This window comes from Zootoca vivipara, chromosome 6 (genome assembly GCF_963506605.1).
Source record: "Zootoca vivipara chromosome 6, rZooViv1.1, whole genome shotgun sequence".
NCBI lineage: Eukaryota > Metazoa > Chordata > Lepidosauria > Squamata > Lacertidae > Zootoca > Zootoca vivipara.
In genome coordinates, this window is record NC_083281.1 from 78,651,121 (window position 1) to 78,719,951 (window position 68,831).

At 47.8% G+C, this 68,831-nt stretch overlaps 2 protein-coding genes across 3 annotated transcripts; both read right to left on the reverse strand.

Moving 5' to 3' along the window:
- Positions 1-1,709: 1,709 nt before the first annotated feature.
- On the reverse strand, positions 1,710-14,042 carry PRXL2B (peroxiredoxin like 2B). The gene is made up of 7 exons (XM_035120873.2): positions 13,909-14,042; positions 9,132-9,336; positions 7,870-7,921; positions 6,460-6,523; positions 5,727-5,802; positions 3,637-3,755; positions 1,710-1,905 (listed from the first exon to the last, which is right to left on the reverse strand). The coding sequence occupies exons 1-7, from the start codon at positions 13,966-13,968 to the stop codon at positions 1,879-1,881; spliced, it is 603 nt and encodes a 200-aa protein (XP_034976764.2). The 5' UTR covers positions 13,969-14,042; the 3' UTR covers positions 1,710-1,878.
- A 7,196-nt stretch (positions 14,043-21,238) lies between these two features.
- Positions 21,239-50,078, reverse strand: TNFRSF14 (TNF receptor superfamily member 14). Of its 2 annotated transcripts, none has more exons than XM_060276179.1 (9): positions 49,613-50,078; positions 39,576-39,684; positions 38,532-38,657; positions 37,103-37,258; positions 35,880-35,970; positions 34,501-34,688; positions 33,464-33,480; positions 28,603-31,839; positions 21,239-22,785 (listed from the first exon to the last, which is right to left on the reverse strand). In XM_060276179.1, the coding sequence occupies exons 1-8, from the start codon at positions 49,676-49,678 to the stop codon at positions 31,729-31,731; spliced, it is 864 nt and encodes a 287-aa protein (XP_060132162.1). In that variant the 5' UTR covers positions 49,679-50,078; the 3' UTR covers positions 21,239-22,785; positions 28,603-31,728. The 2 variants fall into 2 exon arrangements, with proteins under 2 accessions (XP_060132162.1, XP_060132161.1); XM_060276178.1 differs by having other exon boundaries at positions 49,506-50,078.
- Positions 50,079-68,831: the final 18,753 nt, after the last annotated feature.

Here is a 68,831-nt window from a genome sequence, read left to right on the forward strand (position 1 = left end):
AAACTCTACGTCCTCCAGAGGGCTGGGTAAGATAGCAGGCCCAGCAGCACAAATGCAGCACTCCATTTCTTTCTAGACTGAGCATGGTCTGCACCAATTTGCAGTGGCCCTTTGAGGTTACAAATGAGTGGACAAGGTGGTCTTTCCCAGCCCTACCTAGAGAAGCTAGGGATTGAACCTGGGACTTTTTACAGGCAGAGTAGGTCCTCTACCACTTGCTGCATGCGGCCCCCAACCCAATCCAACCCAAACAAATGTCTATAAGGAAGGAATGCTTGAACACCCCATTTTCACAAAGCCAGTTGTATCTATTATAGAACCATAGAATTCTTGATTTGGAAGGGCCCCTAGTCCAAAGCCCTGTAGTGTAGGTGGACATCTACCTTAGTTTTCAAAACCTCCAATGAAGGCAAGTCATCCACCACCTTCCAAGGCAGTCCATTCCATGGTCAAATAGCTCTTACCACCAGAAAGTTCTTCCTAATGTTTAGTCGGGATCTCCTTCCAACTTGCATCCATTGTTTTGTGTCCCATCCTCTGGAGCAGGAGAAAACAAGCTTGTTCCATCTTCCACATGGCAACCCTTCAGATACTTGTAGATGGCCATTATATCACATCTCTCCTCCAAGCGAAAGATACCCATCAGAAGCATACACAGCCTTAGGGAGCACAAGGAGGCGTATTTCCCAACACTCAAGGCATTCCTCTTCCCCTATAGCATGTACCTACAGAGGAAGCTGCCTAATCCTGTGTCAGACCATTGGGTCCATCAAGCTCAGCACTGTCCCCACAGATGGCCAGCAGCTCTCCAGGGTTTGGGACATTCCCAGCCCTACCTGGAGATGCTGCAGATTGAACCTAGGACCTTTCACACAAAGCAGATCCTCTACCACTGAGCTGTGGCCTCTCCCATGGAAGCACTCCACACATTCTAATTTGCAGTCCGCAGAGAAGATTGCAATGTCTGACGAGACGGGTCAACTTCTCCTTCAAACCTCCACCAGCAAAAGTTACAGGGGGAACCCCTTGCAAGATCGCCGGCCCATTTGTAGTATATGAGCAAGAGATCTAAGCAGGGGTGGGGCAGCTGTGGACCCTCCACATGTTGCTAGATTATAACATCCAGGGCTGGCTCTAGGTAGACCCCCGGTGGCGCGGGGCACCACGGTGCCGGCCCGCCAGGAGGGCACCGCGAGCTGCGGCCTCCCGGTCCGCCGGTTCGACAGCCGCGCTGTGAAACGGGGCGGGGGGCGCCGGAGGGATCCGTCGCTCCACGGCGCCAGGGGTGCTTAAGACGGCCCTGATAACATCCACCATCCCTGCCCATCCTCTGGCTGGGGCTGATGGGAATGCTAGTCCAACAACATACAGTAGAGACAACCAAAGAATCCATATCCCAGTGTTATGGAGACTCAGATTATTATTTTTAACAACAAAACGGCTGCTCTTGTTTCTTTTCTAAATTCGGATGCACAGAAAATGTGGGGCAGGTGTGGGAGGACAGAGAGAACAAAGAACCAGGAACGGATTTGCATGTGTGTTCCCTTAGAGAAGCAAGATCTCTCAGGAGCAGTGGTGGGGTGCCATGTTGCACAAGTCCACCAATTGTCCCCGAAAAAGACAGTCAAATTGGAAGCTCCACATCAAGTGCACATCACAGGACATGGTGCTCCCCTGCACCTGAAAGCAGCTGATTAACACCAGTAGCATGGTAACCAATTGGTAACAAGTTTATTCATTCTTCGTCGGGCAGATTTACAAAACGGGACAGAACATCACCACCCTACTATGACAAACAGCTTGGTCTTCATTTAAAATGTGAAAAGGCGAGACGGGGAGGAGAACAAGAGGCTCTTAGCAGTTTGGTCGCTTTCTTCTTCATCTGCTACACGCCTCGCTGGTGCACTGCAGAACAGAGAAAGGGACTTTGCCCAATTGTTTATTGCAAAAGAAATACTCAGCCCCCTTCCTTCTCCCACCCCTGTGCAATGCCTGGTATATTTAGCATCTTCAGATTTAAAACGCCATCTGTTTTTCTGTCTCAACTTCGCTAAAAATTGTTCTGTGACCTGCATTAAGTCATCACAGGGTTTCACCACCTAATTTTGAAGAGCCTAAGTTTTCAATTGCACATTTGCTAGAGTCGTCATCAGATTCAAGAAGCCTCCATTTACAGGGGAGTATAGGAAGTTGCCTTATACCAAGATGGGGCCACGGGCCTACTAGCTCAGTACTTTCTGTCGCAGGGATGGGGTACAAATGTAAGAACTTTGCAATTGGATCAGACCAATGGGCTCAGCCAGTCCAGCATCCCGTGGGAAGGAAAGCCTGCCAGCAGAACCCAAGGATAACAGCACGCTCCCCTTCTGTCCTCCTTCATAGCAAGTGGTATTAAGAGCTTTACTGGCTCTGACAGAGGAGATAGCATGTAGTCCTTGTGGCTAGTAACCTTATTCTCCAACGATTTGTCCCCTTGTCATCTTAAAGCTGTCCAAGTTGGCAATCATCACTACACCTTGTGGGAGTGAGTTCCATAGTTTAACCAGGCACTGTGTGAAGAAGTAATTTCTTCTGTCTGAATCTTTCAACTTCATTGAATGTCCATTAGTTCTAATGTTATGGGAGAGGGAGGAGGGGGGAACTGTTTTGCACTTACTCTACACAATTATTTCCTTGGCATCTGATGGAAGGGCCAGACAATAAAATAAACATATCTAAATAAAAACAAAACCAGAGAAAGACAAAGCAAATGCAGAGCCCTCTCTCAAAGGTAGCTCTTAACCCTTGTCTCAACCAGAAAATGGTGGACCCTCCCAGCTCTCACCTGGGAGTTTTCCTTTCTTCTCACAGCCTCTCACCCTGGGAAGTCTTCCCTGCCTACACCTCGCATCATTTTAAAACACTCCTGGGCAGCTCAAATCAGCAGAGCATAGGACTCTTAATCTTAGGGTTGTGGGTTCGAGTCCCACATTGGACAAAATATTCCTGCATTGCATGGGGTTGGACTAGATGCCTCTTCTGGTCCCTATGATTTCATGATCACATTGCCTCAAATTCGACTTTTCCCTAACCTAAGAAGCCTATACTGTTCTAGCTTTTCCTCACAGGGGATTTACCCCATCCGCTTGATCAGCTCGGTGGCCCTTTCTTTTGAACATTTCCCAGCCCTGCAGTATCCTTTCTGAGGTGAGTCAACCAGAACTGTACACAGTACTCCAAATGCATCCGTCCTGTAAATTTGTATGACGAAGTGCCAGTTCAGGACAAACGGATGTACTTCTTTCACACAGCACGTAGTTAAACTACGGGACTCTCTGCCACAAGATACATAGGGTTACCTTTTCCCAGTCCAAGGGCCACAATCCTGTGTGGGCAACCTTTCCAGGGCAACAAGCTCATGGTGGGTGGGACCAGAGGCAGGAGCATAGTTTGAGAAACCTTTCTGCCAGGCATATACACTCTAAAGGAGAGAGTACAGAAAGGCTGGTAATGGGGGGGGGGGCAGAGGCCAGGGGAAGAGGTGCAGAGGGCCTCAATTGGCTCCACCTCTGGACTACTGGTTTCATATGCTGTCCCCAAAGTCTTTGGAAGAAGGGTAGGAACCAAGGATGATCTCTAAGACAGACAGCTTCTCACCTGAGGCTTTGCTCCCTCTTCTACATTTGCAGAGATCCCAAGGGCAGCGACGATAGACTCCAAGGGAAGGTAGTCACCAGGGGACTCCTGCGCAGAATACAAAAGCAGATTCTCCCCTCCTGGAATGAGAGGGGAAAGATAGATAAGAGGTAACCAGGTACTAGCTGTGGAACGCTGTGTCTCAGCCCCTGCTTTGCATGTAGAAGGTCCCAGGTTCAATTCCTGGCATCTCCAAGTAGGGCTGGGAGAGAGTCCTGTTTCTGCATTTGACCCACCTCCATCAGGCACCTCCTGCCCCCGAACTATGCCAGCTATTCAATAGAGGAACAACTCTAGAAACTGGTGCCCTCCCATCAGATGTAAAAGAAATGAACAACTATCTGACTTTTAGAAGACATCTGAAGGCAGCCCTGTTTAGGGAAGATTTTAATATTTGATGAATTATTGTATTTTAATCTTTTGTAAGCCGCCCAGAGTGGCTGAGGAAACCCAGCCAGATGGGCGGGGTATAACTAATAATAATAATAATAATAATAAATAATAATAATAAATAAATTTATGAGTTATACCCCGCCCATCTGGCTGGGTTTCCTCAGCCACTCCTCAGCCAAATTTATTTATTAAAGAAGCTAAGACTTGTCTAGTGTGGGTGGCAGTAGCTCTCCCATAATTTTTTATCGATTTTCATGCAATTTTTAAAAAATCTATTCAGTTTCAATACATTCACATTTTGACCTCCCATCCTTATTTCCATGATGTTTCTGTTCAAATCCTTTATCTGCTGCCTCAAATGTAATACTTATTTCTATAACATATATCCTACATCACATTCCTTTATCATTCTCATTCCTTTGCTTACATTTCCAGTCCTGCCTACAATTTCGTTTGACTATAATGTCCGAAAAGGGTCTCAACTCTTCCACAAACATTTCGTCTTTTTTTGTCTTATTTTTGCCATCTCCATATAGTCCAATAGTTTTAGAGTCCCACTCCTTCGTTGGAACTTCTTTCATTTCTGCACAAACGGAATTCTCGCCGTGGTAGCAGCATACATAAACAACTTTAGACCAACTTTTTTGAGCCCCACGCCATTATTCCCAAAAGAAATGTTTCAGGCTTTTTTGGAGGGTGACTATTTTAACCATCTTTTTCAATTCATCATGTATCACTTCCCAAAAGCCTGTTGCTTTTTTACAACTCCACCATATATGAAAAAATGGCCCTTCAGACTTCTGCATTTCCAACATTTACTTGATACAGTCTTGTACATCTTGGCCAGTTTATTAGTTGTTAAATACCATCTGTATATCATTTCCCAATAGTTTTCCTTTAACATGTAACAGGCTAGACTGGTGATTGGGAGCAGCCGCCGAGGCCACATAACACTGGTCTTGAAAGACCTACATTGGCTCCCAATATGTTTCCGAGCACAATTCAAAGTGTTGGTGCTGACCTTTAAAGCCCTAAACGGCCTCAGTCCAGTATACCTGAAGGAGCGTCTCCACCCCCATCATTCTACCCGTACACTGAGGTCCCATGCCGAGGGCCTTCTGGCGGTTCCCTCACTGCAAGAAGCCAAGTTACAGGGAACCAGGAAGAGGGCCTTCTCAGTAGTGGCTCCCGCCCTGTGGAATGCCCTCCCACCAAATGTCAAAGGAATAAACTACTATCTGACGTTTAGAAGACATCTGAAGTTTTTTAATGACTGATGTTTTAATGTATTTTTAATCTCCTGTTGGAAACTGCCCAGAGTGGCTGGGAAAACCCAGCCAGATAGGCTGGGTAGAAGTAATAACTTATTGTTCTTGTTATTATTAAATTTAATATCTACTCTCCACAACTTTTCCCTAGCAGCAGCTCTCCAGAGTTTCAGGCAAAATTATTCTCCCAGCCCTACGTGCAGGCATTGGAGATTGAACCTTAAACCTTTTGCATGCAAATCAGATGTTCTACCACCGAGCTAAATCACTTCCCCAAAACAAGCTAATGTTATACATTTTCTAAGCAGTTTATGTTGTCTTTGCAGTGTTCAAAAAACCAATCCCCATTAACAGAAATTGAGCCAGGGCCGTGGAAGGTTGCCCCCTTACCTTGGCCAACTATCAGCGTCCCACCACTCTGCAGAAGATCTCCAGAAAAGTTGCCTTGAATACCAGCGGCATTTGCCTGCAGGGGGGTGGGGAGGAAAAGAAGATCAAAGCCCAGGCCCCAATCCCCACCCATTAAAGAGGCTTTTTCAGAAGTTACCCAGCATCCTCCAAGTGCCGCTAGAGGCCAAGTCTAAGGACAACCCTTCAGATTTCTGGTGGGTCCCTAGCTCAACGGCGAGGCCAAATGCTGGGGCAGAAGTTTCAGCTGGAACATTTTCCAGTGCTTTTTGGAGACCATTTAAATGCAATGTTTGAAGGGGGCTCACAATGGGAAGAAGCAGCTTGTTCCCCACCCCGAAATCCTTAAACATACGTTTTGCCAGCACAGCAAATCAGAAAAGTGACACACACACTTGGACTTGGTGTTTTGGGAATTGCCAATAAGGCTTTGAACAGGGATGCCAAGCCTCAAGCCCAGGAGTCCAATCTGGCCCTCATGGCCTTTCCATCAGGCCCCTGGGGCTTTCCCAAGCTACACCCTAGACCCACCCTGCTTTGTATCCTCCTTGAGAGCTGTCTGGAGGGGACCACAAATTCACCGCAGCTAGTGCAAAGAATGCAGGCTAGGCGGACCGCGGTCCTTCAATTTCATGTAGGGCATCATCCAATGTAACTAACAACCCCCAGGGATGTCAAACTGTTCCTCTGTTAGCAACAGTCTTCACCAACTGACCTTTGTGATGACCTGTCGGACAGGCTTCCCCAGAGCTGCAGGGACTATACTTAAGGCATTGTACCTAAGAGGAGGAAGGCAAATCAAAACATTAGGGACACAGGTGGAACGTTATTTTCAAGAGTGGTGGCTTTGTAGGCAGAAGGTCCCAGGTTCAATCCTAAGAATCTCTAGATAGGGCTGGGAACGCCCTCTGTCTGCAGTGCTGTAGAGTCAGTGTAGACCAGTGTTTCTCAAACTTGGGTCTCCAGCTGTTGTTGAACTACAACACCCATCATCCCTAGCTAGCAGGACCAGCGGTCAGGGATGATGGGAGTTGTAGTCCAGCAACAGCTGGAGACCCAAGTTTGAGAAACACTGGCATAGACAGTTTTGAGCTAGATGGACCAATGGTCTGACTCTGTCTAAGGTCACATCCGGTGTTCTTAAGACCACATGCCCCAGCTTTTGGTATGGAGGTTTGTGCGAATGGCATCCTGAAATTCTCTACCTGGTTCAGCGGCTGGAGAAATTGAGAAGGGGTGGCATTTTGCCAAATGTCTCCAGAAGGAGGAGATGATATCTAGGTTTCTCGGGGTGGGGCTCGCCATTAGCAGTGGTAAGGACAGTTTTATTTTCTGGTGCTGTTGCAAGTGCAGAAACTGTGTTGAGAGCATGGCTACTATTTTGCAACCTCCACAACGCTCTGGACCTAGCATTATTCCAACATGTTTGTGGGGAGAGGGGAGGTAGACGCCACAGAAAAAAAGAAAGAAAAAAGTGCAGAATATTCTTGCGTGGGTGAAGGACTGAGTATGCAGTGTAAGTATGCATAGAGTGCTAACCTTTGCATGAGTAGCTCCACCCACTTTTGCCTCTGGCCCCTCCCACCACTGGTGCACGGTCCCTGGAAGGTTGCCCAGAAGGAAATGTGGCCCTCAGTCTGAAAAAAGATGCCTTACATCATCAAGGAGGAAAGAGCCAGACACCTTTTTAAAACCCCAAAGCTCACATTTCACAGAAATGGCCTGAGTTACCTGAGGGGCAAGGAGAAGAGCCACAGACCCTTGCCGAGGTTAAACTGTGCAGAATCTCAAGGTCACAGGTTCAATCCCCGTGTGGGACAGCTGCATATTCCTGCATTGCAGGGGGTTGGGCTAGATGATCCTCAGGGTCCCTTTGAACTCTACAATTCTATGATTCTATGGCACTATGGCCATGATCCAAAGCATAGTAGTTAATAGGGAGGCAAATGCTCGATTCTTATGACCCACCTTATTTTAGTGATTGTAAGATGTTTGAAACTGTTTTCAATGTTGTGTTTTAATGTCGTAACCTGCCCTGGGACCTCACGGTGGGTAACTAATAAGAACAATAATGCTCAATGGGACTTTCCAAGTCCACAACACACATGCTAAAAATGCAACAAACCTTTTGAACCCGAGATCTTGGTAGCACTGTTTGGTTTCATCCAGATAGAGTTCTGAAAGAAAACTAGAAGTTACTCAATACAAATACTAACATTTCCTGCCACCTAAAAGCCTGGAGGAGCATCCAATGTTACTCCTACTCAGGGTAGACCCATTGGAATTAATGGAGATGACTAACTGCTGCCAGGCTGCCTCAGTGGGAAAGAGATAATAAACAGGTCCATTCTATCTGCTTTCCTGAAAGTCCAGTTCCATCAGTCATCTCCTATCCCCTGAACTGTTTCTATGCCAGCTGCTCATTACAAGAGCTACTATTTAAGAACTGGTACCTGGGGTTTTTTTTTGTTTCCTCTTCCCTCCCTGTCCCCTTCTCCTTTTCTGTCATTTTTTTCAGATTGTAAGCCTGTAGGCAAGGGCTGTTTTGTTTTACCGGCAGTACGTAAGCCCCCCCTGGCACTCTTTTTCAGCTGAAGAATGAGGCATAAATGCTTTAAATAAAAATAAACAACTTAGGTCTATTGATTTCAAGTTAAGCTTAGCTGGATGCAAGCCACTGCATCTGTTGGGCTCAGTTTATACCTTAGGCTTCTTTGTCTCAAAAGACAGGAGAGAGTCATGACGGCATCCACCTTTCAAGAAATACGAAGTCAACACGATTTCACCCAAGATGAACCTTCCCAGATATTGTTGGACTCCAACTCCCACCATCCCCAGTTCAGAGAGGCTGATGGGAGCTGGAGTTCCAACAAGATCCAAAGGGCACCATTCTTACACATAAGTTAAGACTAAAAACACACAAAACTGCTCCATATAATTTTAATGTGGGGTGGAGGTTTCCAGCATCCTTGCACAGGTCTAGCAAGGCAGATACTGCTCACACAGAGGATGATTGGCTTGACAGTCAGACTTCTGCATTCTTGCTTTGAGCTGAGGTGGGCAGGGGTGGCCGGCAGTTAGCTTGGTGGGTTGTAAGCCAAGCCTTCCCTATATGAGTGGTGAGTTAGTAGAAGCTTATGTAATCGAGATGGAAAGGATATCTGCTGCCACAGCATCCCTGACTGCCTAGCCAGCCAACCTCTGCTGACAACATCCTCAATTGGCTAGCCATCCAACCTTTGCTTGCAGCATTCCTGATTGGTTGTACCAATCTGCTTCCACACATCTCCAAACAAAGGAGACACCTTGTGCTCGGCTATCAAACAGCACCCCACAAAAGGTCTCTCTCCCCCTTCCTTCATGGGGCTCCTATGATCCAAGACCTACCTCCCGCAAAGTAATTTCCCTCCAGAAACTCCTGCAGGCCCAGGCTTTCTGGCGCAACACCTATTAAGCGGACACCGTTACTCTCCAGCACCTCTCTCAGCTTGCTGGTTTCCTTGGCAATCCAGCGGCACACCTGGCACCCGAGGCGGCGCAAGAACAGCACTACGCAAGGACAGTCCCTCCAAATGCTCCTCAGCTCCACCACCTGGAAAAACCAGACAAGATCATAAGAGTTGCTGCCCACACAAGATTCCTTCTTGTGGAACATGATGAGGCTTGAATGCCCAGCAAGAGAGCTATTGGATAATATAATAAAGTGGGCATAACAGAGGCTTGATCCTTATTTTTTTGCAGAGCCAGATTTCTCAGACACCTGAGAAATGTAGGGAGATGTCTTCTACCAAGTCCATCTAACACAGTATTGTTGATTCTGGCTTACTCCAGAAGTTTCTGGACTACAAATCCCATCATCCTGGCCCTCTAGTAGTTTCTGAACTACAACTCCCATCATCCTGTCCATTGGCCATTCTTGCTGAGGATGATGAGAGTTGGAGTCCAGTAACATCTGAAGAGCATCATGGTTGGCCTACGTTGACTAGCTGTGGCTCTTCAGAGCTTTAGTCCAGGCATCCCCAAACTGCGGCCCTCCAGATGTTTTGGCCTACAACTCCCATGATCCCTAGCTAACAGGACCATTGGTCAGGGAAGATGGGAATTGTAGTCCAAAACATCTGGAGGGCCGAAGTTTGGGGATGCCTGCTTTTAGTCTATCCCAGTCCTACCTGGAGCTCCCAGCACTGAACCTTACATGCAAAGCAGATATTCTTTCCCTGGAACCCTTGGCCTGAAGGTACATAGGGAGCTGCCTTGTGCAGGGACCCACTTTGCCTCTCTTGCTCCATGTTGTCTACTCACTGACAAGACAGCAGATCAGCATGGACTGATTCCAGGGAATGAACCTAGTACCTTCTGCATCCAAAGCATGTACCAAGCTGTTGAGCCTCAGCCTCACAATTAAAGAGGAAAAAACCAAAGGCTTCATGTGGAAGGTGCCGCTTAAACTAAGGTTTATATGCAGAACCTTTGGCTCTCCAAATATTGTTGGACTACAGCTCCCATCAGCCCCAGCAAGCATGGCCAATGGTCAGTAACGTCTTAAGGGTATCCAGCGCCGTGGTTCAAGAATCCTCCGGCGCCCCACCCCACGGCGGCAGTAGCGCGCGGCTGAGGAGCAGAGATGGAGGATGGCGGAGCCTGGACGTCGCGCACCACCTTGCACAGGGCTAGCCTGGGCGCAGAGCCCACCTCCCGCAGAGGGGGCCGCTCGGCCTCCCGCCCTGGACCGGCCCCTCCTTGGCGCCTCCCTCCAGCAGCCGCTCTGGGACGCGACGGTAGCGCGCGGCCATTGAGCTTCCTCCATGAAGCAGAATCAGCGAGACTCCTGCCTAGAGTGGCAGCAGGCACGTGGTGCCACTCTAGGCAGGAGTCTCGCTGATTCTGCTTCATGGAGGAAGCTCAATGGCTGCGCACTACTGCCACCGTGGGGGGTGGGGGAGCGCCGGCAGCAGCTGCTCCCAGACACCAGCCGTTTGGCGCCCCTTCCGCGCCCCTGGTGGCCAGGCGTCCTGGCGCCTTGCACCACCCAGCCCGGGCCTAGAGACGGCCTTGCCAATGGTCAGGGATGATGGCAAATGTAGTCCGAAATTTGGAGGGGAAAGGGTTCCCCACTTGGACACCATCTGTGACATAGGTAGTGTCACAGCATGGAAAGGGGTGCAACAAGGACTTTGACAGGTGGGCAGGACAAGCCACCTGCCCATCATCGCCTGGGGTCCCCACAACATCAGGTGGGTGACATGTGGGTTCTCCCTGCCGCCTGTCAACGTTGGCCCCCAGTGGTCAGGACAGAGCAGAATCAGGCTTGCAGTATCGTCGTTTTGAAAGGTAGCCCAAGCTTTAGACTGAAAGAGTGGGAAGGTAATTGCTGGGATGCTGTGTTGACGAACTGTTAAATCCTGACAACGGCAGCTCAAGCAACAGCCTGGCAGATGGTCAAAGCATGATTCACAGGACCAGTCCTACAAAACTCTGATGTAACAGGCAGGAGTGTCCCCAGATGGATTTCACATGCAATGTTTTATTTAGTGGTGACCAAGGAAGGCCAGGCTGAGGAATGCACAGGTCTTGGCATATGCAGGGCTTTGCCCAGGTGCCAATCAGCTGGTAGATGGTGCCTGCGTGTCTCTTTCAGTCGAGTCCCATCTTCATCAGCTCTGCACCTGGCATGTCAGGTATAAAAAGGTAAAGGACCTCTGACAGTTAAGTCCAGTTGCGAATGACTCTGGGATTGCGGTGCTCATTTCGCTTTACTGGCCGAGGGAGCAGGCGTTTGTCCGCAGACAGTTTTTCTGGGTCATGTGGCCAGCATGACTAAGCCGCTTCTGGTGAAGCCAGAGCAGCGCACGGAAACGCTGTTTACCTTCCTGCCGGAGCTGTACCTATTTATCTATTTGCACTTGACATGCTTTCGAACTGCTAGGTTGGCAGGAGCTGGGACCGAGCAATGGGAGCTCACCCCATCGTGGGGATTCGAACTGCCGACCTTCCGATCGGCAAGCCCTAGGCTCAGTGGTTTAGACCACAGCACCATCCGCATCCCTATAGGTATAGGTATAGGGCAGGAATAATGGCTTGGCAAAACAACAACAACCAGCCAGCGTTTCCGTGCGCTGCTCTGGTTTCGCCAGAAGGGCTTAGTCATGCCCAACATCCTGAGACCATTTTATTTGTGCCAATTTTACCATCTCATCTAAAGTCTCTCTATATAACAAAATGTTATATACTTTCTTCAGTAATTTGGTGTTTCTCTCCACAATTATATTTGTGTGTGGTTTTTAAATAGTTTTGCCAATTTTGGCTGCGTTCTGTCCAGTTTTTATATATACCACATAGATCAAAGGGATAAAAACGGGGGGAAATGAATTCAAGCTGAAAGCCTTTGCTGATGATTTAGATGGTACATTTTTCATGTATGGTGGGAATGCAAGAAGGTTAAAGAATATTGGGAAATGATATATAATGAATTGGAAAAAATGTTGAAAAAAACCTTTGTTAAAAAACCAGAATCTTTCCTGCTCAGAATTTTAGATCATGATATAAGAGAGGGAAACTGGAGATTGTTTATGTATGCAACAACAGCAGCAAGAATTTTATTACCACAAGTATGGAAAATAGAGAAAATGCCAACAAGGAAGAATAGCAAGCCAAGCTTATGGACTACGTGGAACTGGCTAAGCTGACAGAGAGGATACATGAGAGAGACAATATCGATTTCAAAAAGGAGTGGGAACCATTTATAAACTATATAAAAAGACAGTATAAACATTTGGACCCATTGGCAGGTTTTGACTAAACTTTCACAACTATATTAGAGGTAAAACCAGCAGGGTATATAATTTGTTTAATAAATCAATACAGAAATATGGGGGAAGCCAAAGAGGGGGGAGGGGAGAAATATGGATATATGAATTGTTCAAGATTTGTGGAAATTTTGTTGTTATAGTTTGAAATTTCAATACTGTAAAAAATATTTTTTAAAAAACCAAACTAATAGAATAATTAAAATACAGATAAAATCTGTAAAACTTTCACAACAAATAAGCTTGCTGAAATAATGAAGTTTCCAGCAGGGGTCAAACTCAGTATAGCATAAGCTTATACCAGCGCGATACTGTGAATTAAAGTTATCTCAGTCTCTATTCCTTCTCTATGGCCCCTAGAGCAATCCTAAACACACTTATCTAAAAGTAAACCCCACTTAACTAGCAGGGCATAATCCTGAATCAAGACAGATAGGGTTGCATTATTAACCGAACACAACACGTTGTTTTAGAACTATCATTCACAAAGCTCAGAGTTCAGATCTCACCCATTACATGGCAAGCTTCTCTCAGCCCTACAATCACTCACCACAGAAGTTTCTGAAATATGGGAATAAAACTAATTGGCCCTTAGGACTGTTGGTGAGTCAGACCACACAACCCGCCAGAGTGCAGAATAATGAGGAATAGCTAGTTTGCTAAAAATAAAATAAAAGATGTCATCTCATTCCAGAACAGCTAGCTAACCTGCAGATACCGTACAACGCAAACCTGACTAGAATATATATATATATATGTTTCCAGTTCTCGCAAGCTATCACAGCCTCCTTTCCTCTTCTGGAGGAAATATCAGAAAGCAACAAAATTAAGCCACCCCCTGCAGAGTGGACCTGCTTCAAACCCTCTCCACGATCCGCTTCCATCACTGCTCCCCGCCCCCTTAAAGCAAAGAGCATGTCAGTTCTGCGCTGAAGACGCCCAAAGACAACGCACAACAACCTCTTAGATTGGAAGTTGGAAACGAATAGCTCAGTAGGTTAGCTAGTTAAACCAGAGTTCAGCGGCAGAGCTCATGCCTTTTGCATGCAAAGGTTCTGGGTTCAACCCCCCAGGACCTCTCGTTAAAAAGGATCAAGCAGCAGCAGAAGAGACGACGACAGCGTTTCTCCCAGGACACTTGAGGGGCGAACAGGCTGGCTGAGCGTAAGGCAGCTTTCTATGCAAAGAGCTTTTGGAATATCTACTGTAGGCAGTTACAAAACCACAACGATTTCCATGCAGGTAGCTGAGAATTTCAAGAGACTCGCCAGATCTCACCGCTTGCTATGCAGCTGCGGAATTACAAAATCGTAACACACACGCCCGGCGGCCCCGCCGTCTTATGTAAAGGGTCTCACCTCCCCACTGACTGCATGCTTCAGCGTGTTGGCTCCCACTTTGGCTAAATCCACCGCCATCTCTGCTCTTCTTAAACTGCACCCTTCTCCCTGTCTCGCGCTCCCTTTCCCTTTATGGGCTCTGCGTCAGCTGATAGAAAAGCCACGCCCCCTGGCTTCTACAAGCCTCCCTCCTCCAGGACTCCTTATGCATATGCATAACCTGGGCGGAGCCAACCAGCAGCTCCAGGCAGGGGGAGGCGATATCTTCACCCACGAAGAGGAACATGTAGATACTGTATTAAGAAGCATCTGGTGGCGGCAGAAAGTGCTGTGCTAGCTGCATGTTGAAAGCTGAGCAGGGGCAGAAGCGCGTTAGCAGGGCAAATAACAGGACGTGCTATTCTGAGGTGCTGGGAACTGTAGTCTAAGTCCCTTGCAGAACTACAATTCCCAGCACCCTTATCAAACTACAGTTCCCAGGGTTTTCTGGGGAAAGTAATGTAGAAGCATAGAACCATAGACTTAGAAGGGATTCTGAGGGTCATAGTTTACCGGTAACTGCCTGCAATGCAGGAATCTCAACCATACACAACAGCAAACTTTGCTTTAAAACCACCCAGGAACTTTAATGACATGGGGTGGGTGTGCCCAACAACAGTGGCAGTGGTGGCGACTTCTGGGTAGAAGTCCAGAAGCTGGGGCACACAGTCATAGAGGAGGTAAAGGTAAAGGGACCCCTGACCATTAGGTCCAGTCGTGACCGACTCTGGGGTTGCGCGCTCATCTCGCATTATTGGCCGAGGGAGCCGGCGTATAGCTTCCAGGTCATGTGGCCAGCATGACAAAGCCGCTTCTGGCAAACCAGAGCAGCACATGGAAACGCCGTTTACCTTCCCGCTGTAGCGGTTCCTATTTATCTACTTGCATTTTGATGTGCTTTCGAACTGCTAGGTTGGCAGGAGCTGGGACCAAGCAACGGGAGCTCACCCCGTCACAGGGATTCGAACCGCCGACCTTCTGATCAGCAAGCCCTAGGCTCAGTGGTTTAACCCACAGCACCACCTGGGTTCCCTCATAGAGGAGGTGCAATCCTTTAGATACAGTCATCAAATGGCTGGGTAAAGGGGAATGTTATTAGGGACACAGTTTAGTGCTGTATGTTGAGTCAGACCATTGGCACTCACTGGCAGCAGAGTTTCAGACAGGGTTCTCTGCCAGCCCATCTTGTAGATGCTGAAGATGGAGCCACTGGGCTGCTGCTCTTTTCTCTGGGATTGTGTGTGTGTGACAGGCCTGGTTAGTAACTCAGTTCCTCCTGAAAGTTAATAATGTGGGTGACAGGCGCACCTCAGCAGGGAGGGTATTCCACAAATGGGGAGCCACTGCCAGGAAGGCCCTGTTGTGGGTCAATGCTAACCAGCTAGCACTCACCAGCAGCACCAATAACAGGACACTGTCAATTCCCATGGTGTCTTGGCAGGAACTGTGTGTGTGTGTGTGTGTGTGTGTGTGTGTGTTAGGTCAAGGGGAACAGTGCTGTAATATGCCTGAGGAAGGTTATTTAAAAGGTGCTTTTTCTGGTCTATTTTAGTTTATGGGGAGCAATAAAGCACAATGATCTGCCAGATGCTCAGTAGGAACCTCTGTTGCCTGGCAACAGCTTCGACTTTAGCAGGTACCTATGTATGACAGCCCCCAGGAGGGAGGAGGTCAGTTACTCAGTTACTTAGCCAGGGTTATCCCATTTTTCCAATCTTAAATTCAGTTCTCCACATTTCTGCAGCAATTTGTGGTTGATTGGTTTTTAATATCCTCCTGAAAACTCATCAGCATTTCAGTGCAAGTTTCTTCCACTCTATTCTGCCTGGGTCAAACTCTGCCTGGACTACACCTTTGAGGACTCCTCTGACTCTACAATTCTCTTAATAAACTCATTTTCGTACATAGTTTTGACTAAGGCAGATATTTTTGCTAGCAATTGCTCCTAATATAATGCATTTTAGTATGTTACTTTCACTAATAGGTTATTTTTTCCGCACACTTTCCTCTGATGTATACATTCTTGTAAACATTGCTTGGCTGGAGAACTGCTTTGCAAAATTCAGATACGTGGAAATTTCAAAGGTTCTCGTCATGTTTTGGAATGTGCAAATTTGATAGAATTGGCTTTACATGTAAATGAATTGAATTTCTCCCCCATCCCTGTCTCCAACTCAGTCTCTTCATTACTGACAATGGCTTTACTCTGAGTAGGTCTAACATTGGATACAACCCAAGTGTTCTCATCCTGGTAGCTAAATAGGAATCTGGGCAAACAGAATACTCAAGATTACCATTAAAAGAACATGAAGCTGTCTTTCCCAGAGGTATCGTAACCACACAGAAAATGTGAATCAAGTTGTAGTAGTTGTTTTTTCTTTAAAAAAAGACTAATTTACTTCAAATTACAATATATTTTTTTACAAAATAAGAAGAAATGGTATAAAAGCAAAAAACAGGCAAAAAAGTCACAATAATGGTAGTTTTAATAAGTAAAGACACAGACTGTGCACGCAACATACATCTAAACCATATTTAAAACACATTTGCCCCTCCCCAGTAATCATAGGAACTATAGTTTATCCTCATGGATCTATAATTTCCAGTACCCTTAACCACAGTAGACCCACAACTTACACAGTGATTACATTCTGGGAATAGCTGAAAAAGTCATAATTGTGTATAGTCAAATTGCATTGGGTTCAATGGCAGGAGGGATTGCCAAAGTTTTTTCCCCGGGTGCCCACCCCATTTCCAACCCCATTTCATTTCAATTCATTTCCAAGTGCATAAAACTGAATGTGCACAAGTTAAATGTACGTAAGTTGCAGGTCTACTGTGCAGTGTCCCAGGCATCTTGGGGCAGGGAGAAAAGTGTTTTGCAGTGGTACCTCACAAGACGAATGCCTCGCGCAATGAAAAACTCGCAAGACAAAAGCGTTTTGCGATGATTTTGGTGACTCACAAGACGAAGTTTTTTGGCGGTTTTTGTTTGTTTGTTTTTTGTTTTTTGCTGCAGCAAACCGTGCTTCGCAAGATGAAATTATCGCAGGACGAAGCGACTCGCGGAACGAATTACTTTAGTCTTCCGAGGCACTACTGTATATGCATGGCGTGTTTGCAGCAATCATCACATTTCAAAAAGACTTCAAAGGAGTGTGCTTTCCCTTGCAAAATCTTGCCAACATTATTATTATGGTGTCGCCATTCTTAAGGAGCTTTCCTGGTGCTTAGTGAGGGAGGTGCTAATGGAAGGAACCAAACCCTGTACAATTTATGTCACAGAACTTATACCCCTAGGCTCATATGTATCAGCAATAATTCGCATTTCAAAGTCTTTACTCATCATTCCAATGTTGAGAAGTATGGTTGATCATTAACAAGTGGCAGTTGAAGCATTATGGATGGGAAGATGGGAAGGACCCTTTAGAAGGCACTTTGATCTGTTGTCAGGATCTTTGCAGCCACTGTGCTTCCAGGAAAGGGCAAAGTCCACCCAGAAGTGCTTTGCCTTAGGCCCATCCCAAAGGCATGAGACTTCTTTGAACATAAGAAGAGCCCAGCTGGATCAGACCAAAGGCCATCTAGATTCTGCCCTCAAAGTAGTCAACCATACATCTATGGCTACACCTCATACCTTCAAGATCAGATACAGTAGGCCTCTGAATACCAGTTCATTGATAGCAATAGGTAAGCAATAGGCATCCCATCCTGATTTGTTTGTGCAGCGCTTACACATCTTTCCTGTGAATCAGTTGTTCCTCCCACACATTCCAATGCATTTCCTTGTGATTTCCTAACCACAAAAGTCTCTCTCTGTTGTTGTTTTTTTAAGTGCACCTGGGCAACTGAATGCTTGAATCCACTTTAACTGAGCGAGCCTAAATTTCAGGTTTGCACTTGACCTCTTTCTGCAAAATAGTGATCATATGACAGCACCATGGGGGAAAGTGCCGAGATCTTGTGACCTCCTTAATGCATTAGCTTCTGATCTGTAACCAAGGGCAATTCAATTCATTTTTTTTATTATTACAGCAAAAGCCAGCAATACAGAATATCATAATTCCAAACAAATGAAAATCAGCAATAACATCACCAGAAATAAAACAATTACACAAAAGGAATTTGCAATGTGTCATTCAATAGAAGGGATTTACGTTTCTTGATAGCTAAAGTGCAGAATTTAGCCACGTCATATGACACTGGGCTTGAGGAATCTTCCAGAAGGAATTTTCGTAAGAGTTCGGGGGGGGGGGGGGAATTCCAAATAATATTGCAAGGGTGTAAATTTTGATAAAAGGGGTAAAATAAGTCGAGCTCATTCCTTGATCATCCAAATGTCAAGGACCAAATGGAGCAAGCAGCATGCAGACCTAGTGGTGGGACGAAAATATCCTTAAATAAGAGACATGGGGGAATGATCAACGGTCTTCAATGTCTGTATACTAATGCACAGAGCATGGGAAATAAACAAGATGAACTTGAGCTCTTGGTACAGCAAACTAAATATGACATAATAGGCATCACTGAAACCTGGTGGGATGAGTCTCATGACTGGAATGTAGTAATAGAGGGATACAATCTATTTAAGAGAAATAGACCAAACAGGAAAGGAGGAGGAGTAGCTTTATATGTTAGGGATATGTATACCTGTGAAGAGATCCAGGATTTAAAACTTCAAAGCCAAATTGAGAGTATCTGGGTCAAAATTAAGGGAGAGAAAAACAACAGTGATCTCATTGTGGGAGTTTACTATAGATCCCCAAGCCAAACTGAGGACACAGATGATGCCTTCCTGGAACAGATGGCCAAGCATTCCAAAGGAAGTGAGATAGTAGTAATGGGGGATTTCAACTATCCTGATATTTGTTGGATGTCAAACTCAGCCAAGAGCATAAGGTCGAACAGATTCCTCACTGGCCTTGCAGACAACTTCATTGTCCAGAAAGTGGGAGAAGCAACAAGAGGATCAGCCATTTTAGATCTGGTCCTAACCAATAGTGATGACTTGGTTAGTGGGGTAGAAGTGGCAGGATCATTAGGTGGGAGTGACCATGCTCTTCTGGAGTTTATTATCCAGCGGAAAGGAGCAACCAAGCACACTAAGGTCCAAATTCTAAACTTTAAGAAAGCCGACTTCAGAAAACTTAGGGAAACGCTGGGTGAAATCCCATGGACAGTAATACTAAAAGGGAAGGGAGTTCATGATGGTTGGGAGTTTGTTAAAAGGGAGATATTAAAAGCACAACTTCAGGCAATACCAATGAGACGGAAACATGGAAGGTGCCTAAAGAAGCCAGGCTGGCTATCTAAAGAACTTTTGACTGAGTTAAGATTTAAAAGGGATATGTACAAAAAATGGAAAAGGGGGGAAATCTCCAGAGAGGAATTCAAACATATAGCCAGCACGTGTAGAGACAAAGTCAGAAAAGCTAAAGCACAGAATGAACTCAGGCTCGCCAGAGAGGTTAAAAGCAACAAAAAGGGCTTTTATGGGTATGTCCGTAGCAAAAGGAAAAACAAGGAAACAGTGGGGTCACTCAGAGGAGAAGATGGTGAAATGCAAACAGGGGACAGAGAAAGGGCAGAACTCCTCAATGCCTTCTTTGCCTCAGTCTTCTCCAAGAAAGAAAACAACGCCCGACCTGAAGAATATGGAGCAGATGATTCAGCAGGGGAAACACAGCCCAGAATAAGTAAGGAGGTAGTACAAGAATACTTGGCTAGTTTAGATGTATTCAAGTCTCCAGGGCCAGATGAACTACATCCAAGAGTATTAAAAGAACTGGCAGAGGTGATTTCAGAACCACTGGCAATAATCTTTGAAAATTCCTGGAGAACAGGCGAAGTTCCAGCAGACTGGAGGAGGGCAAATGTTGTCCCTATTTTCAAAAAGGGGAAAAGAGAGGACCCAAACAATTACCGCCCAGTCAGCCTGACATCAATACCAGGAAAGATTCTAGAGCAGATCATTAAGCAAACAGTATGTGAGCACCTAGAAAGAAACTCTGTGATCACTAAAAGTCAGCATGGGTTCCTGAAAAATAAGTCATGTCAGACTAATCTGATCTCATTTTTTGACAGAATTACAAGCCTGGTAGATGAAGGGAACGCTGTGGATGTAGCCTATCTTGATTTCAGCAAGGCCTTTGACAAGGTGCCCCATGATATTCTTGTAAAGAAGCTGGTAAAATGTGGGCTAGACAATGCTACCATTCAGTGGATTTGTAGCTGGATTACTGACCGAACCCAAAGGGTGCTCATCAATGGCTCCTCCTCATCCTGGAGAGTAGTGACTAGTGGGGTGCCACAGGGTTCTGTCTTGGGCCCAGTCTTGTTCAACATCTTTATCAATGACTTGGATGATGGGCTTGAGGGAATCCTGAGCAAGTTTGCAGATGACACCAAGTTGGGAGGGGTGGCTAACACCCCAGAGGACAGGATCACACTTCAGAATGACCTTAACAGATTAGACAACTGGGCCAAAGCAAACAAGATGAATTTTAACAAGGAGAAATGTAAAGTACTACACTTGGGCAAAAAAAATGAAAGGCACAAATACAGGATGGGAGACACCTGGCTTGAGAGCAGTACATGTGAAAAGGATCTAGGAGTTTTGGTTGACCACAAACTTGACATGAGTCAGCAGTGTGATGCAGCAGCTAAAAAAGCCAATGCAATTCTGGGCTGCATCAATAGGAGTATAGCATCTAGATCAAGGGAAGTAATAGTACCACTGTATTCTGCTCTGGTCAGACCTCACCTGGAGTATTGTGTCCAGTTCTGGGCACCACAGTTCAAGAAGGATACTGATAAGCTGGAACGTGTCCAGAAGAGGGCAACCAAAATGGTCAAAGGCCTGGAAACGATGCCTTATGAGGAACGGCTTAGGGAGCTGGGTATGTTTAGCCTGGAGAAGAGAAGGTTAAGGGGTGATATGATAACCATGTTCAAATATATCAAAGGATGTCATATAGAGGAGGGAGAAAGGTTGTTTTCTGCTGCTCCAGAGAAGCGGACACGGAGCAACGGATTCAAACTACAAGAAAGAAAATTCCACCTAAACATTAGGAAGAACTTCCTGACAGTAAGAGCTGTTCGGCAGTGGAATTTGCTGCCAAGGAGTGTGGTGGAGTCTCCTTCTTTGGAGGTCTTTAAGCAGAGGCTTGACAGCCATCTGTCAGGAATGCTTTGATGGTGTTTCCTGCTTGGCAGGGGGTTGGACTGGATGGCCCTTGTGGTCTCTTCCAACTCTATGATTCTATGATTCACTATAAAGTTCACAAAATGAAAGAATGTGAGTCACAGATTCTACCTTGTTAGACATGCAAGGGCAAAGGCGCTCATGAATTGGTACCTGCATAAATTTACCACCAAGGGCAATTCAAGGTGATGAGTATCTATTAGGGTGATGACTTTTTTACAACCTCATTTCCCTGTATCATAATTTGATGAGCTTTAATGAAAGATTAGATGAAATCTTACTTTCAAAGAGATTTGATTAAAAAACCTCACGCACAAAATGATTTAAAAAATTTTATTTATCAGTTTTTTGACCATTTTTTAAGTCACTGTAAGCAGATATAAAATTGAACCCAAGCTTTAGAGTCACATATATACAACATTATATAGGGTCATCAAACACACAAGAAAGCTTTTTTTAGCTGCAGTAACAGTATAGACGCCGCTAGAGGACGATGTTTTGCTACCTCTCCTGTAGGTTCTTTTCCCAGCATGTCCGGCAGGATCTGCTGGCTGAATTTTGATGTCCCAAAAAGGGGCTTTTACCTTGTGCAGGTGTGACATTTGTATACCCTATGTTGCTAAGAACATTCCCCATTGTGGAATGTGGTGTTGTGTCCAAATTTGATACAAAATATATATAGAATTGTTAGTACAATTTTATGAAATAGTAAAACGGCATACAAAAAAAATTAAAAACGGTTTGTGCATAACCTTTTTAAATATTTCAATGGAATATACGTCATTTTAGTCATTAATAGGCAAAAGTTCATCCATTTGTGCTACAGGAAATAATTTTTGAGAAAAAAATGAAAAAGTCATCACCCTAGTATCTATTCTATAGTTTAGAAATTGTTGGTTTGCTCTACATTTGGACACGCCTTAAGATATTGTCACCAAATTTTGCACAAAGGTTCCTGAGTTCCAACAGCAGGTTTTCCTTTACATCTGGATACAACTGGGCGCTGTTTGGATCAAGAAGATGCACTCAGTCTTGCTAAACTGCACTGATTTTTCCTGCTTTCTTAGAATTCCCAAGGAAAGCCAAGCATGAGGCTGCTATTTCCCTAGTATCCTAAATGACTTGGGACCAAATTCCTTGAAGAACCATCTTCCTCTCTTATGTGAATCTGCCCAGCTTTTTGGGAATGGCACTTGTGTCCTTCTTGCATGTGCCATTGGCATGACAAGACCTGAGAGGGCATCCCATGCAGTGGTGCCTCATATGGGAAAGGGCCATGGCTCAGTGGTAGAGCACCTGCTTTGCATGCCGAAGGTCCTAGGTTCAATCCCCAGCATCTCCAGGTAAGGCTGGGAGATACCCATACCAGAAATCAATGTAGGCAACACTGAGCTAGATGGACCAACGGTCTGACTCAGTCCAAAGCATCTTCCTATGTGGAACTCCCTGCCTCAGGAACTTGAGTTACCTTATTCCTTATTTGTACTCTACAGTTAGCTGAAAACATGCCTTCTTAAACTTAACTGGGAGTGCCATTCTTTCATTTGATGTTTCATCTGTTTTGGCTGCTGTTTTCATAGAACCAAAGCTCATCTAATCCAACCCCCTGCAATTCAGGAATCTCCACTAAATCCTACAAGATAGATGGCTACCTGTCACAGTGGCCGGAGTAGGCTACTTCAGAGTAACGACGCTACGCAGCTCTGCATTTTATTCTTTTATTGGTGCTGCGTATTTACAGTGCTGAAGTCATTGCTATTTACACGGAGTGATGTGGTCAGTCGGTATCAGAACCTCCGAATGACTTTTGGCGCGTCTTTCCCCAACACAAAAGCCTTGGAAGCCCCATCCTCTTGCCCCTCCTCTTTCTGCGTAATTCCGGAGTTGGGGGGATGGGTCTCCCCCCCTTACTTGCCCCTTCCTGTCCCACCTGGGACCCTGGCTCCGCTACCTTGCCTGAGCCTCGGACCCGACTTCCTGCTTCCCCACTGGAATCGGAGCTCCCTCTGCTTTCCCCTGTGGTCGGTGATGGGCTTGAACTCAGGAGGGGAGGGACTTCGCGATATCCCCTGTCCCTCACATCCACCCCCCTCCCAAGCTCCCCTTCTCCCCTCCCCAGGTCCCCCCCAGGTGTCGGTGACGACTGGAAGCCTAAGAACTCAGTGCTTTCCGAGCCCGTTGGTGTGAACACCTCCGCCCAGTCCTGCGAGGCCCCCCCTTCCGCCTGGGAGGACTGGAATCCCAAAAAGTCCGTGGCGTCCGAGCTGGTGGGGGTAAAAATGTGCTGCCAATCTGCTTCTGCCTCTGACTGGGTGGATCTCGGTGACACCCATACCTCGTCTCCCGATTCCTCAAACTCCGCTTCCCAGCGCCATGGTGAGCTGCTCTCCCGTGCCTCCTCCTCCTCCCCCTCCCTTTCCATGTGCCAGGGCTTGGGTCTGTGGGGAAAGAGGGCGTGAAATTCTTCCACCAAGAATTCCTCCTGTATCTGAGTGGCTGGGACCCATTCATTCTGGGATGGTGGAGCGTCCTCCCATGCCATGAGGTACTCCAGGCCCCCCACCCCTCTCCGTGAATCAAGGATGGCCGTGGCTTCATTTAGTTGCTCCCTGCCTCCCCTCTCCCCCCCTCCCTCGGGGGTTTGTTCGCTGTCTCGGAGCCTGCTGCTTTCCCTGTACGGCGACAGCAGCGATCTATGAAACACTGGATGCACCCTCATTTCCTCTGGCAGTGCCAGCCTGTATGCCACCGGGTTGACCTGTTGCGTGACCGTGAAGGGGCCCAGCCGTCTGGGTGCCAGCTTTTTGCACCTCCCTCTGGTGGGAAGGCCCTCCGAGGACAACCAAACCTTGTCCCCCACCCTGATGACCTCCCCTTGTCGCCTGTGGCGATCTGCCCCCTTTTTGTACGCTTCCTTGGCCCTCTCCAAGTGTTCTCTGAGCTGCTGGTGCACCGTCTCCAGTTCCTCTGCCCAATCCTCAGCCTGTGGGCCCTCCTCCTCCTCCTCCCCCTCCCTCTCTGGGAAAGATCTGAGGTCGCGCCCGTAATTGGCCTTAAAGGGCGACACCCCTGTGGAGACGTGCACCGCATTGTTGTAGGCAAATTCTGCCAGTGGCAGGCGATCCACCCAGTCTGTTTGCCGCTGGCTGACGTAGCATCTCAGGTACTGCTGCAGAATGGCGTTGACCCTCTCCGCCTGTCCGTTGGTCTGCGGGTGTCTAGCCGTCGACAAGCTGACCTCCACCTGCAGGAGGTTCATGAGCCGCCGCCAGAACCTGGAAACAAATTGGCGGCCACGATCCGAAATAACCCTTAAAGGTAATCCATGCAGTCGGAATACGTGGTCAACAAACAGTTTGGCTGTCTCTTCTGCCGAGACCGCCCTGGCACACGGTATAAAGTGGCACATTTTGGACATGAGGTCCACCACCACCAACACTGCGGTCTTGCCCCTGGAAGAAGGCAGATCTGTGATGAAGTCCATGGACACCACTTCCCACGGCCTGTGTGGTGTGGCTAAGGGCTCCAGCAATCCTGGTGGCGCTGCTCTAACCACCTTTGCCCGCTGGCAGGTGTCACAGCCCCGTACATAGTCTCGAACATCTTCCCGCACCCCTGGCCACCAGAAGTGTCTCATGACTAGGTGAGCGGTTTTGTCCCTTCCAAAATGACCCGCCGTTGGGTTGTCGTGCATCTGCTTGAGGACCGTACGTCTAAGCTGGGTGGTGGGCAGGTACAGTGCACCCTTGTAGAAAAGCAGCCCCCTGCGTTCTGCAAAGTCTTTTGCCTGCTCCCTCCCCCCTCTCAGTTCTCTGAAGATGCGGTTGGCAAATTCATCCACTGCCGTCAGTGCTGTGAGTTCTGCCTCGCTCACCACTGCTGCTCCGCAGGACCATGCTGACGGGGGGGAAATGTGCCTGGGTGCTGGTGGCGCCTCCTCCTCCATGTACTCTGGCTTGCGGGAGAGGGCATCCGCCCTGACATTCTGCTCTCCCGGGATGTAGTGGATGGAGAAGTTGAAGTTCGAGAAGAACTCTGCCCACCGTATCTGCCGCTGATTGAGCACCCTGGCAGTTCTCCAGAACTCCAGGTTCTTGTGGTCTGTGCACACCTGGATGGGGTGCTTGGCGCCCACCAGGAAGTGTCTCCAATGCTTGAACGCTGCGTGGATCGCAAGAAGTTCCTTATCAAACACCGTGTAGTTGCGCTCTGGCTGGGTCAACTTCCTGGAGAAGAAGGCACAGGGTCTCCACTCTCTGTTGGCGTCCAGTTGCAACAAAATGGCGCCCACAGCTTTATCAGAAGCATCTGTCTCAACGCGTAGGGGCGCGTCCTGAACCACGTGGAACAGGTTCTGGTCTGAGGCGAACACCCTCTTGAGGCTTTCGAACGCTGCTTGCGCCTCTGGTGTCCACCTGAACTTCTGTTTGCCTCTCAGGCAGTCAGTGATGGGAGCCGTAACGCGAGAGAAATTCTTGATGAACTTCCTGTAGAAGTTGGCGAAGCCTAGTAGGCGTTGGGCATCTTTGCGCGTCCTGGGGCTGTGCCAGTCCAGGATGGCCTGCACCTTGTCCTTGTCCATCGCCAGCCCCTTGTCTGACAGCTTGTAGCCCAGGAAGTCCACCTCTTTGGTGTGAAACTTGCACTTCTCCAGCTTCACATACAGGTGGTTCTCCTTCAGGCGCTGCAACACCTCCCTGACATCTTTCACATGCTGCACTGGGTCATTGGAATAGATAAGGATGTCATCCAGGAAGACCAGGCATTTCTTGAAGAGGAGGGACCCCAGGACGTGGTGCATGAAGGCCTGGAAGCATGCTGAGCCCCCTTGCAACCCGAAGGGCATCACCAGATATTCAAAAGAGCCCAGAGGCGTGAACATCGTGGTTTTCCATTCATCGCCTTCCCGGATCCTGATCAAGTTGTACGCCCCCCGTAGGTCCAGCTTGGTGAAAATCTTGCCCCTGCGTGCCGCTGTCAGGAGATCGTCCACTCTGGGCATGGGGAAAGCCACTGGCTCTGTCACTGAATTCAGCCGTCTAAAATCCACCACAAGACGGCGCTGTTGCGTGTCTTTCTTGTCCACCCAGAAGACCGGGCTGCCCCCTGCTGCCTTGCTTTCTCTGATGAACCCCCGCTTGAGGTTCTTGTCGATGAAAGCGCGCAGATCCTCCAGTTCCTGGTCTGACATGGCGTACAGCTTGGCTGGGGGTATCGTCGCCCCTGGCACCAGGTTGATCTGGCAGTCAAAAGGCCTGTGCGGGGGTAGGTGGTCGGACTCCGCTTCGCTGAAGACCTCCTGCAGGTCCCAGTACGGCTTGGGTATCGCCTCACCCCCTTTGACATGCATGGTGGCCACCGTGGCTATCGGAGGCCCCTCCCCTGGTTGGTGCTGCATGCAATGTTCCAGACAAAAGTCCGACCCAAACGTGATGCATCTCTGGTGCCAACTGATGGAGGGGTCGTGGCGCGCCAGCCAGCTCATGCCCAAGACGATGGGGGGGTCTGAGATGGTGGTGACGTTGAATGCCAGTGTCTCTGAGTGCCTTCCCACCGTCATTCTCATGGGGGGGGGTTTGATGTGTGATGGCCCCTCCCAGCAACTCTCTGCCGTCAATGGTTGCCACGTGCAGAGGAAAATCCAGCTGCAGAAGCTGGATCTGGTGCTCTTCTGCAAAGTTTCTCGAGAAGAAGTTGGCTGAGGCACCACTGTCAATTAGTGCGAGGACCGTCAATGGATAGCCATTTGGGAGCGTTAGCGTGACTTCTAGAACCACTCCTGCTCTGGGAGGGGTGGGCTGGCTCTGCTCCGCTCTGTGCGGGTGGGCGGGCTGGGGCTGTTGTCTGCTGACTGTGCCTGGCTGCTGCCCCTTGTCTCCTGCAGCCAGGCTTTCCCGTTTCCCTGCTGTGGTGCTGCGTCAGTGGGGGAGGGCACCACCGTTCCCGCCTTTCATTGCCACTCCCTGCGATGTGGGCAGTCTCTGATGAGATGCTGGGGGGAGTTGCAGAGAAAGCAATTCCCGCCCCTTCCCTCCTTGCGTCTTGGCGCCGCTGGGGTTTGAAAAGCCCGCGCGCGCGCGCTATCAATCTGCATGGGCTCCTGGTCCTGGCTGGCCCCAGGCGTGGCTTGAAAGGGTTGTTGGGGGAGTGGCTTCTCCTGCGACCGTGGGAACCAAGCCCGCTTTGCGCGCGTTGCTTGCTTGTCGCTCCACCGGGATTCCTGTCTCACCCCCACCGCCAGAGCCGCTTTGCTCAGCTGATCCATAGTACTGGGCTTTGGACCTCTCGAGAGCTCATCCTTCACCTCCTCGTGCAAACCCAAGTAGAACGCCGCTTGCATAGGAGGCGACTCTAGTTCCCACCCCAGTCTGTGCACCAGCATGGTGAATTTCGCCCAATATGCGCGAACTGTCATATTTCCTTGGCGTAAATTATGAAGTTCCTCCTTAGTCTGGTCCATATGACTATCGGACGAATACATCGTTTTCAAACCTTCTAGAAATTGTTTGACATTTTTCATGCAAGGATTCTTGGTTGCGATTAACGGTCTTAGCCACTCCCTGGCTGCCCCGGTAAGGTGCTCCACAATAAACGCTACCCTGTGCTCATCATCGGGGAACTCATTATGGTGCAGCTCAAGAGCATACACGATTTCAGTCTCAAAGCCATGATATTCCCTCGGGTCTCCATTGAACTTGCTTACTAGGGTCCCGGCTCTCCTTCCTGGCAGCACTTGGACTTGGGGGGCCCCTCCCGCCTTGTCTTTCTCTGCATCCAGCTTGCTTTGGAGGTCTACCGCCACCGCCCTTAATTGCTGCTCTCTTTCCTGAAGCGCTCTCACCTGTTCCGCAAGTTGTAGCCGGTCGTCCTGGACCTTCTTAGTCTCTTCTTTAGCTGCCTTTAATTCCCCCTGCGCCTGCAGCGACAGCTGCTGCAGGTCTTCCTGGGCTTTCTCCGCGATCTGCCGCCATCTCTCCGCCTCTGACACGCTCATCCCGGCAACTCCAAAGTAGCCCAAAAAAAGATTCGGAGGTTGCTGTCACAGTGGCCGGAGTAGGCTACTTCAGAGTAACGACGCTACGCAGCTCTGCATTTTATTCTTTTATTGGTGCTGCGTATTTACAGTGCTGAAGTCATTGCTATTTACACGGAGTGATGTGGTCAGTCGGTATCAGAACCTCCGAATGACTTTTGGCGCGTCTTTCCCCAACACAAAAGCCTTGGAAGCCCCATCCTCTTTCCCCTCCTCTTTCTGCGTAATTCCGGAGTTGGGGGGATGGGTCTCCCCCCCTTACTTGCCCCTTCCTGTCCCACCTGGGACCCTGGCTCCGCTACCTTGCCTGAGCCTCGGACCCGACTTCCTGCTTCCCCACTGGAATCGGAGCTCCCTCTGCTTTCCCCTGTGGTCGGTGATGGGCTTGAACTCAGGAGGGGAGGGACTTCGCGATATCCCCTGTCCCTCACACTACCCAACCTCTGCTTAAAGACCTCGAAGGGAGGAGAATCCACCACCTCTTGCGAGAGCCTGTTCCACTGTTGAACAGCGCTTTGTTTTTAGTTTTTTTTAGTTTTTAGTTTTTTTTGTTTTTAGTTGGATCATTTCTGTTTTAATAGTTGGGTCACTGTTTTGGTTTTTAATATTTTTTTATTTGTAAGCCACTTTGGGCAACTTGCTTGTGGAGGAAGAAAGTACACACAGGGAGACAGACAAATAAATAGAACATTATTTACACACACTCACAGCACCATTTAATTTATGTTAATATTAATTCTTAAGCAAAGGATCTAAGCAACTATAGGCTAAGATAAGCAAGAACAGAACACCATGACAGTTATTCATAGGGCTGTAATGACATGTTTCAGCTGTAGATTTTTATTTATGATTGCATTTATAATCCACTTTCCTCCAAGGAGCTCAAGGTGGCCTACATGGTTCTCCCTCTCTCCATATTATCCTTACGACAATGAAAAAGGTGTGGGATTTGAACTGTGGTTTCCCAGGTTCTAGTCCAGCACTCTAACCACTACACAACACAGCCTACAAAACACATGCAGATATAAATACAGAATCCCTATGAAATTTTGTTAACTGCAGGTGGCGGCTGCAAGTCTGAGAATTCTCATCCCATCCCTTGGCACACTTAGTTGTTCTTTTTAATGCAAATCTCTCCCATAATATATATGTAGTTAGTCAATGGAAATTTATCTCTGCTTTTCTAGAGATCACCTTGTTCTTTGGAATTGAAGGTTTCATGTTATTCTGGACCAAACACCTAAAAAGCATTCGGGTCTTCAGCTGGGGACTTTGTCAGAGATTAGCACACGATTCACCCACTATGATAGTTTACCAAAGGACGGAACTGCTGCCTTGCTGTTTCCTGTTCCACACTGCTTTTGCTCCACAGCACCACCACTGCAGCTGGCCAGAGAGTAGAACTGCAGCTTCTAATTCAGCAGGCGCTCAAATTACTTACAAAGCCAGTTGGGTTCCAATCAATCAAATAACGCAGGTGTAGGAACCTTAGGCCCAGGGAACAAATGCCAGCCTCACCTGAGTTACACCTGAATCTTAATAAAGTTGTGGCCAATTTTAGTCCTATAGCAAGTTGTCTTGAGTCATTATTCCTCTCGGGGGTCACCTGGGGTTTGGGGGACTGCGCCTGTCCATGCAATGTCCAGCTGCTGTAGTATTCTAAGCCTCTCTGTCTAGACCAGGCACCCCCCAAACTTCGGCCCTCCAGATGTTTTGGACTACAATTCCCATCTTCCCCAACCACTGGTCCTGTTAGCTAGGGATCATGGGAGTTGTAGGCCAAAACATCTGGAGGGCCACAATTTGGGGATGCCTGGTCTAGACCTCTAAGCTCTGAAATTCTGATAATGGATCTTGCCAGCTTGCATGAGGATAGAGACGGGTTGTGCATAGAAACTAGCCTGCTGAATGAAGACAGATGTGATTTTAGTTGCCCCCCCTCGATTCCTGCCTGTGGCCCCCAAAAGGTTGCCTGGAAGGGAATGTAGCCCTTGGGCTGTAAAAAGTTTCCCAATTCCTGGTCTGAGGTTGTCTTGATATTCACCTGCACTCTGAATCCTGCACTGCTCTCAGCTGCCTCTTGACCTTGCTGTCTGTGAACTACCCTGGACTCTAGCCAAGCCTCGCCAGTAGCCCAGGATGCTGCAGAGCTCTCCCTTTCCCTATGTCTATCCAGCTTCAGATCCCAACTGGTAGGCCACACATGTCTCTGTCACATCCTAAGGCACTGCAGACTTGGAAAGGCAAAACTCCTAGACTGTTGGCCTGGAGAACCTAAGAACATAGGAGATGCCCTGTTAGATCAGTTCAAAGGCCTGTCTAGTCCAGCATCCTCTTCTCAGTGGCCAACCAGATGCCTCAATGGGAAGCCCACAAGTAGGACCTGAATGCAACAGGGCTCTTCTCACTTGTGATTCCCAGCAGCTGGTATTCAGTATCATACTGCCTCTGATTATGGCTGCAGTCTGTTCTTTCCTGCTGTCTGGTTGCTTGGACAGCTGGTGTTACATTGGCCATTCACTCAGTGCTTTGCTGGTTGCTCTCCATTTTGTCCATGATCCGTCAGGGTTTAGCCCAAGCCTGTGAGCTGGGATTGGACCCCGGATACTGCATCTGTCAACACTCTCGCAAAGCAGAACTCATTGTGTTCAGTATGGAGTAATGTTACACACAGAGACACACACACACACGGCTTTTTCATCCTCCTAGAGTCTGATTTCATCCCCATCTAAAGAGCAGGTGGAAGTAAGTTTGGGTTTCCCTGCCTCCATCAACTGAGAAATATTGAGTGAAGCTTATATCATTTCCTGGGAGAGTTTCCAGTCACAAGGCATCACCCAACCATTCCATGCACCATCTGATATTAGTGTCAGAACTCGAAAGAAAGAAAGAAAGAAAGAAAGAAAGAAAGAAAGAAAGAAAGAAAGAAAGAAAGAAAGAAAGAAAGAAAGAAAGCACCAATCTCTGAGAAGGCCTGACTGGTAGGAGGAGCAAAGGGACAGAGCAAAATCCTCCCCCAATTCCGGCTTGGTTTCAGACCCTAGGAAATGCATTGTTTTTATTGATGTAGTGAACCTCCCACTCTACCTTCTTTCAGAATACCAGAAGAGCCCTGTTGGGGATCAGACCAAAGGCCAATATGTCCTTCCTTCTGTTCTCGCAATGGCCAACCAGATGGCCACAAGCAGGACCTGAATAGTGTCCATACAAATCCAATTCCTCCATGAATTTGTCTTTTAAAGTCATCCAAGTTGGTGGCCATCACTATATCTTCTGGTATGAATTTCATCGTTTGACGATCTTCTCCTTTCCCCCAAGATATGTTCCCTCTTCAGCCTTGATCTGTCCTTCAGTGAAGATTTCCACATCTTTCCCTTTCTTCACTGCAACCTACATCTTCAAGATGGATGATGAGAAGTTCAGAGAGGAAACTAACCACCTCCTGTTTTCTGTTGCATTTACTAATGTGTTTCTCCCTCTCTAAAAGTTCATCCAGTGCATATGTCCACGGCTGTTGCTTGCAAGGTGCACCAGGGCTTTCCGAACCAAAAATTCTGGTCAGTCATGCCATTGTGAATGCTGGTTCTCCAGGGTGTTGACCCGTTTCCTGCATAGGTGCCACCATATTGTTGTCATTCTCTTGAACAGGAAGATAATCTCCATTTCGTTCCTCCTAGAACAAGGCAGATTTGTATGAATACAATATATTGATGGATTCAGGCAATGCCAAATAAGTAGAAATGTGACCTTCCTCCAGCCCCAACTCTGATTCCACTTCTAGATCACAACAGCACCATCAAGGGGTAAGGTGTTTTGCTGAATAAACACTGGATATTTTTTACACTATGTTGAAATCATTTTTATACCAAAGTTACTGTTCCTAGTTTTCCCACAAAGGATCTGGGGATTGCAGTTTGGTAGGAGGTGCAGAGAACTGCCCATTGGAGATCTCCAGTGTCTCTCACAAATGTACAGGGTTAGTCCTCTCATCTGTGGGGATCCATTGAAATTAATGGTCATGACTAACTTGGAGTCCTTAACTTTGGTGCGTCTACCCTGAGTAGAACTTGGTTGGCTATTACCCACAGTTCCCAAGTTTTCATGCATGGGTGTAGACCCAGCTGGGGAGAGAATCTGGTGCCCCCCTAGATGTTGCATGACTACACTTCCCATAACTCCTGATCATTGGCCATGCTAGTTGGGGCTGCCTGGGAGCTGGAGTCAGCAACATCTGGAGGGCACCAGGTTCATCATCCCTGGTGTAGACACCAACACTCTCAGTTTCTGGAGACTATTCTTCCCCTGCTATTGAAAAGAGGAGAGAAAGAAAACAGGGGTGGTTTTCCTGCTGCTTCCTTGGGGAGGAGAGGAAATTCCTCTGACACTTTCAGGAGAGGTTGCCCCACATCTTACTGATTCTCACCAGTACTTTATCTGTTTGTTACATGTACCAGTCACTTTATACAAAAGAAAACACCAAAAGGCAATTTAACAAGATAAAATACAACAAATTAAAGCCTGAGTTTCCCCATCCCTGTGGCAGATAATCCAGAAAGAAGTTGCAAGCAAAGTGGGCAGTGGGTAGCAGAGACCCCAAGTTCTGCCCAAGATTGAGGGGGTCCGTCGCATGTCACACACATGCGACTTTGAATCTTCGTCAGCATCAATGGCCGGGGGCTCCTTCTCTCGTGCACTCAGAAGGAGCACTCAGAAGCTGTGTCACTCTTGGCTTCACACTTGGCATCCCCTGCCCTCTCAACATTGAGCATACCTGCCAAGTTCCTGCCGGAAAAATAAGGGATTGGCAGATCGGAAGTAGCGCTGCCGACATTTTGGAACTGGGTAGAGCAGCACCGGAAGCTGCTTCTGAGCATGGTCTGCCCAGTTCCAAAATGGCCGTCGCGCCGGAAGTTGCGCCGCGGCCATTTTGGAACTGGGCAAGTGGCATCGGAAGTCGCTTCTGAGCATGCTCCGCCCAGTTCCAAAATGGCTACCGCGACAAAAATATCCGTTTTTCCAGCTGGGAACGGCTGGGAAAACGGGGGTTTCCCGGGGAATACGGGAGACTTGGCAGCATGCCAACAGATATTGGGGGGGGAGGCAGCTCAGCCCCATAGAGTTTGCACCCCTGGTGGGTGGGAGTCTTTAAGAGAGCAGGGAGCTTAGAGGGGCAACAGTACAAGAGAAGGAAAGAGAAAGTGCAGTAGCAATGCTTAATATATGCTGAAATTGCATTTTGAAAGGAATATGGGCAGAAGAGAAGGAGTTGTAAAAGGCTTATGTAAACGAATACTCACCTGTTCTCTGGGAGCACCTGTGAAGAAGAAGAGAAGAGCTTTTTTCAAAAACCCTGTAGATGACATTTTTAAGGATGAGATTTTCTAAAAATGCCTCCATTTGAGAATAGAAGGAGCAGCACTGACCAGGCCCTCCTTAATGATTAGCTTAAAAAAGGCAAAAACAAAAACAAAACCCCTTTCTCCTAATTTGAACCTGTTGGCTTGAGGCTGCAGCCAACTAAGTTCTACTCAGAGTATGCCATAGAAATTAATGGGTATGACTAACTTAGGTCCATTAACTTCAGTGGGTTTACTCTAATTTAGTTGGATACAACCCATACTAATCCATTGAGGTTAATAAGAGCCTCAGTGGTTCCTTAGCCTTTGCACATCACAGGTGTTCCATAAAAGAGACAAATTGCATGTGTTAATGAGACATCACTGATCAAACAAGACAGAGAGAAGTTGAATGAAGTCTGTCAATCAAAAGGATTTCACTTCAGACAATTTTCCAAGAGTCACATGGCAATAGAGGATGGAACCAGATAGATCAATGGGCAGAGGAATGAATGTAAATTTTACCTCTGTACGCCTGGCAGTTTCCCTCCCCACATCCAGGCATACAAGAAGCATCTTCAGATGCCATGGACATGGTCCTGACAATGCAGAGTAGTCATAGCTGCCAAGTTTTCGCTTTTCTCGCGAGGAAACCTATTCAGCATAAGGGAAAATCCCTGTAAAAAAGGGATAACTTGGCAGCTATGAGAGTAGTGCCAATGATGGGTGTGGCCTGGAGAGAGCTCTGAGGGCCACTTAGAGAGGCCCGGAGTGCCACATTGGACTCCCCCACCCAGGCCTGATATTCCTTATCTCTAGCTTAAAAGCCAAGTATACCTTCTTTGTCCTCTCCAATCAAGCAAAAGAAGCAAAACCAAATGAAGCGGGGTTGGGAGAGATTTTTGACTGCTCAAAGTAGAGTTCCACTTGCAAGACACAGGAATGAAGATTCTGGATTCATTTTTGCTTAACTGCACATGTACTCTTTGCACACTTACGTTTTTCGATGCGCTTCCTCCATTGCCATATTATGATGCCACATATTAAGGCAAGAACCAGCAGAATAAGAATGGCAGTAGTAGCTACAAATACCGGCATAGGCACCTGTCTCTGGCCGACACATCCACAAACTGCATTGGAAACTGCTGTGCCTGCTCGTTCTTCTATCATGCCTGCCTTACTGCAACTGAAAGTTAAATGGAAAGCGTTAAATTAGGAATGAATGTTCAGAAGAATGCTTGATATTTGTGGAGACTCACAGAAGGGCAGTAAAAATGGACCCTGCAACTGCTTGTGGCTGAAACGAGCTGGATGGATAACCTACTACTCAGTGATAGATTTCTCTGACCTTTCTGTGTTTGTGCATACAGATTATAATTGTCAATTTCACTTGGATACTTATTTGGGAATACCCAGGCTGTCTTTATTAACTTATGCATTTAAATTAGGTTCAGTAAGATATAGTTATTGTTAATGTTAGCTGACTATCTTGCTTGCTTGCTTCCTCCCTCCTCCTTCTAATTTCAAGGAATTAGTGAATCAGTCATTTTCAGTTTCCCTCAGTTTCTAATTTTTCTTATCTTAAATCTCGTGTGTGTGTGTGTGTGTGTGTGTGTGTATGGGGGGTTGCATCAAATTGCAATTTCCCTTTAAAAAAAAAACCTCATTGAAATTGCTCATTTTAGTGCAATTTTCTCCTGTTACACCCATTTTTCTATGCTGTTTTGACTAATGCACACATTGTGGAAAGGAATACTCCCTAATGTAATGCATTTGTGTATGTTATCTTCGCCAATGTGTGCATTTTGTGCACAATTACCCCCGATATATACATTTTTTTTGTAGTAAACATTGGTTGTAGAATTGCATTGCAACATTCGTGGTACTGGGAATTTTGAAGGATAATTTTTTTCTGAATTAACTATTGATTTGAAAAGTAGAAAATGGGTAGCTTTGTTTCAAAAAGCAAACAAAATTGAATTTCTTCCCCCATTCTCAGTGTACTTTTATCTTTAAATATGTATTTTAAGAGAAAACAATTGATACGTTATTTCAGGCGACAGCTATATTGGAATATTCAGGAATTGTGAAAAATGGCAAATAAAGTAAGATCCGATTTACACATTTGTATGCCAAATGTGGACCTATTTGTCTTGCAATTTTTCTGGACCTGGATATAATCTAACCTCTATTCAAGCTTTGTACAAACCAAGATAATGGCTCACTAAGTTCATGCTTAGTTCTTTAACTTCCTAGCAATAATGGGAAGGAAACAGCACTGAATGGAAAGAGGTGTAGAATTAAGACTACCGGTATGTGGCATCACACAGCCACAAACTGGAAATGCAGCTGTGAGCGAGTCTTTAGTGGCACCTACTTAGTCCAAGGTTCACAGGAGGTGGACATCTCGGTCTCTGAATAGGTCCCAGGAGGGCAGGGTACGAACCAGGTGTCATTGGTTTCTGTGCCTGAAAAAGAATGAGAGGAGGGGAATAGAGCCCTTTGCACCTTTCATGCTTATGTCCTGCTTGTGTGTTGGGGCATCTGGTTGGTCACTGTGAGATCAGGATGCTGAACCAGAAGGACATCTTGTGTCCTTGTGTTTTATTGTAGTCCCTTGTTGCTTTGAGAGTCAATCATCTATTCACATAAGAACCATAAAAAGAGCCTTCCAATGCTCATCTTATCCAACATCCTATTCTACCAGTGGTGATCCAACTGTGTTGATGTATTAAGCCAAGGCGAGGAAGCCTTTTTCAGCCTGAAGACAGCATTCTGTTGTGGGCAGCCTTCCAAGGGACACATGCCAGTGGTTGGTGGAGCCAGAACCAAAGGTGGGTGGGACAATGGATGCAAATTTATACAGCAGACTAGTTTCTACAGATAGACCATCCTCCATTCAGAGAGGCAAGAGGCCTGATCACTGGCGGAGCAAGCGGTACCCGGAGAGCAACACCCCGTATGGACTGCACATGTGTGGCATCCCACGCATGCAAGGTCTGTACGGGCTGCCACACATGCACAGTCCATATGGGCTGCCGCTTGTGCGGGGCGGCCGACCTTACAGGGGCAGCCGCTTGTGCATGGTGGCCTTATGGGGGCAGCCGCTCACGCACGGCGCCCCGTAATGGCACATGCAAGTGGCAGCCCATACAGACTGCGCATGTGTGGCAGCCAGCCTTACAGGGGCAGCCGCTCGCAAGTGAGCGGTTTGGGAGTCGCAGGGGGCGCCAAGTGTCACCCCCCTCCAGGGTGGCACCCAGGGCGAACCGCCCCCAACACCCCCCCTTGCTATGCCCCTGTGCCGGATCAGAGTCCAAGGACATATTCCAGCCAGGCCAAACGGTCATGTGGAAAGCAAAGCCAGAGAGGGGTGCAGCCTGGGGGTAGTCTGAAGAGCCAAATAGAGTGGCTTGGAGGGCCGCATATGGCTTCTGGCTCTGAGGTTCCCCACCCCCCTGTATTAACAGCATCTTAAGTATTAGGGTTGAGTTTATGCTCACTGTGATAATTATTTTTCTTCTGAACATGGGAGCTATAAGTAAATTATTTTTAAGATCGGCAGAATAGTGACTGCACCAAATCTCTACTGAGACTTACCTGGCTGTGTCACCTTAAAACCAGGTGGAGAAATGGTGTGCTTTGAGCACTGTTCACACTCGTGGTTGATGAACTGAGTGCAATAATAGCCAGGCTTGCAAGAGCAGACTGTGTTCTTCGTATACGTGCATTCTTCTTTAACTCTTAGATGGGCTCCTGCCAGGCACAATCACAGATATGAGGGTTTGTGGGGGCCACTGCTATGTTTGTTATTATTTTTCAATTCCCCCCCCCCCAATCTCCAAGTGGTGGCAGAACCAAGGAGTTCTAGGTGTTTACTTGGCAGGAAGGTCAATGGAGACTGCAGTGTCTTTAGGATATATGGCTTTATCTACGTATATATATATACAACTTGAGCATGAGATGGACCACAGCATTAACCCCCTACAGATCTTGCTTCTTCATTAGCCGCAGCTTTGGATCCAGCACAGATCAGGCATGACTCTGTGTCCCCAGCTTCCATTCTGCTTGCAGCTCAGCACACACACATCTGGCTATTCTTCTCCTACCTAGCAGCTAGGTAAAGGAAATGCCCACCCATTAGCCTGGAGGGCACCATCACCTAGCTCTTAAACCTAGCTCATTCTTTTGTGATGCTGATGAGGACAGTTAAGTGGCCAGCTAAGGCCAGACACTGGTCTTACAAAAAAAATCAATAAATGTATCACCAGTTCAGTGACATTGACCAATTATATATGCATAATTTAAATAATCTGTAAGGCAAGGCACTGAAATATAAACATGCATAATTAAAGGATCCTAGTCTTTTTTGCTCAGCACCTTGGACAGGTCCCCAGACTCAAGAGCTCTCCTCCAGTACCTTCTAGTGATGACACATGTCCCCAGGGGCCCTGCCTGGCGATGGCAGGCAGCCATTTTAATATTTCACTATAACCCTGACGTAGCCTTGAACAAAGGCATTGTGGGAAATGAAAAAAGTCTCAGGCGACTTCTGCCACTCCTGTGGCCAACAACCCTAAACCATGGAGATGGGGGGCAGCAAAGGCATTCTGTGAAGAGATTTGGCTTACATCCACTAAGAGCAAGGCCTTGAGGGTTGCAACCAGCGCTAATCGTACTCAGAGTAGAGTCATTGCAGGTAATGGGCATAACTGAGGTTCATTAAATTTAATAGATATACTCTGAGGAGCACTTAGCTGGTGGCTCAAAGGGTGGTGACAAGGGAGAGGGACTTTTCAGTTGTGGCTCCCTGTCTGCAGAATGCCCTTCTCAGTGAAGTCTGCCCAGCGCCTTTTGCTGGCATTTTTTTCAGCGCCAGCTAAAAACCTAACCTTTTCTTTCCCCCAGATCTTTTGGATAGACTGATATGGTGTTGTTTTCTTACCAGTGTGCTGTGTGTGATGCATTCATATTAATATTTTGCAATGTATTCTAAGTAAATTGGGTAACAAACAAGAAGAATTTTTACCTGATTCACATTCTTGACATTTGAAGCACTTTGTCAACCCATTTGACCGGTTTGTGTATGTCCTCCCAGCACAAGGAACACATGTTGTACTGGAAGTAGAAGTGCAGTCTCTCTCGACTCTGTATCCTGTGGATAAAGAGGTTCAGGTAGAGTTGGGTTCAGCACATTTCCATGGTTTGTATACCTACCGTGGGGAACTTTCCAATACAGTGGTACCTCGGGTCGCAAACACCTCTGGTTACAAACACTTCGGGTTACAAACTCCACTAACCCAGAAGTAGTACCTCGGGTTAAGAACTTTGCCCCAGGATGAGAAGAGAAATCGTGTGGTGGCAGTGCGGCGGCAGCAGGAGGCCCCATTAGCTAAAGTGGCACCTCAGGTTAGAATGGTTTCAGGTTAAGAATGGACCTCCAGAATGAATTAAGTTTGTAACCTGAGGTACCACTGTATTTAATTCCCCCACCCAACTTGACCAATGGACATGCCCATCAATTCTCCGGCCATCAAAAATGTGGGTCTTGATCCGGTTTGCTTTCAAGAATGCTAGGTTCATGCCAGACCTTGCAGGACCAACACAAGACATTTTGCTGCTTGAGGCAAATGGGAAAATGGCGCCCCTCCTCTGAATCCTAATTGTTAAGCAGCCTCCTCAACCACGTCTGGGTGGGGACAATGCCAGGGACTAGTGTGGCTAAGCCGGTGAATGAGGGGGACAGTGGGGCAATGGGTAGGACCCGTGTGACCCACCCCCACCCCCTTCTCCACTACTGCCTGAGGCGACTGGAGGCAGCCTGGAGAAGCCCCAGCTTGCTGGAGGCTACTGGGGAGAAGAAAGGGGACTAGAGAGGAGGAGGAGGTAGCAGTTCCTATCCGTAGCTGATGTAGAAACAGCGAAGTTCGGTGAAGACGCCCCTCTTTTTTCTGGATCTGCCACCCCACCCAGTTGTCCCCAGCCTGCCACCTGAGGCAACTGCCTCTACAAGGCCAGTGGATGGGCCGGCCCTGTTTACAGGGAGAAGAACAAGGGTGTCGTGCCTGCTTACCTGGATTACACCTGGGGCAGCATTCGCCACGGATATCATACTCTGAATCAGTACAGGAGGAGGCTTCCTGGTAGAGAAGCAGCTGTGTTGCGAGGAAGATGCAGAAGCTCTTTTGGGGAGAACAAAAACGAGAGAGAAAGGAGACTTTAGTCTCACTGTGCCCGGCTCAGTGCATTCTTCGTTCCCCCCTGGCCCACCCCAGGAAAGGCAAAGAAGGATGTGACACAGCAGCCTGAAAAATTTGAGCAGGAAACAGGGATGCTCTTGAACTTATTACTTTCTCCCCCAGGTTTTTGGAGTTATGAAGCAAACAGATATGAAGCTCCTATCAGGTTGCTGCTTCAACTGAGTCCAGGTTTGGGAGCCTGAGAGCCACATTCTAGGTAGCCTTCCATGCTAGTGCTTATGTTTGCTCCAATTCAATGTTAAAGATCAGGTTTCCCTGGCGAGTGGGGGTGGGCTGTGGTGGGACAAACAGAAGTCTGGATGAAACCTTACTCTGGAGTAGCCCCAGCTGAGCTGGGAAAGCCCAGCATCCACCGCATCCAAACTCTCTAATCCCAATAGATCTTGGGTTTGGATTCGGTTGTTAAATATGTATTTGAATAGCTACTGAAATACGAATTTTCATGTTTATGTATTTATTTTTAAATCAGACCTTAATGCCGAAACGGTACTGAACAGACTTACAAATTAAGACGTGCAAAACAAACACTGACCAGAAACTGACTAGCATAGTAGCCAGGGACTTTCCTGAGGGCAATGTCAAGCCTTTGGAACAGGAAGTGCCATAAAGCATTTCCTTTTGCACTCACAACTTCTCCTAAGCAAGAACAACCTCTTCCTGGTTCGGATGTGCTTCAGTGGCCTCTCTGCAGCCTGACTTGGATTCTCACCTCTTCCCCTCCAACACACACACCAGCCACTGAGCCTTGCTGCCCTTTGACAGTTGCTCAGACCTGCCTGGCTAGGTAGGCCTGATCATGGCAGTGGCAGACTTTGGGCTCTCAAATTTCGACAATAAACATCAGGCCGAGGGCTGCCTCTCCTGTTCCATTGTACAGTGTGGTTGCATCAGCCGTAGTACCCTAAGACTTCCTCTGCTGGTGGTGCCCTCAAAGCCCAGTTGATGACACCAATGCTCTGAACACAAGTGGCTGGAATTAAATGCACACCAAATGTGGGACAAATTTAGTAGACCTATGTTAGTCATGAATTTCAATGGGTCTACTCCAGACATCCCCAGACTTCGGCCCTCCAGATGTTTTGGACTACAATTCCCATCATCCCTGACCACTGGTCCTCTTAGCTAGGAATCATGGGAGTTGTAGGCCAAAACATCTGGAGGGCCGCAGTTTGGGGATGCCTGGTCTACTCCATGGGTAGGCAACCTAAGGCCCGTGGGCCGGATGTGGCCCAATCGCCTTCTCAATCCGGCCCGCGGACGGTCCAGGAATCAGTGTGTTTTTACATGAGTAGAATGTGTCCTTTTATTTAAAATGCATCTCTGGGTTATTTGTGGGGCATAGGAATTCGTTCATCCCCCCCCCAAAAAAAAATATATAGTCCGGCCCACCACCTGGCCTGAGGAACAGTGGACCGGCCCACAGCTGGAAAAGGTTGCTGACCCCTGGGACTGGCAATAGATGCAACCCAGAGCTACTTAAGATATCACCCAATGCATTTTTGGTTCTTATTTTCATAAACAGGTGCCTTTCTATGCATCCATCCATGCCTGGAGAGCTGCACTGCAAAATTTGGAGAAGTTCACATTTTAAAGGAGGCTCATATTGTGTCGGAACAAGTGAATTAGGGCGATTTGCTTTTAAAACTGCAGTGAACTGAATTTTTCTCCCATCCGTACATCAAATGCATTCCTGTGCACACTTGCTTGGGAGAAAGCCCAATGAATACAGTGCGATTTACTTCTGAGTAAACATGCCGAGAATCGTTTTTTGCTAGAGAATGCTTTTAAAATGTTCGGGGGGGGCGGGGGGGGAGGCAAGGAACAGGAGGTCAAAAACATAGTGAACTCCTTTTGTTTCTCCACAAGGTGGCGTTCCGTGCCTGTCTATCAAAGTGGGTGGTGCGGAGGGAGTAAACAAAGAATCGACCTATGCACAGGGAAATTCCCAGAGCAAACAAACCTGGAGTTGTTTTGTGACTTGCAAAGGCGTTTTTCGGAATATGCATTTGCAGTCATGGTGTTCAAACCTATGTTGTTGTCAGCTGCATGAAGAATTGGCATGCAAATAAATTCAATGGTAGGTATGAAGCAGGAGAGGAGAACTTGAACACCTCCAACACTGTTGGACTCCAACTCTAATCAGCTTTGGCACGCATGCCCAATGACCCAGGATGATGGGAGTTGTAGTCCAACATCTGGGGGCCCATAGGGTCGCCATTCTTGACATAAAATTCAAGGACTGTAATCCCAAACCTACTTAATAGGCAGTAATAGGATAGGAAGAGTTGTTGTTGCTGTTGTTAATCACTTTTCTCACAGAATGGCCCAAAGTAATGTACATTAAAACCAATTAAGAACATGCAATAAAAACACAGCTATCCAGACAAGAGTCAGGACTTACAGAAAAAAGAAGAAGAAAAGAAGGCTGCAATCCCATCCATCATATCAAGGCCAAAAGCCCAGGTAATGACAGAAGCCATTCCAGGCACGGCTCCCTGGGGAGAGCATTTCACCAGCAGGGAGCCACCACTAAAAAGGCCCACCCAAAGAAGGTCTTCATATTGATCACAGGGTCTGGGTTCACAAGGTCTGGGTTCAGTCATGTGGGGTTACCAATATTCTTGAGCAGATTTGTATTTAATTCGGTTGCAGACTGTATTTATTATTATTATTATTATTATTATTATTATTATTATTATTATTATTATTTACTTATATCCTGCCCATCTGTCTGGGTTGTGCCAGCCACTCTGGGTGGCTTCCAGCAGAATATAAATAAAATAATGAAACATTCTATGACCAAACATTAAAAACTTCCCAATACAGGGCTGCCTTCAGAAGTCTTCTGAAAGTTGTCTTTGACTTCTGACAGGAGGGAGTTCCACAGGGCGGGCGCCGCTACCAAGAAAGCCCTCTGCGTGGTTCTCTCTAACGTCACTTCTTGCCCTAGGAGGCAACTCCTAGGGGGTGAGGTCCCTTTGCCCTCCCCCACTGGTGGAGGAAGAGGAGTGCGGGGGGAGCTCACCACCCCCGGCAGTGCAATCTCGGTGGGGTGCCATCACAGCTGTCCCTCACCCTCGCTGGGCGCTACAACCCTGGAGGCGGCATGCCCCGCCCCCAGGACGCACACCACACCCCCAGGACACGCGTCAGCCCCACCCCCACCTGCTTTCCGCCCCCCCCTCGGTGCCAGAGCATGAAGCTCCGCCACTGCCCTCCCCCCATTAAATATTTGAGGGGGTACTCCTGCCCCAGGTTGATGGGCATTGCCATTATAATGGTGCTCATGTTCCATGTCTTGTGATCAGTTAGGTGGGACAGGGCTTACCTGTCCCCCAATACTTTATTCAAGTTGGCACCTCTCCTTCCCGCAGTGAGGGAACCACCCGAAGGCCCTCAGAGCTGGACCTGGCTGAACGATAGGAGTGCAGTTCCTCCTTCTGGTAAATTGGGCCAAGGCCATTTAGGGCATTAAAGGTCAGCACCAACACTTTGAATTGTGCCCGGAAATGTACTGGGAGCCAATGTAGATCTTTTAGGACCAGTGTTATATGGTCTAAGCAGTCGCTCCCAGTCATCAGTCAAGCAGGCCAAGTCTGGATTAGTTGTAGTTTCCGAGTCGCCTTCAAAGGTAGCCCCACGTAGAGTGTGTTGCAGTAGCCCAAGCGGGAGATAACCAGACCCAGGAATGCAGAACCTACCACTCCCACCATCCCAAGCCAGGACGGATCATGATCAGTAAGTATGGGTCTTGTATTCCGGAAGATGACACAGGTTCTCCTGGTCTGGCACTGAGGCAGAAATGCAAGCACGGGAGCGAAAAAAGCTACAAAAATGTACGACGTGACAGAGCCAAGTATATACAAGTTATAAGAAGAAGGGCAGAGAAATCGCTGTGCTGTGCTAACTGAATGCGGGTAGGGGGGAGCCATGGTTACAAGTGAAGCCCGAAACTAACGGAATCACATTGGCTGGGAAATTCTGGTTTCACAACATTGCAGCCTCATGATGGAATCTTTTGAAATCTTTCTGCTGAAATCTGGTGACTAGGGGTCAGCACCATTGCATTCACAGAAAGGGATGTGTTTTTTCCCCCTTCTGCTGCTGACTTTGTCAGAGGCCAGTTCTGCAAGGAAACCCTCAGCTATCTTGGATCCCACAGCTATTTTAGTCAACCCAGTGTGGTGTAGTGGTGTAGAGCCAGTGTGGTGTAGTGGTTAGAGTTCTGCACTAGGACCTAGGAGTCAAAGGTTCAAATCCCCACTCGGCCACGATGATGAATCATTGAGGGACTTGGGGCCAGTCATTGCCTCTCATCCTGACCTACTCTCAAAGGGTTGTTGTAAGGATGAAATGGGGAGGGGGAGAACCTTCAAGCTCCTCGAAGGAAAAAAAGGTGGGATACAAATACAATAAATTAGCAGAATGGTGGAGGATGTTGCATTTTTCAAGCTATCAAGGATATTTTGTTTTTTTGTATCTTAAAGCTGATCTTGGTTATAATTTTAGTCCCTACTTTGGAAGTGCTTAAGAGTTTTATTTTCACACCCCTACACATGTGGGCAGTGCCAGATTTACATATAAGCTAAACAAAAAGCTATAGCTTAGGGCCCCACTCTCTTGGGGGCTTGAAAAAAATTCAAAGGGAAAAAAACCCCTGGATGTACATTTCCAAAATATAAGATAAAAAACAAATAAAATAAAACTGACGTACAGCCACAGTGTTTTGTGTTGTGTAGGCGCCTATGATGTAAGTAATGGGCCCTGCCTGCTCCCTAAAATATCACTGGTTTGCTCATTTCTATATACAGATAACTATTAGGTCCATAAATCACAAGATAGCATATATTCAACACAAAAAACAGCGACAATTTGTTGTTGACAAAGGACAGCTGGACATATAAAGGGCCCCATTACCTTCAGTAGCTTAGGGCCTCATCAAACCTAAATCCGGTCCTGCATGTGGGTGTGTAATTATGTTTGTGTATACACACACACACACACACACACGGTGATGTTATTTTATGTAGTTTGGTACAGTATTTGCATTTGATTTGTATTGCGCATCATCTGGAGTAGAAGTGAGGAAACTTTCTCGGCTTGAGGGCCGCATTTCATCTCCCATCCAGATAAGCAAGATGCGTTATCAGGGTCCGAAGATGTACTCCATCCAAGTTAGGAAGCTGGACCAGTGAGCAGTGTGTCCTGGGGACAGTCCCCAAGGCCTAATACAGAGGCCTGGACCTGATGCCCCCTACCCCTCAGCTAGAGAACTCTGTTCATATTTGGCCAATGTGTGCCAGCAAATAAGTGAATTCCAAATAGAATCCAGTTTCATAGTTTCTGGTGAAGATGTGGTAAAGCAGTATTTCAATTATTTTGACCAACGAGATGGTGCAATGGGAAACAGCTCCGGGGGGGGGGGGGCTATAAGCAGGGCTTTTTCAGCAGGAACTCACCGGAACTCAGTTCCAGCACCTCTCAGGTGGGCGCCATTGCCATTATAAGAGAACAAGGGAGGTGTTTGTGGCTACTTCTGGCACCTCTTTTTCTAGAAAAATGGAACTGGCTGTAAGGGATGCTGTCATCCAAGAAGTCATGCCAACAGACCTTGCAGAAGTGAGACACCACAAACCCACATTGTGACCCAACATGACTCAGGAACATTTCTTCCCCTCCGTGTGTAACATTCTCTGAGACATTAATCTTGCTACACAACAGGGTGCAGAAGTGAATGATGCCTTGTCAGACAGGAAATAACCTTTGTACTTAAGAGAACTTTATTATTATTATTATTATTATTATTATTATTATTATTATTATTATTATTATACCCCGCCCATCTGGCTGGTTTTCCCCAGCCACTCTGGGCAGCTTCCAACAAAATATTAAAATGCAATAGTCTATTAAACATTAAAAGCTTCCCTAAACAGGACTGCCTTCAGATGTCTTCTAAAAATCTGGTAGCTGTTTTTCTGTTTGACACCTGATGGGAGGGCGTTCTTGGCAACTTGGCTTCTCGCAGTGAAGGAACCGCCAGAATGCCCTCAATGCTGGACTTCAGTGTGCGGGCTGAACGATGGGGGTGGAGACGCTCCTTCAGGTATACTGGACCGAGGCCATTTAGGGCTTTAAAGGTCAGCACCAACACTTTGAATTGTGCTTGGAAACGTACTGGGAGCCAATGTAGATCTTTCAAGACCAGTGTTATGTGGTCTCGGCGGCTGCTCCCGGTCACCAGTCTAGCTGCTGCATTCTGGATTAGTTGTAGTTTCCGGGTCACCTTCAAAGGTAGCCCCACATAGAGCGCATTGCAGTAGTCCAAGCGAGAGATAACTAGAGCATGCACCACTCTGGCGAGACAGTCTGCGGGCAGGTATGTTATGTTCAGGGCCACTTCTTCCTATCAGTTTTTCTTCTGTTTTACTTCTGCTGTCAAAAACTGGGAAACTTGACAGTGTGGGGTACAGTCCTTTACTTTAGAGTAGATGGAAGTGGGGTTATGAGGAGGGAGTTTGTGGGTTGTACAGTAGATTCTCTGGCTGCCCATCTACTACAAAGCCAGGTTCATAGTCCTTGTGTTAATTTACAAAGCCCTGACTGACTTCGGTCTGGGGTACCCTGATATCCAAGCTCGATCACTGAGATAATCGGCAAGACCATCGTTGGTTGCATGCTCACCTGTCCACAGCAACAAACCAAGCCTTTCATGTCATTGGCTCAGTCCTGTGGAATGCTCTACCAATAGAGATTCAGCTTTGACTTTAAAAGCTTGGTAGGAGGGTCATGCCAACTGTCAGGACATTTTCACAGCTTGCACCTGGGAATCCTGACTTCTGGACTTTGTGCTTGCTGCTGAGCTTGTGTCACAATCAGATCTCCCCCTTGCTCTCAAGCAAGACTTTCTATCGTGGTGTTTGGGGATGGGAGTCTGACAGTTGGCGGGGCAGTGCCCCCTTTGCTCTCATGCATCAGCCAAGGTGGCGATTCTGAGAAATTCCTGGAGGTTTGGGAGGCGTTTTTTGGCATTAACGCCCTTCTCTCTCTCTCTGTTTGATGCCCTTGCAATGAACAGAATGGCTTAGTGAACATTCCTCAAGGCGGACACGTTTCAGTGTTCCCCATGAAGACAGGTACAGTTCAGGTAGCCACCATATTTCCATTGAACCACGTCAAATGGTTATAGAGGAGATAAAGTGGGTTAAAGCACCCACCCAACTATGTCATCCTCAGTCTCTCAAAGGAAGTTTGGTGTACCTTGCAACAGGTAGCTTGAGGAGCACTCCTGTAACATACAGACTGGCCTGAAAGGTGAGTGTTCACCTTTTGAGGTTTTGCTTTTAAAAATAGTAATCATGTGGCTTTCTGAGTACAGAGAGTGAGTGACTCACCAGAAAGGCGAAGATTTGTCACTCATTGCACCAGACACCACAGGTATTAGCCAATAGAAAAGTCACTTCTGCACCCACGCAACTGTTTGCACACACACCCTCCATCGTCCCACATTTATTTCCACCACCAAAAAAAAGAAGGTCACTGAGAGAGGATGTCTGGATCATACTCAATGCCTGAGTAAAGACGGGGTTGTGGTTGCGCTAAAAGTAGAAGTCAAAAGCCCAAGGTGCCTGTCTTATAATTAGGTGAACTTGCGGGTTTCTTTAAATAAATAAAAACAGCATCAGTTCCTATGCCATTTGGCAAACGGCAGTTTTGAAATGAAAGGTGACTTCAAAGGCAGCCCAGGCTTCGATCAGATGTGCCAGGAAGCTGGAGGACTCAGGACAGAAGTGGAACATGCAAGGTTTGGGAAACACACAGATCTTGCCATGATCTAGGAAAGCCGAACAATAATTCCTGTCTTTGCGCAACCTTCAAGAAAAGGTTTCCTACGGCAGTAAACAAAGGCTGTTAGGCTCAGATCCTGCAACCATCTACCTGGGAGAAAGTGCCACAGAGTTGGCCTTACTTAAATATGTAAAGCCTTGATGGGAGATTTGAGGCCCTTGAGTTGGTATCCAATAACAACTTGGTATCCAACAAGTTGGTTTCCAATAACAACATCATCTCTCATAAGCCCTACCCAGCACTGCTAGTTATCAGGGGTGATTGGATTTGAAGTCCAGGGATTTGCCTGCCCTAATTGTTCAGGATCATTGCTGTTACTAAGGATGGGGGAGAAATCAGATTTTGTTTGCATTGAGAGGCAAACCTACCTAAAATTCACTTTCTAAAATAATACACAAACTGAAACACAGTCGCCCTTCAAAATTCACACTTCTCCATGCAAGTAATGTGTGCAAAAATGCATCTGTTAAAATGCAACCCATGCCGACTATAGCATCCAAATATGCATTATATAAGAGGGAATGGTTGCGTGTGGAGACCCTCTATCCCAGGCCTAGAAACAAATTCAGACATGACTCGTATTTTTGTTTGGTTTTTGGCAGAATTTAGGCCACAACTTTATTGATTACAAATCAAATGAGTGGTTGCATAGGCTCTGGTTCGACTAGCCACCTAGGGTAGCACTGACTCAGGGCGCACCTGGAGTCAGCAGCCAGGTACACACCTGGGACGGGGTTGCCCGACTGGCACGCACCAGCTGGGCCCTGATTCCCCCACATGTGCCCAGAACACTGGATTAGGGCAACCCCGCTTGGGGGAATACCAACCATCAGTCCATGGATTCCCTTAAGAGGAATACCCAAATATATAATTATAGGGTGGTAAGGGATCGTACCGCCCTATCAGCATGAACCAGAGCCTATCCGCCAACCTTACAAGTTGTGCCGATTTGCTACGCGGCAGGCGAACCCAAATGGCAACAGCCAATCAGCCAAGTGGGGAAAATTCCTGCCGTGCCCCTGCAGCAATGCAGCTCAACCGGAGAAGGAGGGTCTCTACGGTGAGCTCAGCATTTAAGTACTGGTACATCCGACTCTTTGATTGGCAAGCCCTCAGCCCAATTGCACCCCATCAGGTGGACCACCAATAGGGTGTTGTGGCTGCTCCAATTGTCCCGCCCCAACACCTAGACCTGGTCTGCTGGGACCCACCGCAACACGTGCCCTCTCTTGCAAGGAGGACCCAATTTGCAAAAAAATGTATACATTGGGCAAAATTGCCTATGGAGATGTGTTCTATCAGGAGAAATGTGCACTCAAATGCTCGTGAACTTTTTAAAAAAATCACAAACCAATGTGAAAATGTGGAGAACGGAACTTATGAGTGCAAAGATGAGAAACTGAAAGGGACAAATTTCCAGGTCCTTCCTGATCCCCAAATAAATTTGCACATTACCAACAATTTCATTGGTTAAAATCCTAAGCCAAGTGTACCTTTTGATTTAAAGGAATAAACACCTGCTAGCAGCCACTGCTCATAGGAAAAACCACCTTTCACTTTCAGTTACTGGGGAAGTCTTAGAGAGAGAAAACAAGTGGGACCTGAATTCCCAGTCCAACCCAACCAGGTAAAACAACAAAAGCTTTAATTTCTAAAAGGCGATGTTTGCCACCTGCCAGGTGTATTCTCCCTGCTACCATTCCTAGTGGAGACTGAGCCATACACTGGTCAGCTAAGAACAAGTGAGCTGGCAATATCCTCTGGCTGGCCCAACACCCACTCTCCTTGAAGCCCTCATTTTTTTCAGGAGGAAGGAGGCAGATCTCTTTATTGCACCCTTATTTCACGATAGGCTGACTGGAGGGGAGGGGATACACACAGTTTCAAAGTTTGCTTACCAGATGCATGGTGCCGAAAGAAGGGGTTCCAGGAGGATTCCAATTCCATCCAGTCACGAGGCAGACAAAGGTCATTACCCTGTAGTTAACTGCAATCTTGTGTTTACCTCCCTTCGGTTCCTATAGATCCAGGATTTCTGGACTCCATATTCCCAGCACCGAGAACATTGCATTCTGAAGTTCCCACGGTTCCCACTGCCTTTGCCCTCTAGGCCTCCAACCAAACGAGACCAAACTTGCCAGGCAATCTCCGAGTCCTGTCAAACGAAGCAGTCACAGCTCGGCGATCGGAGCTCCAAAAGTGAAAGTAAAAAAGAAAGAAAGATATATCTCTCTGGCTGTGGTTTCTTTCTTTTCCCCTGAGGCTCTTAAATAATCGCACTCAGTTCCAGATAATTTCTCCCCAGCCACTTCATTTCTCGTCACTGAAGCTCGTCTGCCTTTCCTCCTTTTTATGCAAACTCTTCTCTGGATCCTGTGTTCCCAGAACTGTTTACAGACGGGAAATAGCAGACAGGGAGCAGGAGGTGGGCTCTAATCACAATAGATCAGTCCTTCTGATCATGCTTTTTAAAAAAGTACCTGGCAGCAGAAAGATGAAAGGAAATGACTGACTCTAGTCCAAGTGAATCGGTCCCGGTTGATGGAGGACAGGAGCAGTGAAGAGTTGGCTGAACTTGAAGCTAGGCAAAAGCACCACCTGGCTCTTGAACTCTGACCACCAGGCAACTGCTGACATTGGCAAACCTTTCCCTTTCAATATCTTTCATTTCCCCTGATCTTAGATTCAGGTCTCCACATTTCCACAACAATTTGTGGGGTGTTCTTTTTTTCTTTAAAAGCACTATTCCTGTCGTGAAAGTTCACTAGTGCAAATTTCTCCTGGCAGTTTCGTATACAGTTTCAATTTACGTACTCATTTTTGCAAGCCATTTCCCGTAATATAATGCACTTTTATTATATTGCATGTTGTTTGCACCAAAGTGTGTCATTCTACGCTGCATGTCCCCCCATTAATGCATTTCTGTACACATTGGCCAAAGAACTGCAACTTTCGCAGAACTGCGAATTTCAAAGGATAATTGTGGTTTCTGATGTTACATGTCAGTTTGTGAAGTGTGAATTAGCTAGTTCCTTGTGTGAACAAAATGGAATTTCTCTCCCCACCCCACAATCCCCACCTGTCCACCCTTGTATGATAACGGATCAGCCACAGGAGAAATAAACATTTCTGCTGGCATCGGATGCAATTTGATCCTAAGAATACTAGGCTGTTCAAACAACCCTTTCCTTGCCCTTGCTGTTCAGTGAGCGTGTGAGGAAGAGAAAGAAGGGATGTGCCCAATAGTCTTGATTCATTTGAAGCATTTTCACTCTGCTCTTCCTTCCCTCCCCCCGCCAACGATTCCCAAGGGTCAGTGGTGAATGGTCCCAGTTGCACCTGGTGAGATGTAAAGCACACCAGTGAATGGTAGATGTAGTCAAGAGTCACAGTGGGGGGAGCCAATGTTAGGCATAGCAGCTCCCCCACACACACTCATTTTTCCTCCCCTTTCTCACTCCAGTATCTTTAATAGCAACCTGACATGCCAAAATTAAACATTAGAAGAACCTCTCTGGATCAGGGCAAAGGCCCATCTGTTCCAACATCCTGCTCTCTCTTGGTGGACAACCAGATGCTTCAATGGTAAGCCTGGAAGCAGAACTTGAGTGCAACAGCAACTCTACCCACCTGGTTTTCAGAGGCATCCTGTCTCCAATGTGGAAAGTAGCTCATTCATTGCCATGATGGCTCATAGCCGCTGATAGCCTTGTTCTCCTCCGGGAATCTTTCTAACCTTCTTTTCAAGCTATCCAAGATAGTGACTGTCGCTGCCTTTTTTGGGAGAGAATTCCACAGCTGAACAAGTGCTGTGCGAAGGATTTCCTGAAATTTCCAACATTCAGCTTTGTTGGAGGTCCCTTAGTTCTACCAGGGAGGGAGGGGGGAGGAGGTGGAACTATTCATGGCAAGATGCCTATATTAAAAGCTTCCAGCCTGAGATTCTGCATGTAGATTCAAAAGCACAAATCCGGGGCAACTGATGTGACACAAAACATCTTTCTTTTGGATGGTCAAAGCTATGAAGATATAGGGTTGTAGCCAACTATGCTTTTACTCCAAATAGACCCATAGAAACCAATGAACCTGTTTGTCATGGCTGTTCATACAAATGGACCTACTCTGAAGAAGACTAATATTGGATGCAACCAAACTAAGTCCTACTCAAAGTTAACCCATTGAAATAAATGGAAATAAGTTAGTTATGGGCATTAATTTCAGTGGGTCTACTCTAACTACTATTTGCTAATTACCGGTACTGTTAACTATTGACTAGGGACTCTTTAGGGCAGGCATTCCCAAACTTCGTCCCTCCAGATGTTTTGGACTACAATTCCCATCATCCCTGACCACTGGTCCGCTTAGCTAGGGATCATGGGAGTTGTAGGCCTAAACTTCTGGAGGGCCGCAGTTTGGGGATGCCTGCTTTAGGGTTACAAGAGATTGGACTAGATGACCTTTGGGGGTACCGACCCACTCTACAATTATTGGATTCTATACTACCCATCTGATCACATGCTATCATTTCATACAGCCCATGCACTCCCAACACAAGAACAAGAGAAGCAACCATTTAGATTGGGGTGGGCAACCCCAACACACCTGATGACAACAGGTGACCAGGTAATCTGTGGGGTGAGGGGAAGGGATTTGCCTTGTTGGCACATTCCTTGCAGGGAACACCCTGGCAAAGCAGGATTTAACGCTGTGTGCCCCCTCTAAAGTAAATATAGATAACCCCAACCCCATTGTGATGGATACTGGATTTTGAGATGTGTAGGAATGGAAGCTGCATGTAAAAAAACCCCACCTCATTGTGTAATCTACTTATCTATTAGTATTAATTTTGTAGATGTGTAGTTTCAATATGATCTATCACTGGCAGGAAACTGACTCAGTCAATGACTTCTTTTCAAGAATGAAATGAATACCTACGCGCTTCCAACATTTATTTACTGATTTGCACTTTGTGAACTGATACACAAGTGGAAACTTGCTAGCTTTTTTCTTCTTCAAAGCTTGCACCGCTTCAGATTTTGCAATGCAAAAAAAGTGCATGCTAGGCAAACAGGTGCGTAAAAAAAGGTATCTATTTATGAAAATAAAGCAGCATATTAGGGGACATTGTTTCCCAAAAACCTGTATATTAGACAAAAGTCCATGGGAGAGGGGACATATTTTAGGAGACTTAACTTTTTAAAAAAAAAAATGCAAGCAGATGCAATCCTATTTCAACATGCAATGGTGCTGTGTTGCTCAAGGATTATTGATTTTGAAACAGTCTTTCCTGCCAGCAGGCAGGCTTGGAACAGCTGAGTTCCGATCTCCAATTTCAGCTTCCAATCGCTCTCTTGGAGCTTGGTTGCCAAGGACGCCGTCAGTGTGGCAGGTTGGTATTCTTGTGTTCTTTAGGGGATTTCTTTCCACTGTGTGTGTATCAAGCTGTCTCTATCTGGCTCTCAGAACTATCCTGAGGCCACACACCCCTCACCCAGTGTCAGGGAATGGACAGAGGAGGAACGGTGGAGACCGCCGCCTCCTCCTGAACCCTCCAGAGACGAGGAAGACAGTATAGATTTACAACAGTGGTTTGGGGAAGGTCACAGCTCAGAGATAGATGAGGGGCAAAGTTGGGAAATAATGGAAGACGAGGAGGGGGAAGCAGAGCCGGAGCAGCTGGCTGGCACGTTATCACTAGAAAGCATTCCAGAACCTGGCTTTCCCAGAACCCGGCAAGCACTGAAAGTAGGAGAGCAAAGGGCCCGGAGGCAGATGACCATAAGCGGCCACCGTAAGGTGAGTGGTGCTGTTGACGATTGAGGAGAGAAGTGGGGTGGAGATTACTCGGAGCAATGCCATTACTCCAGGAGGCTACATTTCTAAGCCTCTCTCTGTGCATATTGAATAAAAGACTTTGGTAAGAACTCTATTTCTATATTCCTGACAACCTACCATGGGGGGGGGGGTCGGATTCCCTGACACCTAACACTCCAGCAGGGTCTCTCGCTAGCCGGGATAGAGGATAGAGCTTGTGAGCATGTGCAGAAACTGTGCAAGCGTAACATTCACACATGTTGCTCCTCCTACTTTTACTTATGACCTCACCCACACCTGACATGTGACCCTTAGAGAGTTGCCCTTAGATGTGGCCCCTCTGGCTGAAAAAGCTTTCCCACCCTGGCATAAAAGGAGTCCTCTCTGTACTTTGTAAGCCATAGAAGCCTATTTTGGCATTAAGTGGTATTCACATTAATAAACTCTGAATCATAATAAAAGTGTGTGTGTGTGTGTGTGTGTGTGTTCTTGAACATTACAGGCTGTATCATAGAATCATAGAGTTGGAAGGGACCAACGAGGGTCATCTTGTCCAACCCCCTGCAATGCAGGAATCTTTTACCCAATGTGGGGCTTGAAACCCATGACCCTAGGCCTAAGATTAAGAGCCTCATGCTCTACCAACTGAGCTGCCAAGGAAGATGTTCAGTGTGAGAACATAATATAAGCCTAATGGCCATTCTACTCTGGCATCCTGTTCTCAAAGTAGCCAACCAGATGTCTGTAGGAAACCTGCATGCACACGAGCCCTCTCCCCTCCTGTGGCTTCCAGCAACTGGTATTCTGAAGCACTGCTGCTCTCAGATGTGGAGGCGAGCATAGCCACCATTCATAGCCTTGTCCTCCATGAATTTGTCTAATCTGCTTTCAAAGCCACCTAGTGTTGACCGTCACTGCCTCCCGTGGGAGCGAGTTCCATAGTTCACCTATGCGCTGTGCAAATAAGTCCTTTCAATTATCTCTGCTGAATCTTCCAGCTTCCAGCTTCAATGGATGCCCACAAGTTCTGGTGCACGCCAGGTGTGCTTGCAAGCAGAGGCGTAGGAAGGTAGGGGCAATGGGGGCATGAATATTGGCAGTAAGAGCTGTTTGACAGTGAAATGGACTATCTCAGGAGGAGGTGGACTCTCCTCATTGTAGGTTTTTAAAGAGAGGTTGGATGGCCAGCTGCGATTCAGGGGGTTGGACTAGATGATCCTTGGGGGTATACTCTACAATTCTATAATTCCGTGAATACACTTCTGCAGCCTGATCACACCAACAGCTGTAGCCGCATTCATTCATTTATTTTAATTAACAAAATTTGTATACCGCTGGTTTGTAAGGGAACTTCTAAGCAGTTAACAAAGCTGTAAAATACAAAACATGGAAAGATTCAATTTACAAGTACAAAATAGCATTCACCATTTTATTGCCAGCATATGACACCTTGCAGTTGTTTCCAAAATCTCACTGACAGGAATTGATCTTATCTGCCAAGGAAGGATTTGCTTAGTCTATTGTTCTACAAAGTTTGGCAGCGGTAACGAAGAGCAGAAGAGTTAAGGTGCTGACATAGACTTAGATGAGCTGCAAAATAATGATTAAATCAGCTTTTGGCAGAACTGCTATTTCTATACATGACCGAAGCCTGTGTGTTTTGGGGTATTTCCCACCAAGTTCTCTCCTCAGTAGTTGCTGAGTGTGCAGCAGTCGGATTGTTCAACTCTGGCTGCACCGGAGATAAGCTCAAGAGCTCAAGTCACCCTTTGCTCCATTGCATGGCTTCTGTCATGGTGGCCCTTTGACACATTGTATTCTAGTTTTATTATTATTCATTTCATCTCTGCCCCACTTTATTTTAGGGGGGGGGATCTCAAGTCCATTTGCAACATGTGAAAACATCAAATGACACAATCCGGAACAAAACATTACTGAAGAAAGCCAAATATAAAGGATGCATTTGAAGCACCATAAGGAACAGGAAACCAAAATCTTATCTTAAAGATTTCAAAATGAAACATTGCAAAGGAGGTCAACTACAGAATGCACATGCAACGCAGGCCTAGCAATCACAGCAACTCTTCCCAATGCAGTGGTACCTCGGTTTACAACGACGATCCATTCCAGGGAGCCGGTTTCTCCCCAAGTTCGTCACTCGCCAAAGGCACGCTTCTACGCATGCGCAAAGCGCCGATAGAGCGCTTCTGCACATGCGCGAGCTGCGCAAATCGCTTCTGTGCATCCACGCACGTGGAACCCAGATGTAAATAATTCCGGGTCCGCGGCGGTCACTCTCCGAGTTCGTCGTAAACGGGTGCGGTCGCAAACCAAGGTTCCACTGTAGGTGTTGCTCCAATGAGGCAGTTACAAGGACTTGAAGGTCCCTGTCTTCCCACCGCTCTCTAAGGCTCCTCCCCCAGTTCCTTCCCCAGCAGTCTAAGGCTAGTTTGCCTTGTCTCTCTTTGCTCCACCCTCTTCATCTCTCCACATGTTCTGGGAGACCAGACAGGAAGGGAGTTGGATGCATCAGGAAAGGCTTCTTCAGCAGCCTGCCTCCACTCTGCCTCTTGACCCCGCTCTGCTTCTGCTTCTGCCTCTGATGCTGGACTGCGCTCTGCCGCAGCCTCTTCCCTCTCACTAAATCCTGTTATGCCTTCAGCTTCTGATACCTCTTCCTCCCAGTTTGCTGCCTCTTCTTGCTCTGACCACTCATCATCGGCCCACCCCCAATGCCCTGGTTCAGAGCCTTCTTCCTCTGAGGGTTCCCTTCGGGGTTCCCCAGCTGGTGCCTCCCACCAGTTCTCTGCATCCAGCCCGCCCATGACAAAAATGTGAGTGTTGGGAGAGATTTGCACTAAAATGCCGACGGATTTGCAGGTGCCTAAATTTTTGCGATGCAAAATTAACGCGCCACATAAGTGCATATATTGCAGGGAAAGTGTTCACAAAGATGCTGGCAAAAATGATATGCAAAACTGCATGGCCTTAGGGGCTATCACTTGCAAAAATGTGTATACTTGCAGAATCGCTGGCGAGAATACTGATTAAAAACAATAAAACAATAAATCATGAACTGATGCAGAAATATGTCAAACTGAAAGGGACATATTTCCTCAAACCTTCTGAGAATAGAGGAAGCAAGTTAAAAAGAAAATGCTTCTTCGTGTAGCCCGTAGTTAAACTATGGAAGTCACTCGCACACAGGAGGTAGTGATGGCCACAAACTTGGGTGGTTTTAAAAGAGGGTTAGACAAGTTCATGGAGGATAAGGCTATTCATTGCTACTAGCCATGATGACTATGCTTTGCCTCCACTGACAGAGAAGCAATGCTTCTGAAACCACAGGAGGGGAGAGTGATCTTGTGTTCGGATCCTGCTTGCGGGTTCCCCACAGGCATCTGGTTGGCCACTGTGTGAACAGGATGCTGGACTAGATGGGCCACCGGCCTGATCCAGAAGGCTCTTCCGATGTTCCTCTTGACTCACTTGTAACTTCACCATATTTTGTGAAATGTGCTCCATCTGCTGGCCAAGCTGACAAAGACACAACAGTGAGTTTAAGGTCGCAAGAGTGGCAGTGGGTCTTGTAGACTATCTTATCTAAAATGTAACTTTACCCAGTAGGCTAGTTCCTACATTCACTCACATGCCCTTTCCTACCCACCAGGTAAAAAGGAGGCAACATCAGAGCTCAAGGCCACATTCCAGCCAGGTGAAATCACTCCAGGAGGGTGCAAATTTGTGCTGATGAGGCAGTCCTGGGTGCAGCCCAGGTTGCGCTGCTAAGAGGGCAATTGGTGTGTGGCTGTTGTTTTTTTGACATTTTGTTCTTTAAAAAATGGGTCCCCAATGGAGCTGAACCTACAGGGTGAGTTTTCGGGTTCGCCCATAGTTCTTAAAATGGCACAAAAAGTATTTTAGGGAAGGGGACATTCAGGGAGCGAGGCAGATGAAAGGTGACTGGGGAGCCAAGTCCAGTGTAGTGACTAACATGCGATAGGACAGGGGTCAGCAAACTTTTTCAGCAGGGAGCCGGTCAACTGTCCCTCAGACCTTGTGGGGGCCCAGACTATATTTGGGGGGGGGGATGATGTAAGAGCACCACGAGCCCCAGTGGCTGCTTACCTGTGTCTTGCGAGTGGCAGGGGCTGGTGGCGGAGGGACGATGAGTGGCACACAAAAGGGCTTCAGAAAGGGGCTGCTTAAAATGGTGGCCACTCGAGCGCTGCTACCTGCTGGCACCAGCAAGGCCCAGCCCCCTTCCTCCTCTAGGCAGGGTGGGGGAAAGCCAGGAGGGAGGGGGGAGGGAGGGAGGAGGCGCCGCCGCTGTGTGAGGGAGAGGGAAAGAACATGCACCCTGGTGATCCACATGGCAATTCCCAGACCATCCGCAGGCCAGATCCAGAAGGCAATTAGGCCTGATCTGGCCCGCGGGCCTTAGTTTGACAACCCATGTGCTAGGAGCTGGGAAATGTGAGCTCAAATCCGAGAAGCTATGTATATAATCCAGGCTAAGATACTGCACTGGGTTGAGTTATGAGAACCATATCAGCTTCCCTGTGCTCCTTGCAGGAAGGCTGGGATAAATACACAGCGAATAAAGACCGGTGTCTGTTGGTGAGTCCTACACAGGGCTCGGGAACTGAAGATGGGGAGGGGGAATCCCAGCATGTGCCACAAGAGGGCAGCATTGGCTCTTCCTTACAGGAAGGGAGATCTTGCAACTTCCTTTGGGTCAGCTGTGAAGGAAGCAGAAAGTGTTGAACTATACAGGAGAAGGAGTGCAATGACCTTGCAGAGATCCCAATGTGAGAGTCTCATGGTTTAGTACAATTGCAGCACAGACATTGTGGGATGCAAAGCTGGGAATGGAAGGAAAGCGGGTTGAGGGGGCACAACTCCTCCATCCCTACAGTACTGTCTGTTCTGACCCATATAAACCTTTGAAGGATCCAGGCAGACTTTCGCAGCCTAGCTCTCTAGATGGGGATGGCAGGGGCGTCTGTCTCTGGTGCTCTTCACAGCTGGCCCAAAGGAACTTCTCAGACCAGTGGCGTAGCAAGGTCAGGTGGTACCCGGTGCAGAAAATTTCTTGTCAACACTCCCCCCCCCCCATTGAAATTTTTAAAAGAAGGAAAAATAAGATACTTACAGCTGAAAGTGTTGTTGTCTGGTTTATTTACTTAACATTGTGAGCATAAGCACTTAAAACCTTTTTTCCTAACTTTGTTCTCTGCAAATTTTGAAGTCACATCATCAAAATCAATTCCTTTCACTACTTTGTTTTCAATTGACAAGATGGCTAAGCCTGAGAGCTTTGCCAATCCCAACCTGATGCCCTTTTTGATTCTGCTGCCAGTCTTTGTCTCGCTGTCTCCGCTCCCTGACAACATTTGCTATGCATTTAGGCCTGTGATATAGCGAAGGCCAAAGAAAGAGAGAAACAGCTGGCCTTCCTGTTAGGCAGGGAGATGAGGCTGCTTCAGGTGCTAAAGTAGGGGGGGCAGCAGGAAAGGACTGGAGGACAGAGCCATGTGGGGGCCATGCAGGCTGCACTGTAGCCCCCTAAGCTAGTCTGCAGCCCCTAGAGTTGGTGGAGCTAGAATAAAACTGAGCCACCCCTCCAGCTGGACTCCGTACATGGAACCAGTGTATGTGTGTGCTGCCTTCTTCCATTTCAGGGGGATATGTGGGCTCGGTGACCCTTGGGGTCCCTTCAGCCCTACAATTCTAGGGTTCTCTGTTGCCACAGGCAGAAAAATGTCTCAGGCCAAGCAAAATGTGTGGGCACCAATCCACATGGCTTCATAAGAAGACGAGACACATTCACGGAGGGGATGGTTACCAATGGCTACCAGCCAGGATGGTTCTGCTCTGCCTCCACGGTCAGAGAAGATTTGCTTTGTTGCTTTTTTCATAAATCAGCAACGGAGGTTGCATTTCCTTATTTACAGGTGGGCTGTTGCGAAAGCACTAACATGCCCTACACGCTTAGTTATGTATTAGGGATACAGGCACAAATTATTGTGTATGTATGTGTTTATATTTGCAAACTACCCCAGTCTCTGAGCGGTGAGACTCCAGGGGTCCCAGGTCCAGAGACTGTGGTGTCTTTATGCTATATAGTTTTATTTACTCATATATACAACCTGAGTGTAGGATGGAGGGGCTCACAGCATTGACAACCCCAGCAGATCTTGCTTCTCAATTAGTCGCAGCTTTGGCTCTGGCACAGAGCAAGCCAGTCTCTGTGTCTCCCACAACTCTTTCTGGCTCTTGCTCTCCTACCTAGCAGCCTTGTGAGATTTGTTGGGGGGGGGGGGAAAGGACAGCCTGCCCTCCTCTTTAGCCTGGGTTGCCCCATCCCTTTGGTGCAGCTTTTGCACACCAGCTCATTCTATGGGAATGCTGAACAGGACCCTCAAGTGGCCAGTGAAGGCCCTTAGAATCATAGAATCATAGAGTTGGAAGAGACCACAAGGGCCTTCCAGTCCAACCCCCTGCCAAGCAGGAGAAACCATCAAAGCATTCTTGACATATGCCTGTCAAGCCTCTGCTTAAAGACCTCCAAAGAAGGAGACTCCACCACACTCCTTGGTAGCAAATTCCACTGTCAAACAGCTCTTACTGTCAGGAAGTTCTTCCTAATGTTTAGGTGGAATCTTCTTTCTTGTAGCTTGAATCCATTCCTCCGTGTCCGCTTCTCTGGAGCAGCAGAAAACAACCTTTCACCCTCTTCTATATGACATCCTTTTATATATTTGAATATGGCTATCATATCACCCCTTAACCTTCTCTTCTCCAGGCTAAACATACCCAGCTCCCTAAGCCGTTCCTCATAAGGCATTGTTTCCAGGCCTTTGACCATTTTGGTTGCCCTCCGCTGGACACGTTCCAGCTTGTCAGTATCCTTCTTGAACTGTGGTGCCCAGAACTGGACACAGTATTCCAGGTGAGGTCTGACCAGAGTGGAATATAGTGGTACTATTACTTCCCTTGATCTAGATGCTATACTCCTATTGATGCAGCCCAGAATTGCATTGGCTTTTTTAGCTGCTGCATCACACTGTTGACTCATGTCAAGTTTGTGGTCTACCAAGACTCCTAGATCCTTTTCACATGCACTGCTCTCAAGCCAGGTGTCAACCATCCTGTATTTGTGCCTTTCATTTTTATTTTTATTTTTTTGCCCAAGTGTAGTACTTTACATTTCTCCTTGTTAAAATTAATCTTGTTTGCTTTGGCCCAGTTGTCTAATCTGTTAAGGTCATTTTGAAGTGTGATCCTGTCCTCTGGGGTATTAGCCACCCCTCCCAATTTGGTGTCATCTGCAAACTTGCTCAGGATGCCCTCAGGATGCCAAGAAACTTGCCTGTGGGAATCATGCATCCCTATTGGTACAGAAAGAGTTGATGTCATCTTGAATTCTCTGATGTCATCAGAAGAGTTAGCAGTTTTTTCCGTTAGGTCTGTTACCGACTGCAGAGGATGAGTAGCTTTGGAAGCCTCTTGGGGAGATGGAAGGATTCAAAGGACTGAATCCCTGAAGGAGAGCTACTTACTCTGAGATGGGGGAACCTTCGGGCAAAGCCCAGCAGTGAAGAGATGCTGCTGGCCGCCAGGTATTTTGGCTCCCCACTTTCCTCTAAGGCGTAACATCGGAGGTCCTGTGGGAGGAAAGAGCATCTCAGGGTCAGGAGCCAGTCTGGGCCAAAGCAGCCCTCCATTGCCCCCACCATGGAGGCCCTGGCATCCCTTTATCATCTCCAATGCCATCAGGACACTTACATTAAGCAGGAGGAGGAGGTGCGAAGCATTGGGGGTCTCTGTCAGAAGCCCCAGAGCAGATGATGGAAGTGCCACTTGAGTTCCTGTGGGTGATGCCCATGTTCAAGCCAGCAGGTCTACAAAGGGCAAGGAGGGGAAAGAGAGGAAAGAGAGGAGAGATTTTGAGTCCTGGGTGCAATTGTGGAAGTGTGTGAAGAGGAAGAAGGAAGAGCCATATCAAGAGAAGTCAAGACCAATGACATGCCTCCCGATCACCCTCCTTTTCTTCCTCCAGGAGTGCCTCAAATGTCCTGTGGACTATTGCACTGCAGAGGTTGGAGGAGAAGTTTGGCCTCCTGAAGCTGGAAAGTTGGAGGGGAGAGGCTTAGACACTGCCTCCTCCAAGTCCCCCTTGCCCCTTGCTCCTTGCCCCCTCCTGCCTGCTGTTCCCCACCCTGAGCTTCTCCCCACCACAACCACGTCCATTCAAAAGACACAACTCACCTCCATTGGAAAAGGGCCTCCAGGGCCAGGCCAAGAATTAGGGGGGCGCTTGTCAAAGTCCCCCAGGATGTCCTGGAAGAGAGCAGAGGGGGAAAGTCAGGAAGACGACCCCAACCCCAAACTCCAAGCTTGGCTTGCCCATCCCTGAAGCTCCCTGCAGGGGTCCCTCACACAACTGATCACTCACCAGAATGGCCTCTGTAGCCCGATGCTTGGATGTCCGAATGGTCCTGAAGCCTCTCAGCACAACTTCCTGGTAGCTCCCAATGATCTGGGACAAGAGAAGTCAAGAGAAGTCAATACTAAGTTCATACCTCTCTCTCATCATTCTTTTCTTCTAGGACGGCCTGGAAAGTTGTGTGGATGATTGGGCTGCCCATGTCCAAAGTAGAGACCCCTCCCCCCCAGCAGGCGCTGGAAGTGCATCTTCAGTTCTTGCGGGGAAAGAGAGGAGAGAGGAGAGAGGTTAAGTCCTGGCTGGAATTCTGCAAGAGCCTCTCACAAAGACAAGTCCAGACAAAGGACAGACCTCTCTGTGCTGATCCTCTTCAGGAAGACCAGGTGGGAAAGGCCTGCCAGGCAGGGAGCAGGTGCTGCAGGACTCCCAGCAAGAAGACCTGGGAGGTGAGTCTTGGGTACAGACCTTAAAGCAAACAAGGGACAAGGGAGTTCGCTGTCCCTAAGGTGTGGGGCTTACCGTCTTTTGGATTGGGCCAGAAGCAGGCCAGCTCCGGGTGAACTACTGTCTTCTGCAGAGGAAAGAAAAATATGGGTCAGGTGATACTACGAAAGCCACTCTGGATGCATGCAAGAGAGCACAGAAGCAGCCCCAAGCCAGGAAGGATGGGCCTCTCTCTGCCTTGGGCCCAATCCCTTGTCCCAGAGGACCTCCCTGGGCCCTGCAGCCTCCTAGGCAGAGGTGGAAGGGCAGCAGCAGCAGGAAAGGGGTCAGGAAAAGCCTCTGGCCTCATCCTTGCCCCTAGGGACACACAGCGCATCATCTGCATTAAAAGTCACTGGGGGTGTGTGCTCTTGGGGGGATGGAAGCAACCAAAGAAATGAATAGAAGAAGGCAAGGTACTTTACTCTGAGGTGGGGGGATTTCCAGGCAACAGGCAGCAGCAAAGAAATGCTGCTGTCTGCTAGTTTTTGAGCCTCCCCACTTTCCCCAAGGGCGTAACCTCGGAGGTCCTGCAGGAGGAAAGAGCGTCTCAGAGTCAGGGGCCAGTCTGGGCCAGGGACAGGCTCAAGTGCCTCAGCACCGAGCAACTTGGGGGGGGGGGCGCTGTAAGGGCACTGTGTTGCCTTCTCACGAGTAACACACTCCAAACTCTGTGACAGAGATTTATTATATAAGTATGTACAAGACAGAGCGATAATGACCATGACTGTCTAGTCCGAGTCAGAATCCAGAAGTGGCGCACGTCTAGAGTGGCGCCAACAAAGGAACTTGGGAGCCCTCAACTTCCGCTTCTGCTCCCGGTGTTTGCCCCCTCCCCTGCGTTCCTGGGGTCAAGGGGCGGGGACGTTCCCTCCCCCCCCCTGAACTGCTCAACTGTGGAGCAGGTTCTCTGGTCTCTGACCCTTCTCCCTCCACAGCGCCCAGGTCCGACACTTCAGAGCTTCCCCACTGTTCCTGTGAGCCGTCAGCATCCCCCGAGCATTCCTCCACTGCCAGAGCCTCAACACCACCTTCTGAGCAACGCTCTGAAGCAGCAGCGTCTTGGAGCCCTTGCACCAACCCTCTGGGCTCCCTGCTGGTCCCTGGTGGTCCCCTGACAGAGCTCACAAGTCTCATGACTTCAAAAGTGGGACAAATTGGGGGCCAAACAGGACAGAGGACTCCCTGCCCCAGAAATGGGACAGTCTATTGGGTAAGGGACTGTGAGCAACCCTAAAACCTCTCCTGATGCCATTGGGACACTTACACTGAGAAGCTGGAGGAGGGTGCCAGGATTGGGGGCTTCCATAATGAGACCCCCCCCCCAGCAGGAGCTGGAAGTGCCGCTTCAGTTCCTGCAGGAAAAGAGAGGAGAGAGTTTGAGTGCTGGGTTAACTCTTGCAAGTGTGTGAAGAAGATCGATCCTGCAAAGAGACGTCAAGACAAAGGGCATTCCTCTCTGTCCTCCTTCTTGGCAACTTTCAACACGGCCTCAAATGTCCTGTGCACAATTGCACTGACCATCTCCCATATGAAATCTGTCCTCATGAAGCTGCAGAGATGAAGGGAAGGAGTTAGACGCTGCCTCCTCCGAGTCTCCCTTGCCCCCTTCTCCCTCCTGCCTGCTCTTCCCCACCTGGGATTTTGCCCCCCCCCCATCTATCCCAAAGACCCCATTCACCTCAGCTGGAGGAGGGCCTCCAAGGCCAGTGCCAGGGTCAGGGGGCGATCTCTGAAGTGCTCCAAGGGCCCCAAGATGTCCTGGAAGCGAACAGGAGGAAAGTCAGCTCTTTCTGGGGCCTCCGGAGGATGACTCTGACCCCCCCAAAGCCAGGCTTGGCTTTCCTGGGGAATGGCAACCCCATCCCCTAAGCTGATAGGGTCCTCTCCGGCAAATGAACAACCCCTTCCCCAAAGCCCCTCTCTGCCCCACTTCCCCATGGGGGGGTCCCTCACACTACTCATCACTCACCAGAATGGCTCCTCCTTGGAGCTCTTCACGGTTCGGAGCTCCCTGAGCTGAGCTGCCTGGCAATTCTGGATGACCTCCCGGAGTCCTCTCTCCAATACTCACCCCTAGGGAAGGGATGTGGACCTGCAGCACATCTGCAAAGTGAAGGACATGGGAACAGGTGAGTTCATCCCTGAGCACCTGGCAAGGCTATTCCAAGAGTTTTCTCCTGGATTCCAAGTCCTGCAACAGGGGAGGGACGCCCCACGCCTTGGGGACCAATCCCAGTCTCCTTTCCCCAGAATGTGGCTCCCTAGGGAAGGTGTCCCTCCAGCTGACACTTGCCCCCACCCCCAGCCATGCTCTGCAGCCCAACCCTCTGCATCCTCCATCATATTCCACAAAATGGGTTGGCTGCTGGGGGGGGGGGGCGTTGGGTTTCTAGCTGCTGGCCCAGATGGACCTTAGGTCGGATCCAGCCGTCTGGCTCTTTGCATCTTTTGACTAGCTGCCCCCTTAGCCCATCCCTGCCCTCCTCTGTCCCAAAGAGGAGAGCCATCTTGCTCACCTGCTGCCACAGGCTGCTCTGGGCCTTGCCGGGGGGGGGGTCACCCTGTTGCTGTGGCTGATCAGGCGCCTCAAGTACCTGAACCTAGAAGAGACAAGCGCAGGGAGCGACTCAGAAGCCTGCTGCCCCGATTCTTGGGGGGTGGGTGTTTGTGTGTGAGGGGGGGCGTCTAGCCCAATTCCTCCCATCTCTCTGCAGTTCAGTGATCTGATAGGGGGTCACCAGAGGTGGAAAGAGACAGCCCAGAGCACGAAGGGTTGGCAGAGAGAGAAAGGAGGTCTCAAGTGCTATGGGTTCAAGAGCTATGGCCATGCCAGGACCCAGAGAGCCAGGACCCAGAGAAAAGGGGAAGGCAGGGAAAGAGTGTGGAGGAGCTGAGCTGTCTGGAGAAGACTGGCCAGGTCAATTTCCAGAGAGCCAAGGCTGTGCCGGGGATCCTGGGACTCACCCCGCCCCCCAGGAGACCAAGAGAAAGGAAAGGAATCCTACTTACAGCCTGCACATTTCATCCAGGAAAAATTCCCACCCTCCTTTCTAAACTAGCTAACTATCTAAAATGCCCACCCAAGCCTAACTCTGACCCCAGCCCTAAGCCTAAGCCTAAACCTAAGCCTAACCCCCGCCCTAACCCTATACCTAACCCTAACTAATCCTCTATGTACAAAATAAATATATACAAATTATATACAAAATTGGCACAAATGTGCACAAAATAAAAAAGTAAAATAAAAAATGTTAAAATAAAGAACAAAAATAAAAATATTAAAATATAGAACAAAAAGTAAAATAAAAAAGTAAAACAAAAGTGTTAAAATAAAAAGTAAAATAATAAACCAAATAAAAGTGAATATAATCAAGTGAATCAAATAAAAGTAATAAAACAAAATTAAGAAACTGGAAAAATAACAATAAACCAAACTCCTCTCCTAATCTCCGCCAACCGCCAACCATCAAACTCCTCAAACTCCTCAACTCCTACCCCTCCACTCACCTCACTACTAACCCACAATGGTTGCCTGCAAGTCTGTGGCTTTTAAAGGAGAAGCAAGAGATGTCACAAAGGAGGGTGGGTCCTTGTCACCATGGCAACCCCCCCCCCACTGGACCTGCTCCTCTGTCAGAAGAACTTGGATGCACTTGCTGTTTTGCCTGCAGCTTGGCTGCATCTTCATTTCACATCCTTCTTCCTGCAGCCCCATTCCCAAAGGTAGACCATCCCCACATCCTTCCAGGCAGGGTAGGGGTCTCCATAGTGCAGGATTGGACCATCTGCTCTGCATGCAGGTCTTCTGTCCTGGGCGACATCTCCGTGGGGGGGGGGGGGCTGGCAATGTCCCCCACCATCCGAAACCCTGTAGAGCTGCTGCCGGTCGGTGCAGGCACTGTTGAGGTAGATGGGTCACAGGACTGACTGTGTCCACGGCAGCTTCCTAGGAATATTCCTCTTTAGTTCTTTAGCTGAAGAGGAGCAAGCTAACTTCTACACAAGACCAGCCGTCAATTCCTTCCCATTTTCTTTGTGCTTGCAAATCCTGCCTGAATGGCGTATTTGTGTATGAATAGGGTGAGCCCGTGACCTGGGCTCAGGAACTAAAGTATTTACCATCACTAAAGAATGCCCAGGCTGCCCAGGTAATGCAGTCAGTGACCATGATCAGGTATCCTGGCAGGCAGGATTTCTGCTGCAGACTGCCTCCTTCTGTGATCTATGTATGATGTAAGGGGGGTGGTGGTGGTCTTGAGCTACAGGGTGGACAATTTCAAAAATCTACATAAGAGCTTGCACACCATTGTTCAGGGTTCCTCCTCCCTCCTGCGTGTGGTGAGTAGGGAACCTGTTGCAACAGTTTAATAAAGATCACGTTTACTAGCCGCTTTGCTTCTCAATATCCTCTGGTTGGCCTCTGTTATTTTCTCTTACCGACAGGGAACCTATACAGGCTCTTGGGTACCCCATAAGGGGAAAAGGAGCAGTTTTTTCATGTAACAAAGGTAAAGGACCCCTGGACAGTTATGTCCAGTCAAAGGTGACTATGGGGTTGCGGCGCTCATCTCGTTTTCAGGCTGAGAGAGCCACTGTTTGTCCACAGACAGCTTTCTGGGTCATGTGGCCAGCAGGACTGAACCGCTCCTGGCACAACGGGACACTGTGATGGAAGCCAGAGTGCACAGAAAGGCCATTTACCTTCCCGCCACAGAGATGCCTATTTATCTACTTGCACTGGCCTGCTTTCGAACTGCTAGGTAGGCAGGAGCTGGGACAGAGCAACAGGAGCTCACCCCATCACGGGGATTTGAACCACCGACCTTCCTATCAGCAAGCCCAAGAGGCTCAGTGGTTTAGACCACAGTGCCACCCGCATTACCTTACCTTATATTTATATACCACCTGGATCTTCCAATGATCTCGAGGTGGCTTACATGGTTTTCCTCCTCCCTATTTCCTCCTCACAACGACCCTGTGAGGTAGGTGAGGTTGACCCCAAGGGCATCCAGTGAGCTTCATGGCTGAGTGGGAATTCGAACCCAGAGGGCATCAGAGGAAGGAGGGAAGGAAAGAGGGACAGAGGTCAGTGTTGCCCACGGCACCCCTGAGCATCATTCAAGGCACCCCAGAAAATCACCAGCTTAGATCATTATTGAACTGCAGAGTCGGAAGGGACCTCGGGGTCATCTAGCCCAACCTCCTGCTACTGCGTCTCCAACCTTCCTCCTATATCCTTTGCACGGGGTTGGACTAGATGGTCTCTGGGGTCCCTTCCGACTCTACGATTCTCTGAGTCTATGATCCTCCTTTGAGCCCTCCTCCTCTCCCTTTCTGTGGAGGCTTTAGCACAGGGTTTTCCCAAGCTTGGGTCTCTGGCTTCTGTTGGACTACAACTCCCATCATCCTTAGCTAGCAGAACCCGTACTCAGGGATCATGGGAACTGTCGTTCAAAAACAGCTGGGGACCCAAGTTTGGGAAACCCTGCTTGTTCCCATACCCAGCTCTTGCTTAGTTTGCGTAAATGGCAACACTTGCATATCCATCCCTGCTATCCCGTGCCTCCTCTTCCTTTATTGCCTCCCTAGATTGTAGGCACATCAGGGCAGGGGCCTATCGGCTTTGTGAAGTACCCTGCACATCAATGGGAAAGGGGTGCAGCTGAATGGCTTTATATGTGGAAGGGCCCAGGTTCAGCACTGAGCTTGATGGACCAGTGGTCTGATTTGGTATAAGGCAGCTTCCTGTGTTCCTGTGTCTTAAGGGGAGGGCTGTAGCTCAGAGCATCAGCTTTGCATGCAGAGATGGTCCCAGGTTCAATTCTTGGCGTCTCCAGGTAGGTCTGTGCCTGAAATCCCAGAGAGCAGGTGTGGGGAATGGTTGGTCCTTCAGACATTCTGAGGCATTCCGGAACTACAACTCCCATCAACCACAGCAAGCATGTCATATGGCATGGGGGTGATAGGAGCTGTAGTTCAGCAACATCTGGTTCCCCACACCTGGATTGTAGCCCATGCTAGTCATACTCAGAGTAGGGTCACTGAAGTGGATAGACATCACTGCCATAGGATCATCAGTTTCACTGGGTGTACTCTGAACTGAACTTCATTGGATACTACCTAATAATAATAATAATAATAATAATAATAATATGAAGAAAAAACAGCACTCAGTTGTTTTCAATGTGGCCATCGATTCCTCCCCACTTCCAAACAAAACAAGGCCCAGAAAATCACACAATTCATTTTAATTTTTATTCTTTTGAATGGCGTATACAAAAGGCATACACAGTATGCACTCAATATATTGATCCTGGCATCAGGATAAAAACAAACAAATCAAAAACATACACCACCCATGACACGGGTGGCAACATTCCCCATCCAAGAGGAAACACCATTATTTCAATGAAACAAAAAAACAAAAACCCACAATCAAGAACGAATCGTTCTTACTCTCAGAATGTATGAC

Bases quoted from the DNA above. Each gene is read 5' to 3' on its own strand.
- PRXL2B (XM_035120873.2), bottom strand. From the start codon at position 13,968: ATGGCGGTGGATTTAGCCAAAGTGGGAGCCAACACGCTGAAGCATGCA. The intron at 9,337-13,908 runs GTGAGACCCTTT...TGGTTTTTCCAG, and splicing joins AGCATGCAGTCAGTGGGGAG to GTGGTGGAGCTGAGGAGCAT. The intron at 6,524-7,869 runs GTTTGTTGCATT...TCCTCCTCTTAG, and splicing joins CAAGATCTCGGGTTCAAAAG to GTACAATGCCTTAAGTATAG.
- TNFRSF14 (XM_060276178.1), bottom strand. From the start codon at position 49,580: ATGACCTTTGTCTGCCTCGTGACTGGATGGAATTGGAATCCTCCTGGA. The intron at 39,685-49,505 runs GTAAGCAAACTT...TCTCCCCAAAAG, and splicing joins CTTTCGGCACCATGCATCTG to AGCTTCTGCATCTTCCTCGC. The intron at 37,259-38,531 runs GTAAAAATTCTT...TGTGCCTGGCAG, and splicing joins ATGTCAAGAATGTGAATCAG to GAGCCCATCTAAGAGTTAAA.